General features: G+C 34.0%; 1 protein-coding gene across 1 annotated transcript; it reads left to right on the forward strand.

The window, feature by feature from the left end:
- Positions 1–17,471: 17,471 nt before the first annotated feature.
- Positions 17,472–59,404, forward strand: LOC109061715 (transmembrane protein 121-like). The gene is made up of 2 exons (XM_042778410.1): positions 17,472–17,784; positions 56,052–59,404. The coding sequence occupies exon 2, from the start codon at positions 57,602–57,604 to the stop codon at positions 58,550–58,552; it is 951 nt and encodes a 316-aa protein (XP_042634344.1). The 5' UTR covers positions 17,472–17,784; positions 56,052–57,601; the 3' UTR covers positions 58,553–59,404.
- Positions 59,405–65,607: the final 6,203 nt, after the last annotated feature.

The raw sequence follows: 65,607 nt of genomic DNA on the forward strand, positions 1-65,607 counted from the left end.
TTTCAATGCTTTTGCAATCTGCCACCAAAGTATTGTGTTCTTCAAAGAAACTTTGCATTCACTCACAAAACAAAATGTTTCCCTGTGAAACTTTGTATTCTCTCGTAAAATGATTGCGGCCCCCTGTAAAACTTCACGTTCACTCATAACACTATTGGATTTCTTTAATAAAATTTTTGTATTATATCGTAAAGTTATTGCGGCCCCCTGTAAAACTTCGCGGTCCGCAAATCTGTTTTTCCCTCCCTGTTCCCTATTGCATTCACTTTAGAAACATTGCATTCGCTCACAAAAATACTGTTTTTTTCTCAAGAAACTTTTTATTATTGAGTTCCCTCTACAAAATTAGCATTCTGTTGTGTTCACTTGATAAATTTTGTGTACCCATGTGAACTCTTTATATTTTTCTTTCTTTTTTTTTTGTTTGATTGATAAATTTTTTTTCGGTTTACATGCAAAACTAACCTGTGTCCCCAGGAAACCTTGTGATGCGTTCTTTCACAAGGCTGACTACGAACCATTGGCCCGTGAGAAAGCTCTTGCAAGTTTTGCTAACAAACATTTGTTATTCCCACTTATAAATATTGCATCTCTCTTCGGTGTTGCTCTTTCCGTACACTCTTCCTGTTAAAGCCTTCTGACAATCTAGTTTTTTACTCTGACCCTCACTTAGCTGATGTTCCAAATTTGGGATTTACAGAGGTTTGCCTGACCCCATGCAAACTACGGAGTAGCTCTAATTGGTCTTGTTTTGTGTCATTGCCTGGAATCGTGCATTCTGGTTGAAGTGCACTTCATACAACTTCTTTAATGTTTCACTTTATTCCTGCCTTTGAAATCTTTTAGCACTCTGGTATTGCCCGGTTAGTTATCTCTTACCTTGACTGTTAGAACTGGAATTCTAGATAGGTACTCCAATCAGTATCGTGATGGGATGCAGAATTCACACATCAGGAACGTCCTGGAAAACGATGATGAATACCATCGTCGTTTGTGTCATGGCACAGGCAAACACTACCACTTGCTCTCCTCTCCTCTGTTCATCACATTCCTCACACAAACCTCCAGACTAGCTAGTTAATTCTCTGAGTCATTTAGCTCATTTTGCTCTTTAACTGCTGCTGAATATTAATAAAGATGAGCTCTAAAGGCATCCTTAAAACACAATCTCTCCACTGCACATTAAAGCTTTTATCTAATTTTGTTCTTTAAATGCTGTTTATTATTTGTAAAAATGAGCTACAGATGACTCTTTAACACAGAAAATAGTTAAGTCTCCCGTCTGCTCCTGTACCTGCTCAAAATTCCGTGTCAAATAACATAACTGCTGCATATAATAACGCACCAGACTACATTATGCCTGCTCTCGACCTCAAGACCTCAGCCCCGATGCTCTCTTTAACTGTCAACCATATATATCACCCCGGCAGATTAAGTTATTTTGTGTTTTTTTTTTTATTATTATTATTACAGATTTTGTGGCTTTTTTTTGTTTTTTTTTGTTGTTTGATTATGTTATTTTTATTATTATTAAAATAACTGCTTTTGTGTTCTTTTGTTGTTTGATTAAAATAATCACCATTCGCAGCGCACTTGAGCAAGGTTTAGGCTCCCTTTAAAGGTGACAGCAACAGCCCTGGCGTCATACGACCTACTCCATGCTGTCCACAAAAAAAAAAAAAACATCAAAAAAAAAAAAGTGCCATTGCTGATTGTTAATATTAACATCTCCTTCTGCATTTGACTGAGTAACTGACATATCCCTCAATTCATTCCTCCTAATTTAATATTTTAAGTAGCAGATCCTCCTCAGAATGCGACGATGCAGAGAATGCCTAGTTGTGAATCTCATCTCTATACAGGGTTTGGTGGACAAAAAAATCTCATTCATACATACATGAGCAAAAGGATACAAGATCAAAAGTACATCAGGATTACTATATATTGTATAGCCATACAATATTACGAAATTGATCTGGACACTTCCATACTCAAACACATCAATGACCAGACAGATAGACATCAGTATGAGTCAAGTCACCTTTATTTATATAGCGATTTATACTATACAGATTGTGTCAAAGCAGCTTTACAGTGTTAAACAAGAAAATAGTTTTTGTCGATAATGTAGTAGGACAGTTCATCATTGATTTAGTGATGTCATCATTCAGCTCAGTTCAGTTCTCTTCAGATAGTGTCTGTGCAATCAAGCCGACAATATTACCAGAAATAAAGCATCCCCAAAAACTTTAAAATTAGAAGAAAATCATTATTTAAAAAGAAAATTAGGTGCTTGCTTGCTCAGTAAGGCAATATACATTAATTTGCATATATTTCCAGAACATAAATCTGAACTTTGGAAAAAAAGATGATTAAAAATTCTAGTTTCATTTTGTTGATACATCAGAGTTAAAAGAAAAAAAAAAAAAATATGGAGGGGATTTAGTTTTTCTTTTTTTTATCACTCCATAATTCAAATACTGTCAACAGCCAGAAAAATAAATCACCACATTTTTAGGAATAAAATGTAAACTATGTATCAGGTGATTGATATAAACAAATCACTATGTAAAAACACTATTATTATATTCACAAGTGCAATAACACTATTATGACTATTATAAATTATTTTTTTAAGTTTTTTATACTTATATTAAATAGGTCACTCTATGTGCAGTGTGAGCACCAAACCAAATCTCCAGGTGCTCTCATGAGAAGCAGACTGAAAAACTTATGTGCATCCCTGTGTATATACACAAATAGGTATACTGTATGTAAAAAGTGTAATAAAATAATGATTTAAATATGTATTCTGGATGCTTTCTTTACACTAGTCTGAAAGATACAGAAGCTTGTTTCTGCTATGCGATGGATAAACAAACAAATAAATAAATAAATAAATAAATGTGCCTTTTTATCTCACAAATCAGACTTTTTCTGGTCTCATAATTGTGAGACATAAACACAGAATTGTGAGATATCAACGTAGAATTGTGAGATATAAACTCAGCTTAGCATGAATGCAGAAGTATGAGATATTAACTCAGAATTTTTAAGAATAAACAGAAATAGGAGATATTAACAGTATTGTTAGAAAGAAGAAGTGGTGGAGGTAATAAAAGAATAATAAGATGTTATAAACAGAGTTTTATGAATAAATTATGAAAAATAAATTATAGTATTATAATAATTTATTTGTTTGTTTGTGTGTTGGTGGAAACAGAAATAGACATGTTATGAAAGCAAAATAGTCAAAAAAATAAAAATACACCATTGCATGAAAACAATGGTTTTGCCTGTCACATGATTATGGGTTTGTTCCAGTCACTAAATCTTGAGTTTAAGCAACAGTAACCGTGATGCTTCCCTTAGTAAACAACACTAATAAACACACATCCTGGCATGAAGCAGAAAAGTTATTGATGCAGTTTTTGTCAAATGCAGGAGACACGTTTCAAGGTGAACCCTGGAGGTGCTGGAGCTCAGATTAAAATGACTGGAATGCTTTCATGATCTTCTTCAGATGAGAGCTGCTGATTCATAATCAGGTTTTGCATTTAATCCCTCAGAGACAGAGACAGAGACAGAGACAGAGCGCAGCGACTCAAGCAGCAAATCTGCAGACACACTTCAGGAATCGGGAAAATCAGCTGCTACCTGCACCTAATATTATTCAAACAAAAGCAGATTTTACACCAGCATTGCTGTGAGATAGAGGTGTAAAGGCAAAGTCATTTTTACAAATCAGTTTCTTTCAATTAAATGCTAAAAAAACATATTCAAAACCAAGTTTTAGTTTTCAGATCAAATAGCTGTTTATCACTGCACAATTAGGTTCATTTTTTATTGTTAACAAAATTATGAACATCATTACCAAAAGTGGTCCCAATATTACTAAATAAAAAAGCTAATTAACCTGTTCTTTCACTCCAACTATTAAATGTATTGTAATATATTTTTAATTGAATAAATAGTATATACAATATTTACTATATTGACTGTCTGTGTATATACAGTATACATTACACACAACCACACTGAAAACAGCTTTTATAAGTAAATATATAATAATAATAATAATTATTATTATTATTATTATTATATATTTATTGAAAACAGTTGTGCTACTTCATATTTATGTGGAAACCATCATAATTTATTTTCAGGATTATTTGATAAATACAAAGTTCTAAAGAACAGCATTTATTTGAAATATTTTGTTAACATAATAAATGTCTAAATATCTAAACACACACACACACACACACACACACATATTTATATAAATCTTACTGACCTCAAACTTCTATTATAAAAATGTATAATATTCAAAAATATTTAAAACAATATTATAAGTAAACAAAATATCTAATAAATGTATTTATAAAACTTTTTAAAACGTTATACAAATATACACACATGCATATACATATAAACAACAAACCAATCTTGTGTGGTAAATCCCATTTCCACGATTCTCCGAATTCAGCACAAGACTGATGGTAAGGACACGATGATGTTGATCGTATCATTAGGGGGAGTGTGTGCGTTTGTGCATGTGTTTGTGTGCTAGAATGAAAAACAGGAAGAAGGAACGAGACGCAGAAAGATTGATAAGAGGAACTTTAGAGATGCAGAGGAGGAAGAGCCGCCTGACGACGCCATCCATCTTCAGTCTACAGTAAATGAACATTACAGCATCTCCTGGCTCACGCATGCAGTCAGTCATAGAGGAGATCCAATATGATTCATCACTCAAACCAGTCAGAAAACAGACGGTCAGACTGACGAAACAGCCGGCAAACAAATCTGATCAGTGTGTTTGTTTAAACAGTGTCACGTTCACTATTACTCACACTCGTGCTAATGGATTTCATCAATCAAATAAACCCAAAGAACTAGGGAGATCTTCCAAAGAACTTCAGTGATGTGATCAACGTGATCAGACATAAACAGTTTTTTTACCTAGTGGAGGATACATTAAAATAAAATAAATTCTCAGACAGAGATATAGTTTCAAGATATCAGAATATGCCATAGATTTCCCAAGTGATCTGATTTAAATGTTTTGAACCAAGTGAACAAAATAAAATAAAATAAAAATATAAGATAATTTAAATAATTAAGAGACTTTGATATGTTGTGAGACTTGGTTTAATATGTGTGATATTGATTAATTAAATGATCTAACTGATCAAACTGATCAAATAAACAAATAAGTAAAATAAAATAAAATACCAGACTTCAAGACACTAAGAGATCAGAATATAAGATGTGCCGCTGAATCACTAAGTGACCAGAATAGGATAAAAATAACAAAATAAATAAAAATTACATTAAATTAAAAATATAAAATAAATTAAATTAAAATAAAACAAGTTTCTATTAAGAGACCAGAATATATATATATATATATACTATATATATATATATATATATATATATAGATATATATATATTATATATATATATAGTATATAATATATATATATTATTATATATATATATATATATATATATATATATAAATATATATATATATATATATATATAACCACACTCTGGCAACCACGCAAGAGCATTATCGTTACATTGTGCATTTACAATGTCAAGGTGCATTGTGGGACATTGTTAAGAAAACTGATGTAACTACCCACAAAGGCTTCTTCAAGATGTGCTTGAAGAGGAAAATGATGTCGTTTGTCACCTGACATCCCGCTCAAAGGAAAGAGAAGAACATTTCTTCTTTATGACACTGTGATCACTGTCATTCCAAGAAAGCGGAAATGATTTCAAAGGTTGTGATTTGGTGTGAACGTGTTGTTTCAAATGATTTCAAAGGTTGTGAGTGAGTGTGAACGTGATTGATGCAGCAGTCTGGTGAAGAACAACAGACGGACAGGAGCTTTATTACACCTTCAGATTCATGATGCAACTGATCAGAAACAGCGGCTTGACACTGAAGCCTTCATGAGTTCTGACAGACGTTCCTGGAAAGGCTTTGCGGTTGCTGGATGCACTGAATTATATTTTATAACTCCACCGACAGTCACACAACTGATTGTATTCGCTGCCCACAAACCAAAACAACACAAAACGGTGTTTGATCACACGTTTTACATGCAATTGAGATGCATTTACAGTCTAAAGTTATATATAACAAAAACATACAATAATTGTAGTGATTAGATATATATATATATATAGTATATATAATATATATATATATATAATATATATATATATATATATATATTATATATATATATATATATATGATATATATTTATATGTATGTATGTATTTATTTATTTCAGTGAACGTTTATTGAGTAACTTTTTTTCTGGTTTTAATTTTGGTCCAGTTTTTATATTAACGCTAGTCTACAGAAACACACTGATAGTAGCTCCATCTCTCTTGTTTTCTTCCTATTGTTCTTTCTCTTCTTAGTCCTTCAGGCTGATCTGATGGAGTCTGATTGTGAGTTCATACAGTAGGTGGATGAAGAACTGCCCACTGCTCCAAGATACAAGACAGCATGCAAAACACACACACACACACACACACACACACACACACACACACACACACACACACACATACACATAACGCAAACAACACTGAACTCTGGGTAACTTATATTCCTCCTCCCCATTGTTTACTCTGCACATCGGCGCTCAAGTAAAACACCTCCTCACAAAACTACCACTATTTTAATATATAATGTATATCTGTGATGCAAAGCTGGATTTTCAGCATCATTACTCTTCAGTGTCACATGATCCTTCAGAAATCATTCTGATTTGCTTCTGAAGAAACATTTCATATTAGTAATTTTGGGCAGTTTCATATGTTTGCTGAAACCGCAATTTATTTATTTATTTTCATGGTTCTTTAATGAGTAGAAAGAACTAGCATTTTGCTGTAATGCTGCCTCAGAATTTGGCCAAAGGAGGGTCAGGAACCTGTCTACAATGCCTTACAATGCTGTCTAAATAGTCATCTCACTAGTGTTCGAGACAGACTTCGTGTGTTTGTCCATGGGCTAAATCATGCGTCACATTAACAGTGTGCCAGTCGTGATGAATGCATTTCCTTGAGAGCTTTAGTCTCATGGTGAAGGAATAAGGCCTTCAGTGAGGTTGAACAATTTAGGATAACTGGGTCACTGTCAGGTTCTGCACTGGGCTTTCTCACCTTCACAAGCACCGAAATATACCACAGAGTCGGAAACAGTGGAAATACAAGAGTGACGACACTCTTGAAAACACAAACTTTGTTAAATACACACTGACAGGATTATATGGCTCATCTGAGAAAATATGGAGAAGCTGAATGCAGGATTTAAACACAAATCCAGATTCTGAGATCATGGCATTTCAGAACAACACCAATTACACATTCACTCTAGAAAATAAAGGGTCTTTTTTGGCATCTATGTAGGGCTTGGGCGATCTGGCCAAAAAAAACCAAAAAACAAACAAAAAAATTAAATCTTGATTTTATTTCATAACATTTGACCAATTCAAGAAAATGATTTCAGTTTTTTTTTTTTTTTTTACATTTAACCAGTCAACTTAAAAACGTAACTACAACATGAGTCAGGTAATATTCTCTGTATTAAAAATTATCAAAAACATCTGGTCCAAGTTCAATTGCAAGTGCAGCACAGACGCAGAAGTCAACAAATTCACTACTTAAATATCTTTGTATAAAAGATGCATGACATAATGCAAATACTGTACAATATTGTCTTAAACATATCCTATAAGTTCAGAAATAATATAAAATAAGAAAAATGCTAAATATTTCCAGCCAAAATGCAGACATTCAGTTTTAGAGGTCAACTCAAAAAGTCAACTCAAATTCAAAATGACTAAAAGTATAACACCAGTAGGCTATTATTTACATTAAATGAAAATACCAGCATGCAAACAAGAACATTTCAAACAATAAGAGTTTTGTGCAGGTTTGTGCACTCCACTGCACTGCTTTCACATTTTTTTCTATGTACACACGTGCTTGATGGATGTGTTCGACCGTATATCGCTCACATCTTTTGCAGCGTTTCATGTATGAAATGGAGTTTTAAAACAACAATAACCTCACATTTTTCTCATTCTATGCCCATATCTTCTGTTTTGTGAAAAGCCGCTTAGGACTAGCAATATGTTCTACATTATTATTGCAGTAAAAAGATTACATGGATGTTATGGAACCACCAATAAAGAAAATTCTTATTTTTAAGAGTGTGGAAACTTTTCATTGCACACACACAAAAAAAGCTTTAGATTATCAAAGTGTTCTTAATAATCAGAAAAACATGGTTCTTCTGTATGGCATCACTGCGAAAACCCCTTTTGGAAAACTTTTTTAGCAGTTTAAGAAACAGTTCTTCGAGGAACCAAATATGGTTAAAATTCTTCTAGATTCTTTTTTTTTTCCTTCTTTTTTTCATTTTACTAAATAAAGGAATTCAAAAACAGATTATACCGAATGACTAACAGGAAAACAAGGCACAGGTGTGAAAAGAAAATGAGAGCAGGAATCAAGCAGGTTAAGCAAGACAATAAAAGTGTCATGAACATAATATACAGTATATACACAGACAATTACAAATAATGAGTCGTGACGTTCTTCTAATGACCTTCATGACTAATGCATGTGAAACTGGTCCCTTGTTTCCATTCTAGGCATGGGCATAGATAGAAACAACAGCATTTAAATAAGGGATAGTTGCAGCACAAGCATCTCAGCTACATGTAGTTTATAATAATATTAAAGCCTGGGTTGCCTTCAGAGCTATTTTCTCCAAGGATTTGAAGCCTTCAAACAAACCAATCAGCTCTGAGACCAATCGTTCCAATAAAGAACCTTTATTTTTAAGAGTGCAGCTGTCAATCAACGCCCACGGCTGCAGGCCGATACTATATAAAAATCAATTTAAAGCATCTCTTGTCTGCCTCCAGTGAGGTCTGGGCAGGTAAACACGATCAAACGGGCACATAATCATCTCAAAGGCGGCTGAGCAGTGGGCGGGACGTGCTGGGATTTTCTCGAATGCTCCGTTCGGACCTCAGAGGGTCGCAGGCACGTCGTCTTGGCAACAGAATAACAGTGAGATTAAAAGGTCAGTGTTTGGAGGGGGTGTAAATCTATCATCAGAGTTGAGTTTAGCTTGTTCCTGCAGCCCGAGGGAGAATTAGTCAAGAAATCAACGCAACAAACAAAGAGTTTACAGCGAATGTCTTAAAACACGAGCTCGCATGCATGTCCATGTGCTGATTTCACATTTACATCCACAGTTTTTAATTAAATTAGTGGTGTTTGCCAAGTCAAGCATCTCTAGAGCTGTAAATAAAACAGATTATTGGGATGTTTTACAAGAAAATACTTTTCCAGTCTTTCTACTTCAGAATTCATGTTTAATTCAACATGCTGTTTATTTGTAATTGTGAAATTTACTTTGAGAAATTTTTTTTTCAGTTCAGTTTTGAAACACTTTACAATAAGTTTTTTTTTTCTTAATATTAGTTAATTACATTAGTTAACTAAAATGAAAAACTAAAAAAAAAAAATACAAATATTTCAACAGTAACTAATATACTGTAATTTTTCCCCCCAAAGTTATGAATAAAACAAAGATTTCTGAAGCACAATTTACAAAAAACTACTATTTCAGTTTTTCAAGTTTAATTCAATGTTTTACTTGTTAGTTGCTAGTTTGGTTTAGTCTAAAACATTTCTTAATCTTAATGTTAATTCAAAAAAAAAAAAAAAAAAAAAAATGTGACTTTGAGCATGTTTTACAGGAAAATCCTAATTCAGTTCTTCTACTTCAAAATTTGATGTTTAATTCAAATGTGCTACTTGCCAGTTCTTTGTAATTATTTGCAAAAATCGATAGCCATTTCTGAGTGAAAAATGTTTTTACAACATTTTTAAAAATAATTTTGGTAATATTACTTAATTGACCTAAGCTACATTAGTTAACATGAACTAACAGTGAAAAACACTTAATCTCAGTTCATTTCAACATTTACTAATACACTGTTTTTTTGTTGTTGTTGTTGTTGTTTGTTTGTTTTTTAACAAAGTTGTACATAAAAAAATATTAATTGAATACAATTTACAATTTAAAATTCACGTTTAATTCAATGTATTATCTGCATTTTCTTTGTAATTATTATTTTCGGTTTTTATAATTCAAATAAAAAGTTTGTATCTGTTATACATTATTTAATGGACCTGAGCTAACATGAACTAACAATGAACAGTTTTTTTTTAATGTTATCAAAAATACTGTTACAAATGTATAGCTCATTGTCAGTTAAAATGTTAGTTAATGCATTAACTAATGGGACCTTAGTTTAAAGTGTTACAGATACAATGTTATTTTAGTATTAATGCAATACTATTGTAGTTTTCATTAATATTTTGAATTAGATTTTATTGTTATAGCATCTGTTTTTACTTTTTTTATGGTTTTACTTTTGGCTAAATTGACCAAAAAAGCATAAGAAATAAGAATTAAACTTCAGCATGATAAAACAGGTAAACTTTTTGTTTGGACTTTTTTGATTGTTCTAGCAACCATCTAGAACATCCTAGCATCAACAAGCATTCTCATATTATGAATTCAAGTGACAGTCCTGCAAACTACAAAAATGTCTTCCATAAACTGGAAGTAAAGCATTAACCTTCTCAATTTACGGCTGAAACACATTTACCCAACACAATCCTCATTAATTAGTGCATGAGGTGACTTTTCCTCATCAAAATGAGCTTGTTTTTATGACTGCACTAAAATGCCTTAAGCTTACAGGATTCTGAATGCAGAATTGGAGTCTGGGATGGAAATGACAGACTAATAAAGCACATGCTCATATAAGAGCCCAAAAACACCTTGAGAAAGATGTGTGGGGCTGCATTGTGCTGACAGCAATCGCACATGACTGTTACCTGCGAGACGTGGCTTTTTCTCACAGCCAGCAGTATTTTTCCTGACACAACTCTGTTTGGCTTTTAGAGGCGTTTCTCAACAAAGCAGCGGGAGCGATTGTGGCGCTCTCGACGGATGAAACGATACAAGGAAAGAGATGATAACAGACAGCAGACACGAGGGAGGATGTTGAGAATCACTCCTGCGTCTCTCGCACAAGACTCAACCTGCTGGAAAATATGTTGAAACGAGCAAAACATTTAAATGCAGCATTTTTTTCTAAAAATCAAGCAAAAAAATATCTGCCAACAGCATATGCAAAAATGACCTGGAAAGAAATCTAGCATAAATATCTTGCTGCTAAAATATTAAAGGATCTTAAAACTAGACATACTGTACATTTTAGCCATTTTCGTGCAGCTTTGGAGACTAAAAACCAAACCATTTAGTCTTACATCAAGACTTTTACCTTAAATCTTACATGAAATTCTCTTATTTTACATGCAAACACTTCTGTACCTCAGGTGACAGCAGAGAATCATTTATAATTGAATGACGAATACAATGGGTTTGACACTGGTTCGGTTTTCTTAACAATTCTTTTAGTACTTTTAGGAAAGGAAACTATAATGAGGTCAAGGGTTCGATTTCAATGAAATACTGTGTGTTTACTGTAAATACTGCAAACCTTTACTTTCTTTTAAATACATTTTAAAACCAGTCTTAATATTTATTTCTTTTGCTTATTTTTCTTGTTTAAGTCAAATGAATGAATGTAAAAGCAAGTTATTTGGCCTTAGAAGAAAGACAAATATTTACAAAATAGCATGCAAATCCTTAAAAATTAGATGCTTTTGTTTATGTCTTGTTTTTAAGAATTGCATATCAAAGTTATATTTCCTTCTTTAAGATCCAAACACCATCTTGAAGCTTAATTGACAACTACAGACAAAGGAATAAATGTTAATAGAATATTTACTAATATTTCCAAATATAAAAATGCTTACAAAACTTGTTTTGCCTAGTTTTAAGATGCATTAATATTTTAGTAGCTACAGTACATTTACATTTACATTTAATCATTTAGCAGACGCTTTTATCCAAAGCGACTTACAAATGAGAACAGTAGAAACAATCAGATCAACGAGAAAACAACAACGGTATACAAGTGCTATGACAAGTCTCAGTTAGTCTAGTACAGAACACTTTTTTTTTTTTTTTTTTTTTTTTGGAATATGACAGAAAAGAAAAAGAAAAAAGGTAAGTACTAGTATTAGTTGGTTAAGTGCAGGCGAAAAAGATGAGTCTTTAGATGTTTTTTTAAAAAGAAATGAGTAAAGACTCAGTACATATTTATGCTAATCTCCAGAGTTTCTTCCAAGCCATTTTTTGCTCACACCACTGATATTTTTGCATGTCTAAAGACATTTAAAATATTACAAAAGGTTTCTTATTCAAATAAAGGCTGTTCTTTTGAACTTTGTTCATCAAATAATCCTGGAAAAAATTATCACTTTTTCCACATGAAGCAGCACGATTGTTTTCAACATTAGAAATGTTTCTTGAGCAGCAAATCAGCATATTAGAATGATTTCTGAAGGATCATGTGACACTGAAGAGTAATGATGTTGAAAATTCCTTCAAAATCAATTTTTTTGATCAAATAAATGCAGTCTTGGTGAACATAAAATCATCTTTCAAACACAAATTTGATCAACTCCAAACTTTTGAATGACCTATATATTTAAGTGTTTCAAAATGTTGTAAAGATGTTTGCATGCTCCTAAAGCAAAGACTTACAGGTCACATACTTTTCAAGGCTACACGCACCAGCCGAGCAACTACTACCGAGATGAATGGGAACACAAACGCATAACACTTTCAGGTATAATGCTGCCCTCTCAGCTCTACATCAGCCTAACATCTGATCCCAGGCCTGCTTTTCCATCCCTCACTGCATTCTGCCAAGCAAACAAAACTGATCTGAGTGCTCAGTCATTCCTCAGAGCGCAGCCACTAAATCACCCCGACTGATCCTGAGTCAGCGCTCGGGAGGATATGGAAACAAACAGCTGATCTCGGGCCACCATGATGGGCACAAATGGAAGCCATCCTTTACTTTTCCCGCGAGTCGATAGATTTGCCCCTCCCTTTCCATCTTGCTCCCCAGGCTGCAATTTATCCACCAAAATTCACGGAGCACAGAGGCGTTTATCTTGCCAGCGCATGTACATAACAAATAAACTCATCCCATAAACCCGCAGATGCATATGAAGAAGCAGCACACAGAAAGCCATTAAATTAGTGTCCGACACTAAAACGCTGCAAAGAGGGGAAGAGAATCAACTAAATGAGCTGAAATGGAACGGATTTTACACCATGAGATTAGGGATTGGTCTGGAAAGAGGTCAGTGGGAATAGGACATCAAAAAAGAACCCCTCAGTTATTATTTACGCATTAAAAGCCGGTTTAGACTGACTGGATTTCGTCTATTTCGTTAATCACAGAGACGCGCTAATTTACGTGCACCGTTCACTGTCATTTAAAATATTTGAGGTGCCAGTATGTTCTATTTATTTCTTTTATTGCAGCGGAATGACTGCCAAGATATAGCGAGCTTTGCTGATTCAAGGCAAAAGTCAAGGCTGGAACCGTCCGCGCGCACCTGAGCGAGCCAGAGACGCTTTTAACACATTGTAACACACACAGACACACACACAGACAGACACAGGCCCGGATTAAGAATTCAGAGGCCCCTGTAAGGGCCCTCCATAAGAATTCAGATGAAGGTGTTGAATTATATGGTACTATTTGTTGGTATTGTATTTTGTTTTTATTTTTTTTTAAATGACTGTTTATTGTATATGATCACAACCTGAAGGACAATATCAACACCTGTAGATATTCTCCATCATACAGGATTTACACCATGACTGCAATAATGCTTTCCTGGACCAGCAGCAACAATACCAAGATATTTGCCTGCGTAATGTAACTCACTAAGCACATTCTGCCTCACCTCTACCAATCCAGTTCCATGAATCAGATTCTTCCATAATTCACACACTTGTTAATGTTTTCTCTACTCTCCTCGTCTAGTGAAATATTTCAATTTTATTTTTTATTCTTCATTTCATTTCCTGTGATGGGGGAAAAAAATTAGTTGGATTTAAGGTGGATTCGAACTCCGGTCAATCGCGTCAAAACATGTCTTTAGTAATGTTGTCTATGTCAACCAAACATTGGTGGATGGAGCTAACATGAACTGGGTCAGTAAGAAACCACCCACATTATGCACAGGTAAACATCGCTCACATTTCACTTTCTGCAATTCATTGTGGTTCCATCAGTGGCACAGAAATCATATGCTTCACTGGACCTTCAAGTTCTGATATCAATAGCATGATGCACTAGTTAAACCAGCAAAAACCTGCATAAACCAGCTCGTCTCTGTTCAGCAGGGCGGCACATGGAGAAGGTTTACAGCTTTGGGCGACATTCATCAGACCCAAATATTCAGGTGCATCTTTGAAATGGTAAAGAGGCTGTTTATAGATCAACATGTCTGAAAGATGCTGGCAGGAGAAAAGAGGAACACACGGGAGGAGAGTGGGAAGAGAGAGAACACAGATGAGGGAAGAATACAGAAAAAGCACAAAAATATCACTTTAATATCTTTCTCCTAGAAAGCAACATAATAATAATTTTTATTAGTATAGTGCCTTTCCAACACCCACGATCGATTTACAGAGACAAATTAGGAACATGATTGAATTGAGAAGTTTGGCTGAATTCTCCTGCTCAGATGTTTTTCTTGTGCAAAAGACCCAAGGAATCTCTCAGGGGCTATATGAATATTTCGCACAAAATCTGAGCTTCGACACACACCGGTGTAAACTCTTACTATGTTGGCCATTGATTCATTCGTATCTGTTTGGGAATCGAGAACTAGTTCTTATACAGAATTAGATGCCAATGAACAATACAAAAGACAGTTTTCTTCTATTTTGTTCAATTTTGTTCTATAAAAAAGTTATTCTATTGCAATTTTTTTGCTGGTTATGAGCAACAACCAACATTCAGGACAATCAGTGTAGTCCGATTCACAAAATAACTTCTCTTAAGAACCAGTTCTTTTAGCGAATCGTTCAAAAAATGTGTAAATAAATCTCAAACTTATAAATTAATGATTTTAAGTTGTTTATAGTTACAAATCTGCACAAAATTTTATAATACAGAGAGATTCAGTAGGAATCAGCATTGTTATCGTTACCTAAAACTAAAATATTTATAAAATATATATAAATATATATTTTTAAATTTAATTGAAATAAAAAAGTATTAGATAAAAAGCTTCAACTAAATGAAAATTTGGAAATGTTGCCTTAGCAAGTAACTGAATAAAAGTTTCATTTAAATTACACACTAAAAGAAAAATTTATAAAAATTACAAAAGCACACAACAAAATTACTAAAGACTAAACTGATTAAAATAAGATATTAAATTAAAATTTAAAAAGCTAATTTAAAGTATGAATAGAAATTATAATGGTATATAAATTATATTAAATGATTATATTATATTAATCAAAATATTTTTAATATACTACCAATTCTTTTTTTTAAAGAACCAAAAAATTCCCAAATTTTTATTTCTGCTAAACAAATTTGAGAAGAAGCATCTGCGATAAAGTTGAAACTTCTATAAAAACCTGCATTGAGTCTCCTGAGCCACAAGAGAGCAATATCTGAGCCATCAGATCTTTCTCTGCATGGGGAAAACAAGCAAAGAGAGGAATGAGTTTCGACAGAGAGAGAGAGAGAGATGAGGGCATAAAACACAGGAAAGATGGATGAAGAAATACAGTCAAAGGGACAGAAAATACATAGATAATAACACCACAAACTCTTTCTTTCACAGATCGTGACAACATCTGCAGAGCGACTCTCTGACCAGAGAAGATAAAGACAGCTGAAAACACACTTCACACTACGCATCTGTCTTGCTGTCATAATGCTTAAATAATATAAATGAATCCTTCAAATATTTGCTGTGCCTCCTTTTCTGGTTACTTTCATTCTGGGTGTTTTGGGTTCGTCCTGAAACTGAAGACACATGAAGAACATAAGCACAGCATGAACTGAAGCCACATCAGCAAACTACTGCATCTCACGCAGAGCCAACATTCTGGCACATGCACTAGATCATCATTAGATGAGTAACTGCATAGAGAATATGTGCATACACTGCACTGAATATTGCACAAATATTAAGAGTAGCACGACAGTATGCCATTTTTAACAAAAAATCTGAAATGTCTAGTGAACTTCATTATGCATATGTACATAAATGTAAACTTATGTACATCAACTTAACCCAAATCACACCTTTATATAAAAGTTTTATTACATAATCCAGAAGGAAAACCCAATGACATTGTTTGTTTATCCTAAATAGAAGTCCTGGACCGACCAGCCAAATATATGCATGAAGTCGGTATCAGTGCTGGGCTGGCTGTTTTGCTTTCCTCTAAATATTTTATGTTCATAACCAAACCAATCTCCCCGATCTGAATACTGTAGATCCATCAAACAACTTTTCATGGAGTGCTGCTGTGCATTTTGCTATTCAAATTAATTACAGACAACAGGAGAAAGGCTCTGTATTCATCAGCTCAAGTCGTGAGGTCACCTGAAAAAATACAATAATTATTGTAAAAATATTATAGATTTAAAATATAAATATATAATAATAAAAATAGCAGCTTCAAGGGCCAAGAATATAATTTTATATTATTTAATTTAATTTTGTGTTATAATATAATATATCAGCTACCAATATTCCTGTAAATCCCAGTGATTTTTTTCCTTAGTTTGGGCAAAATAACCTGGTAAATTAATTTACTAGTTTACAGAAACAAGTAACAAGTGTTTTTAGACATAACCTATACAAAAAAAAAAATGTATTTATACGATCACCACAACTGCAATATGATAAAAGACACCAACATTCAATGTATTAACATTCATGATCAGAATTAATAACTAATGACTGTAGAAACTGTCGACTGTTAACTTCAAGTGTTGACATTTGACCAAAGCTTAAAACCTAAAAGCTTACCTTTTTATAAAAAATATCACATTTAAAGAAAGAAAGAAAGAAAGAAAGAAAGAAAGAAAGAAAGAAAGAAAGAAAGAAAGAAAGAAAGAAAAAAACACTCATGTCAGTATATTAAACAATGTATATAATAATGCATGAATAAATTATTTAATTTATTTTATTTGATAATCCAACTTTACTTTATTTGTACTATTGTTATTTTAAATGTAATTTACTTATTTTGCGGTGCGTTGCCAGTATATGCCAGTAATGCACAGTTTTAGTCATGGCAATAAAAGCACACTATATTGAATTGAAATGGAGAGAGAGTGTAATGGGGGCGGGTGGCAGAAAAAAGAAAAGTGTGTGTGTGTGTGTGTGTGTGTGTGAGAGAGAGAGAGAGAGAGAGAGAGAGAGAGAGAGAGAGAGAGAGAGAGAGAGAGAGGGAGCGCGCGCAAGCATTCAGGAACGAGGTGAATTGCATCGTGATTTCATCCGAGTGCAGCTGAGAGACACACTGAGTCCAAACGGGCTTTTTCTATTTGCAAACGCTTGTTTCCGAGGCTTTTCCTATCGCCATCGTCCTCGTGCAGCGTTTCAGTATTTTCTGTCTCACCACATGAGTTGGATTTTAATACAGTGAAGCCTCATGGAATCAGACGCCGGACGGGTTTGGTCTCCAGCTGGATTAAAAGCATCGTTCAGTCAGATGAGCGGCGCGGACAGACACTGAGAGCTGAGGTGAGATGACCCATGACACCACTCATCTGTGCATACAACCTCTCAGCCTGCATTAATCACTCCACGGGTCTATAACTAGTAGTTTGTGTTTGCCGTGTCACTAAACTACAGTAACGAAAAGTAAGAGTATACGACAGCGGCTCTCAGCTGGTTTTGTTTCAGGACTCGGGTTTTATATTTACCTAAAAGTGTTTGGTTACTTCAGAATGTAACATTTTGCATTTTTGCATGCATTTTCATGAACATGCATGCATGCAAAACAAACAAACAAACAAACAAACAAACATACATATTTTTGCATGCATTTCCTCAATTAATAAAACCATTTTTAAAAATGCATTGAAAATGCATAAATTATTTTTAAAATAAACATTAAAATGCATGTAAAAGTATTAAAATAGCACAGAAACAGCTGAAAAGGGTATTAATTTAACATTTTGTGCATGCACAAGTATAATTTACGAGCAAAACCACAATACACACACTGAGCCAGAAATTGTATTAGCATTCACCATATTAATATTAAGTATCAGATGAATTTGCACCAAAATGTCAGATTTCAATTGCTTTTGAAATCAAGAACAAAAGAGAAGAGATGCATTTTTGAAATGCCCTAACTATGCTTCATTTATATGGTAATGGTTTATATGGCTTTTTTCCCTGCTATTCTTGACCCATCAAATCAAACCTCAGACCAGCGACCCACCAGTTGCGATCCAGCGCTCTGAGAGACTGTTCCTGTGATTTCCTTGTGTTTTGTGGTGTGTGTGGTCATTGCTGTATGTAGCCGCTGCGGTATTTTGTTGCTGCTGGCTTCTTAAGTTTATTACACACATACGCAGCAGCAGCGGCCCTGAAAGCCTCTCTGAGTACTTTATGATATTACACAGCCCAGCGTTTGATTTATGGATCCTCAGTGCCGTGGAAACCACTGAGCCGCTGCTTCTCTGGGGAATGACCCTGTTCACCAACCTGTCTTGTAAGTGGTACAAAGTTGCTTCAAATAGGATCTGTGATGGGTTTGTTTCTTCTGAGAAGTATGAGACTGGGAAAACAAAGGGGAAAGCCCTTTGCTAGTTTATTTCAGTGTGAGCATGTTGACAGGAGAGGTGTTTTCTTGTTTTCTCTTGGCAGGATCTCATCTTCACACTATACAGCCAAAAGCATGTGGACTTCCGCTCTTTAATGAATGGGTTTGGCTACTCCAGTAATTCCAATGTAATCGTACACCATTGCTACAACATACAGCGAAATTCTAGAGAGTTATTTGTTTCCAACTTCATTGCAGTAGTCCTTTTTTATTTGGGATTCTGACTCTGGTGGGGATGAGTTTGACTGGCATGCACAAACCCAGACCTGAAGACTCACTGAATCCCACTGATGAACTGGAAAAGCCAGTGAGCGATCCCCAGATCTCACTGATGCTCTTGAGTTTTGTTGAACATTTAATATCAAAAGCATGAATCCCTCTCAATGCTGCTATCTCTTCATGGATGCAGGAATTTGCTCCAATTCAGACACAAAAACATCAGTAAACAGGTTCAAATTCATATTTGAGCCAATATTTTTTATGCAAATTTTGGGTTATATCATATATACATTTTTTTTTGTTTGTTTTTTATGGTGGATGCCAAAATACACTCTAATTTTATAAATACTGTTTTTGTGTCATGGAACATTATTTACATATTTTTTTTTTTAGGCAATAATGTAGTTCTTTAGACTTATGTATAACTCAAAAAGTGATATTTTTTTTTCTACTTGAGCAAAGGCCAGAAGAGCAAAAGCTAATTTTATCTGATGGTATCAGACAGAAACCATCCCTATAGTGCTGTTTTACATCCATGGACCAAAAATGGGTCACAACCCAGCAGTCACAGGGGGTTTGTGACCCATTTTAGTGGTGGACAGCAGGGAGAAAACTGTGCTAAATGAAAATGCAACCATAGTTAGACATTAGTAAAATAAATAAACAAGCTTATCAAGTTTTAAAGGGAAGGAAAACCACTTCTCATATCTGTTGTTTTTGTTGTTGATGTCAAAGGCTGAGAGTCCGATCAAACTTCAAATAACATAGATGTCAACAGATGCTGACGTGTCTTCATCATAAACAAAACCACACGAAAAAAAAAAAAAGACCTAGACTAAAAATACATTAAAAACTCATTTTTACAGTGTAGGAATTTATTTGATAATGTGTTCCTATCATAGTTTAAGCATGTTTTATTAAATAAAATTAAGCAATTTTTAAATATAAAACTTTAAAATATAAAACTTTTAAATATAAATCCCTGGACTGAAAATAAGTAGCTTCAAGTCATGTGATGAAATAATTTGCTCACATGATTGCCTACACACTCTAAACCACAAGTTACTTATTATACTTAATAAAAGAACCACAGTGGCTTCCCCAGGGGACACAGCTTTCATTTCTATATCTATTTTTCATTTTCCATTTCAGTTTCCTTTTAAACACATGAGATAGAAGTGCTGCTTTTTTTTTTCTTTTTATCCACAGATTAAAATTGCAAATTGCACGGCTCCAATTAATCCCAAAGAGGTTCAGGTCTGGGTTCTTTGTTGCAAGTCTTTTTCTTACACCAGAGTCAGTAAATCAATTTCATAGAGACCTCACGTTAGGAAATTGAAAAAGAAAAAAAAAGAGAAAGACACGACAAATGGCTGCTACAAAGTTGAAAGCACACAATTCTCTAGCATGTCATTACGTCCAATTGTGGCTCGCAAGCAAACGGAGCTGCAATCTGTCACACGGCCAGGTCACATTACGAGAGACACTGACTCAAATTCAAGTATGTTTAGCTGGTCTATCAATGCCTTTTCTTACTGCCAAAAAAACCCTGCAATAAAATCAACTGTAGAAATATCAGACGGATCCTTTCCTCATCTCTGACTAGTACTGAAATGAAAAGATATATATATATATTAAAAATCATCATTTTATTTGGGATAATGTGATAATGAGACTGTTTTGCACATAAAACAAAGCAATTTTTCCTCTGAGGATGAATTGTACCTTTTGTAGCTTCTCCAAATTGAAAGGAAATAAACTGGACAAATTGCTACATGAACGAAGCGGTTGCGAGACAGAATAGAGGATTTTCTTGCAGCTCAGTTTAAACAGGTTTTGGCTGATTTTTCTGCGTAAGTGTTTCCTCTGTTTATAGAGTCTGATGTGTGTGACAAATGCATTCTGAATCTCTTTTATCAGCGTTATTGACACTGGCGAGTCCCACTGGTGGTTTATCTCGAGGCCGATAATTGAATGGCTCTATTATGTGTTTGTTTATGGGCCGCTCGCAGAGGAAAAGGCTTTTGTGTGTTCAGATATGACACCTGTGATAATACTGCTTGAATGGTAATGAATTCATCTCTTACATAAAATGCTAAGAAATCAAAAACTGATGTGGCACAGTTATCAACAAATATTTAATGCAGATAAACACAGTTCAGTTACTACAGTGCATGCATAGGGGCCTATGAAATCCGGTTTTATTTTTCATTTATTTTTTTTCTCTGGACTCTGTTTTAATGGTTGAATACAATTTGAGTAATTAAAAAGCATGTCTAATTAACTATAATCATGAAAAAAGTTTTACTTTTTTCCAAAATTCAAATTTTCCATTTTAATTTTTCTGTTTTAATGCTTAAAATTTGTAAATGTCAAAAAGCAAGTCTAATTAATCGAAGTCATGAAATACAGTTTAGAATCAATTTATCAAAAGTTTAAAAGAAATTACAATTTTAGTGCCCTACAAAACAAGTTTTATTTTTTCTCAAGTTCCATTCTATTTTTTCTTCAATAGATTAATTACATTTTAATCATCAAAAAGTAAATGTATAAACAGCAAGTTTATTGTATTTATCCCCCATGAAATTCTGTGTTGTGAGCTACTTTTGATTTTTTTATACAAAATGTGACAAATTCTATGACATCGCACATTATACAGTCAGTTTTATTATGACTGGATTCTGTGATCGTGTCCATGTTTTCAGCATCGCGTAAATCATAGGGCCCTACATCATGCAACATTTGCATGTGTCATGCTGCTAATGCAACAAACTCAAAAAGTGATAAAAAAAAATTCTGCTTGAACAAAAGCCAGAAGATACACAGGGGCACAGAGGAGCTTGTTTTATCTGATGGTATTAGACAGAAACCATCCCCATAGTGCTGTTTTACATCCGTGGACCAAAAATGAGTCACAACCCAGCAGTCACAGGGGGTTTGTGACCCATTTTAGTGGCGGACAGCAGGGAGAGAACTGTGCTAAATGAAAACGCAAACATAATTAGAAATTATTAAAATAAATAAACAAGCTTATCAAGTTTTAAAGGGAAGGAAAATCACTTCTCATATCTGTTGTTGTTGTTAATGTCAAAGGCTGAGAATCCGATCAAACTTCAAATAACATAGATGTCAACAGGTGCTGACGTGTCTTCATCATAAACAAAACCACATGAAAAAAAAAAAGAACCAGACTACATTAAACACTGGTTTAACATGTCTGTGTCAACACCAGTGTGCCAAACCTGTTGTGTTTTTCAAAAGAAAGCAACAGGATGTGCACACACCTTAACAAATCACAAAAAAGAAGGGTTAAAAAAAGCAATTAATAAATAATAAATAATAAAAAAAATGCATAAAAAAATTAAATAATAAAAATGAATGAAAAAAATAGAAAATATGAAAAAAAGAAAGAAAAATACAATAATTAAAAAAAAATAAAAAAAATAATGAAAAATAAAAGTGAATGAACGAAAGCTATGCCTAATTTTGAATGATGTTAATTCACGGTAATAATTTAAAAGTTTGATTTTAAGGTTATGTTTGATTTGGAGGTTTATTTTTTCCCTTTGCACTGCTAAGTAGTACTATGCATGGTTGCCACATCATGAATCAAAAGCAGTAACTGCAGTGGAATCAGCTGCTGGCTAATGTGGAGACGTGCAGAATTGCTCATAATGGATTCCAATCTGGCAACATCCTCATGTCTTTCACTGCCTGCGGCGAGTCCATGCAAGAACCTCTTGATGAGCTGCTCAAACAAGCTGAAAACGCTCTTCCTGTAGACCAGCAATGTGGAGAACCAGACTGAACATGAGTCTGTATTTGCAGAACAGATCCATATTCCATACAGTGCAGTGATTCCTCAAAGCCATGCTTGTTTTTGCTTCCTCAAACAATGCAGCTGTTTGTTTAATTGATCTTTCACATGCACTAGAATATGTAGAGGAAGCACCAAGCTACAGTAGGGGTCGACCGATTATCGGCGTGGCCGATTATCGGCGCCGATATTAAGCATTTTTATTGTTATCGGCATCGGCCATTTTCAAAACCGATTTGCCGATAAAACCATTTTATTTTGAAATGCGCGATCTGGCACTGATCCAGCCACCTCAGTCAGAGCGCACCGCTCTGTGGCCTCGACTAAGCCCCGCCCATCGTCCGTCTGATTTGTTGGGAGTCACGAGCCTGGCCAATCAATACGGCTGGCGCGGCTGGAAAATGTTCCGCTCTCACACCGAAAGCACAGGAGCTGCTTCAGTGATCATCATCACACATCAATAAGTTATCTCTCGAAGGTAAGAATGCAGTAAACGTTCCTGAATTTGCAATAAATCACTACACTGAAGTTGCAATACACCTAAAATATAATCGATTTATGATGACAAGCCCCGTTCAGTTATTATACTGTGAATTCCCGGTCAATGTCCGTCATGCTTTAACGGATCATCACATCAGTGCTGAGATAGTGAAACTAAAACCTACTTCTCTCACCATTCGGCCAACTTAACGTTAACTTGTGAATAGATTAGCAACACGAATGAATTCATTCACGTCTGCTGCGGTTTTTTTTTTGTGTGTGTGTTGTTCACATAGCTTCACTGAACAGCGTCCGTTCCGTTAGGGCTCTTAGTCAAAAAAATTGCGCATATTTGGAGAAATATTGCTTTATTCTAACATGATTGCAAAATAATTTATCATACAGGTTCAGAATTACCATTATGCAATTTTGAAGAGCTGAAAGGGCATCAAGCGCGAGCTCTGACGCCCTGACGCGACGCGAGCTCCCTATTCCTGATTTAGTTATCTCCGCGGCCGCGCTCTCTCATTTGACTAATATGGGTGCGATTTGCCGGGGGGGGAGATTTCCCCCCTTCTGGTCTATGCATCCCTGCCTCTGCTGAATAACTTTCATGCAAACCCGCTCTGACGTCCAGATCTGAATCAAATGATTCGCGATCCGATTGAAGCGCTTTTGTATATTGAATCGCTTTTTATGATTATGGATTTATCTTTTTAGGTGTTTAATAGGTGTGCGTTGTGTTATTTGTTAGTTTTGTGGATTTATTTTGTTGTTTGGATAACCGTGGACATTAAATCATTCCAATTAATAGGCCTAACGTAGGCTTACAATGTTTTTATTAAACTGAGATCACACTAAATACAATTTCCGTCGTATTAAAAACATTTCATAAAATTTTTCAAAAGCATCTGTTTATTTCACAAATCGCACCCTGCTAATAACCCTATACTAATAACGTAAATTGTCAATAATCTCACATTGCACGTTTCTGGAGGACGCTGTCCTGTATGCTTCCTAGTTTGTATCGCCGTGATAAACAGTCAAAAACAAACATTTTACACAACCAAAAAAAAAAAAAAAAAAAAAAAAAAAAAAAAAAAAAAACTATTACAATATGGGTTGTGTGTGATTTTAATGCAATTCTGGGTTGCAAATAAAATGCTAAATATAACACACACACACATACATACACACACACATACACACATATATATATATATATTCTGGGTTGTATATATATTTATATATATATATATATATATATATATATATATGAGAGAGAGAGAGAGAGAGAGATTACGTTTATTTTTCATTATTTGTTCATTTGTTGCTGTTTAAATTTGCTTTAAGTTTTACTTTGTTTATAGGATGCTGCTGATGGATGCAAGTTTTACTAAGTTTACAGAATGCTGCTGATGGATGCTCCCAGCACTTTTTATCTTTGTTGTTATTATTAATATTAATGTTGTTATTATGAACAGTTCTCAGAATTAAAGATGTGTTAAAATAATTAAAAGAGAGTCTTTGTCAGAGGCCTTTTTATTCTTAATTTTGACATTAATTTTCATTTTTACACTAGACACATATCGGTTCAAAATATCGGTTATCGGTCTCCTTGAGCTGTAATAATCGGTATCGGCATCGGCCCTGAAAAATGCATATCGGTCGATCCCTAAGCTACAGGCTAAAATTTATCATGACATTCAAAGAAAAATCATCACAACATATCACTGCTCTAGTGTAGTGTTAATTTCATTAATGAAAACTATGATGAAAAATGTTCTTTAACCAGCTTTTGTCCCATGACTAAAACAAGACGATGACGAAACTACAAGGTCAATAAACGATAGCCGTGACTATATCAACTTGCATCATTGATGCTAAAAGATGAGACTAAAATGCATTTAAAAATTTTTTTTAAAAAACTTTACAAAAATTTATGATCTGAAAAGTAAGTTTAGCGATCTCCATGTGAGATGTTCGGCTTAAAGGAAAGGTAAGATGAAAGTCTCTTCACATACCGATAACAATCATTAAGTTAAATGGTACATATGTATTTATATGTATTTATGTGGTCTGTGGAAGGCCTAGGACCATAAAATGGCAGTTGGAATTATTGAAATTACTATTAAGAATTTCACTTTTATAATATTTTTTGTTTGTTTTACTAGTTTTCTATATGTTGACAGAGAGCGTGCATAAATCTTTGATATTAATTTATTGAATGAATAGCCTATAATAAATGGTTACAATAGATTTGGTCAAATAAACCATGTGGATGAGTCGACATTCTATTGATTGTGCTTAAAGTACAATACCTGAAATGCAAAAAGAAATTTCTCAAATGACAACAATCATTACGGTTATAATTTTGATCAAAAATCATTTTTATCAGTTTATCCATTATACAGCGAGACAAAAGATTTCACTGACTAAAACTTGACTAAAATGCACAGGGGCGTAAATAGCGGGGGGACGGGGGGTCAAGACCCCCTCATCTGAGGGTTATCCCCATATCAACCTACAGTAGGACATCACTTACCTGGTAAAAACACTGAAATGCACAATTGTACAGATTAAGATTTCCAGAGAGCCATAACAGATGCCCTTCAGAAGAATCTAAGAGTCTGTGAGTTTCAAGCTAAAGCAGCAAGATGCTCTAATTCAGGTGAGAATAGAATTAGTAGAGCGTGCAGATCAGCGTGTCATCCACGTGTGAATCCAGCACATCTGATCTGGAGCTCTTATGGGCAGCAGAGCACTGCATCTCTGCCAGCGTAGCAGGACGTCCTTCAGGGCTGCTGGCTCTTTTGCAGGCACAAATAAAGGAAAACAGATACTGCAGAACCCCACAGAGATGATGACACCTGCTTTCAGAAACAGGGTTCCAGTCTGTGAGAAGGTTCTACAGCGACCCAAATCTGCTTCCGTGCATTAAAAGATTAGAAGCAGCCATGCTGGTGGAGCATGATTAATGCTGCTCACTGCATCCATCACAGCATCTGCCAATCCTGCACCTGCACTAAACCCAGCTCCACAGTTCCACGCATGAGCCATTTCGAGGTCAAGACAGCTGTATTAGTGCATAACGACCCGCTCAATTACAGTGATCTTCCTCCTTTCAATACAATAGTAAAGAACTCTACTCCAATTAGAGTTCTGTTACACATCAATTAGGGTTTTGTTACACATCCTTTTGAGTCAGTAATGTGTGGTGTGATGTGGGTTTGGGATGGAAACTAGAAGGCTGTGGGTTAAAATCCCATAAGGAGTGAGCCATGAGCCGTAGCTATTGGCTGCTGCATAACACTGGTTTTAACCTCAGGTTACTTTAGAAGACCTGCACTTGTAACTGTACTGGAAGTAACTTTAAATACAATTATTTACTAAATTACTATACTTACTATACAATCACTCACAACACCTTAAAAACTAACCACAACACCCTAAAAGCCCCATACAATGCCCAGAAAAACACTTATAACCAACAACACTGCCCTAACCTAAAAATGCTTAAGTGAGTGTGCAGTTATATTTTGTCTTTACAAAGTTCCTTTTTTCTGTCTTGCACTTCTAAAAAGTTTGCATTTGCTTTATTGTGTTATTTAAACTACCCTAAAAACCCAACCACAACACCCTAACAGCCCATACCATCCTAACAACCACCCACAATGTTCTACCTTAATAAACATCCACAACTCCCTGTCACTCACAACAACCTACCCTAAAAAAAACACCCACACCCATACTCTAATAGCCCACAACGCCCTAACAGCTGTCAACAATACTCCACCCTAAAAAACTACCACAACGCCCTAACAGCTACACACAATGCTCTAAAAACCACACACAACACCCTAAAAACCACTCTCACTCAAAAAAACACCCACGGAGCTCTAAAAACAATGCAGAAGACCCTAAAAACCACCCACAATGTTTTAAAAACCACTCGCAACACCCTAACAACCACCCAAAACACCCTAAAAATAACCCACAATGCTCTAAACACCACCCAAAACACCCTAAAACCACCTACAACACCATAACAACCACCCACAATGCTCTAAACACCACGTAAAATGCCTTAATAACCACCCACAACACCCTATTTTAAAAACCTATACCACAATGCTCTAAAAACCATTCACAACACCCTAAAACTACCCTCAATGCTCTAAAAACCAACCACAATGCTCTAAAAACCACCCACAACACCCTAACAACCACCCACAACACCCTAACAACCACCCACAACACCCTAACAACCACTCACAACACCCTAAAACTACCATCAATACTCTAAAAAACTTTCACAATGCCCTACAAACCACCCACAGTGCCATAAAAACACTCACAACACCCTGACAACCACCCACAATGTAGATTGTTTCAAAGCAGCTTATCACCCCAAAAAATTAACCAACAACACCCCAACAACAACATCCTAAAAATCCAAAATTTTACAAATCTGGTTATATATAGAATACTTAGCCTTTTAATTTTAGGACACTGGAAAAGAAAGTCAATAATCAGCCAGGAAACTAGACAGCAGAAAACAAGAATAAATAAACAGGTTGCATTAATTCAAGAAGCCAAAGCAGAGCAAGATAATAGAGCAGAATGAAATCACATCAGTCCTGCTGCTGGCACTGAGATAATGCCGCTCAATGGCAGCGGTCAGACGGGCTACAAAGCATCCTACTCTCCCCCACTGTATTGACCCGCTGCATGAAGAGCGATGGTCAGGCCAGCGGGGAAAATATCCTACTCCAATAAGGCTGTTTACCGTTTTCTATGTGTGTGTGTGTGTGTGTGTGTGTGTGTGTTGTAATGAATGTGCTTAATTACTGTGTGTGTGTGTGTGTGTGTGTGTGTGTGTGTGTGTGTGTGTGTGTGTGTGTGTGCACGCTCTGAATTTCTCCTTACTGTGGCCTGTAACGCCTTGTGAAGGTTGGTTGGTGCTGTACCTGCTCTCTCTCTAAATACATTTTTCTTCATCACAGATGCTTGAATTTAGCTTGCTATATTTAGAGGTGTTTGTTAAGTCAAGCATCACTACTACTGCTGATTACATTTAGAATTAATGATTTGAACAAACCACTAAGCTCTAACATAAAGATTTAAAGCTGTAAAATATCCCAAAGGCATTTGTGCTACAGACATGTATGATTCCTCACTATAAATGGCAGACACCACTTAAACTATATTTTATGTAGCATATTTTGTCTAAATTAGGGCTGGACGATATGGCCAAAATTTATATCACAATATATTTCTTAATTTCGGTCGATACGATATAATTCCGATATCGATATGAACACTATAAAAGCGCCTCGTAAAAAAACTGCCAAGAACGCCCACAACAGATGTCAGTGTATATACATTTATGAAAAATGAATTTGCCATGTCTGACACCTCATTTTAAAACCATTTAATATTTTTGAAAAAAAAAAAAAAAAAAAAAAAAACATTTTTTTTTGTATTTAGCCTTCATACAAACAATAAATGTGAAATCACTGTCAAAAAATCATTTCAGTCTCACCTAATTAAAATTAATATCTTTAACTTCAAACTGTAGGCTAATATATACTACCAGTCAAAAGCTTTTGAACAGTAAGATTTTTGATGTTTTTAAAGAATTCTCTTCTGCTCACCAAGCCTGCATTTATTTGATCCAAAATACAGCAAGAAAAGTAACATTTTGAAATATTTTTACTATTTAAAATAACTGTTTTATATTTGGAAATATTTTAAAATGTATTTTATTCCTGTGATTTCAAAGCTATATTTTTAGCATCATTACTCTGATTACATGATCCTTCAGAAATCATTCTTATATTCTGATTTGCTGCTCAAAAATAATTTGTTGAAATCAGCTGAGTAGGTTTCTTGATGAATAGACAGTTTAGAAGGAACATTTATTTGAAATAGAAATAATTTTTAACATTATGAATGTCTTTATCATCACTTTTGATCAATTTAAAGCATCTCTGCTAAACAAAAATTTCTATAATTTCTTTCCAAAAAAAGAAAGAAAGAAAGAAATGATGCTGACTAAAAGCTTTTGAATGGAATAGTGTAATCAAATCAAATGTAACTCAAAATGTAATGTTACAAAAGCTTTGTTTCAGATAAATGCTGATCTTTGGATCTTTCTATTCATCAAAGAATCCTGAAAAAAAGTACTCAACTCTCTTAAATATTGATAATCAGCAAATCAGCATAATAGAATGATTTCTGAAGATCATGTCAAGACTGGAGTAATGATGCTGAAAATTCAGCTTTGATCACAGGAATAAACTACATTTTAAAATAAAACAGTTATTTTAAATAGTAAAAATATTTCAAAATTTAACTGTTTTTTGCAGTACATGTAACTGTTGTAACTGTTTTTGGATATAGATTGAAACAAATGTGCTTTAGGAGTGCTCTTGAGTTGCTGCAGGAAAAAAAAGCATGTTGCTGGAGCCGGGCTTAAATGCAAACTGATTGTCTGCCAGCAGGAGGCGCTGTGAGAGTGGTAGACCCAGCGGTTTCTCCAGTAACGGCTATAATCAAAGGAGCTGCGCCTATGAACGCTTCTTTATCAGATAAAATGAAAATGGCATCGAAACTTTTCTGAAAACAGTCGGTTCCCTTCAGAGATACATTCATATAAAACACCCGCGACGTGTTTTGATTTTGAAACGTACAGTGCTCATATTTATTCAACGAAGTCAAACGCCACAAATAAATCAATGTATGGGGAACACTGGTATATCGAAATATCGGAAATGTGTTTAAAAACCATATCACCGTTATTGAATTTTTTTTATCGCGATACATATCGATATTGAATTATTGTCCAGCCCTTGTCTAAATAAATAATAATACACCAAAAACTAAAATAAATAATTTAAAGGCTACAAGTGAAGTTAGGCATCACGTTATACTCATAGACTGTAATACAGCATGAAAAGATACATTTAAACTGTGATTATAATTGAGTGGTTTTAAATTAATAAAATAATAATAAAAAAATAATAATAATAATAAGCATGCACAATATTGACAAAAAATATCAAATAATGCCCAGTGTTGTTATTGTTAAAACTAAAACTTGGTAATATTTGGTAATTAAAATAGAGCTGAAATAAAATTATAAATATCAGATGAAAAACTATTAATGTCAGAAAGGAAAATTAGTAATGTTGGCTTGCCAGCAAACTAAAATGAATAAGTTGAAGTACTAAAATTACTAAACCAAACTGAAATAAACAATGATGGTTAAATAGAAATAATAAAAAATATAATGAGAAAAATATTGAAAAAAGAGAATTTTTTTTTAGTTTAGTTTTTTTTATTTAAAAATAAATAAATGAATGAATAAATAAAAATGCCAAAAACAAAATTACTAAAACTAAAATTAAAAATAAAATGAAAACTGAAAATATAAAATTAAAAGCTATTTCAAAATACAAATAAAATAACATTGACATTGTCCGATAAATCATATATGATAATGTGCAATCGCATAGCAACATGCACAAGAATACCACTGGCATTTTCTTTAGACTGTGCAAAAATCTCCTTCTCCCTTTCATTCTGGAGTTCTGCCCAGTTTTCCTCCTTCAATCTCTTTCACTCTCAAATGAACCCCAATCCCTATGGCTTCTATTTCAATCAATATCAGACTGTGATCAATAGGAGGTGAAACATCTACCAGAGAGTCTCTCTGATGAGAAGCAAATGCAGTCAGTCCAGCCGTTACATTTCTGTCATATGTTTTTTTATGAAATGACAGTATTTTCTTATATATATACAAATTGCCAATCAGCCAATCACATGGCAGCAACTCAATGCATTTAGGCATCTAGATGTTGTGAAGATGACTTGATGAAGTTCAACATTTGGGCGGCATTACGGAAATATTTTCACATAGTGATGTAGACATGTGGGGGCGTGTTAGAACGAGCCATTTTAGGGGGCGTGGCAGAGTCTTAACTGATAAAGAATATCTCTTTGGTTTTGAGACTTTAGTCTTTGCAACTTCAGGGATCTTATCTATGCACAATCAGCTTGTAACACTCCAAAGAGAAATGAAAACTTCAAAACGCATACTGTATATATATATATATATATATATATATATATATATATATATATATATATACTGTATAGCAGAGTTTATTAAGGCAAGTAGGATTATTAATATTGTTCAAACTTTTAATCAAACAGTGATTGAAAGCCTCTGAACTCAAGCTTTAAACTTTTAGTATCCCACAGACTTTCACTGAAGGAAAAAGCTGAGCCATTTCCAGAGAGCAGAATAACAGAGAGACTGCTGTGCACCTGTCCAGGTCTGCTGCTGCTCATTTCTGCCTGTATTGAGTGAGTGAGTGTGTGTGTGTGTGCGCACACATATCTTATCCTCAATTGTTATTGATTTTATCTTTCCAATTACCAAGTCCTACAGCTGAACAAGAAACAGGAAAACAGTGGCGAAAGGTGAAGAGCGTGAGCTTCTCTGTGCTGAACGAACACACACACATACAAACATCATGAGTTCAGCTGTCAGGAGAGAGTTCACCAATAACAACCCACACCTGCTACAAGCAGTTCTGTTTCAATGCTTTTTGTTGTTTTAGCACCTAATTTCAGTTTGCACACAGAAATATTGACACTCCCTGTATTTGTGTATTTATTTTTACTTAAATTAGTAGTATTTTAGCATATGGAGTTTTAAATTTTTTTTTTTTTTCTATTTTAGTTATTGTTATTACAAATAATAAATATTTAAACAATTTTAAAATATATATTCAAACAGTTTGTTTTAAACTGTAATAATATTTCACAATATTACTTTTTTTTTTTTTAAATAAATCATTTTGCTTACCCCAATTTTTTGTGTACATCCACAAGAAAAGAGTCGTATTTGTAAATGACAGAAAACAGCAATGCCGGATATTATACATTCAGATAGTATATTAAACACATACTTGCAAAACAAAAAAGTAGCTCTTCATCAACTGCAGCACATTTTCTGACAGTAAACCATTTCAGATGCCGAAATGCTTAAATATGCACAGTACAGCGCTACATCAGCACATACAGTGTCTTGTTAAGCTGGACTACGAGTGGTTTGCAAATGAGGAAGTATTCCAGTAAAATACAGTAATTATTTGAGTGTGTGTTCACTGTTTTTTTTTGTTTGTGTGTGTGTGTGCGTGTGTGTGTGTGTGTGTGAGTGTGTGTGTGTGTGTGTGTGTGTGTGTGTGTGTGTGTGTGTGTGTGTGATTTAATTTTAGCTCCATTTGCTGTGTCTGCAGGGTGAAGTTGAGGTTATTCTGTCTGCTGTCCTCTCTAACTTTAACACCACCGATAATCTTGACATGCATGCGTTTGCAAATCCAGCAGACGAGGAAGTGATCAGATTTTCCTCTGGGAATGCGAACGGGCCATCCGTATCCCGAGTTCCTCTTTAAATAGATAAGAGTCTTTTATAATCCATAGTGACATGTATGGATCTGTCCCTCTTTTAATTCACTTCCTGTGAAAAGGTCAACTATATTCATAGGGATTTATGAAAGCATTACGCGAGTGTCTCATAAGAACATTTGTTCGTGCTCAGGTCAGCTGATTTGCATTAACCGATTTCCTGTATGAAACACTTTCACTAGTGCTTTAGCGAGTCTCGTTTTGGCCGTTTATGTTAAGATGTAAATGAACATACTGTCAGCCGTGGCCTCAGGTCACTGTGATTGGTCAGAAACACATTCTCTCCTGCCATCGGCTTGATGAACGAAAGCCAACTGGGAAATATATAACGAAATGATTTATAGTTTTTATAGTATAGTATATTTAAGCAGAACAGCATGACTATACACACACACATATATATATATATATATATATATATATATATATATATATATCTATATATATATATATATATATATATAAGAATCATGAAAAAATAAAATGTACCACAATTTCCATGAAAATATGAAGCAGCACAACTGTTTTCCACATTGATAATAATCAGAATTTTTTCTTGAGGAGCAAATCAACATATTAAAATGATTTCTGAAGATCATGTGACACTGAAGACTGAAGTAATGTTGCTGAAAATTCAGCTGTACATCACAGGAATAAGTTATATTTTAAAATGTATTCAAATAGAAAACATTTATTTTAAACTGTTATAATATTTCATAATTTTACTGTTTTTACTGTATTTTTTTTAATCAAATAAAAACAGCTTTGGGTGAGAAAAGACCCCAAACATCTCTGTTCCTGTGGGAAATGCACACTTCTCGACTCCTGAACTCCAAATAGTTTAAGCCAACATGTGCTTCATATAAATGTGTGTGTAGTTTATGAAGGTAAGCCTGTGTTTTGCGCATTTCCCACATCCAGACAGTAAATTCTTTCATTGTCCCCTGAATACTAACAAACATCAATACATAAACTGTAGCAGCTCACAGCTCAATAATCAGATGTTTCTGAGTCTCAAACAGATGTTTTCTCAGTGTAGATCAGTTTGAGGACTGTTACTGTTACAGTACAACCATATTTGAATTTAACATCAAAGGAAAATAAACACCCAGAATGCATCGCATTTAACCACTATCACTGCTGTTAGCATTGCTGTTTTAGTGTCTCTAAACTCATAAGCAGCACGCATGAATATACAAGATAATTATGGCAGAAAAAATAGCAGGCTGTGGAGTTTAGGTGTTGTTTGAGGATCATGTCTCAAAGACGCCAAACCTTAGCTTTGTAATTTCATCAACACAGCCAGAAGATCTTCGGCAGTAAACAGACATGTTTGGGGTAATGTCACAACACACTGGGGGGAATTAATTGTGCTATTTATTTCCATGCACTGTCTGTGTCGCTTTAACACTCGAGTCACTGGAGGAACTAATGCAAATCAGGTAATGACACAAACACACCCAGAAAATTAGTGCTAACCAAGTCCGTCTGTAATACCTGGAGAGAGTGGGAATGGTGCATGACCCCAGAAATACACAACATGCACACTGACATCTTTACTCCACCACTGTGATCCAGTCATATAATAATATTATAGGGTGCAGAATGCTTCTAAAATTGCAATTCAATTCAATAAAGTGTGATTATGTGGCTGAAATACCCTGCTTTTCTGAATACTGTAAAAGAAATGTTAACATAAAAATGAAATTAACAATAATTGACAATTTAATTTTACATACATAAATAAGTACATGTATAAAATAATCTCATGGTTTTTAATCATACATATATATATATATATATATATATATATATATATATATATGAAGGCAACATTTCCATTTTTCATTCAGTTTAACTAGAAGAATTAAAATAACTCCAACTAATAAATAAAGATTAATAAATACTATACATATAAAAAAATATATATTTACTAAACAATTACTACAACTTTAAAATTAAAGTGAAAACAGAAAATATATAAAAAAATCTAACTCAAAATAAAAGTATAATAGTATATCATTTATACTAAAACAACATTGTACTGTATCTAACAATACTATGAAAATATAATAAAAGCAATATGAGCTATGATTCCTAACAAAATACGTTTTTACACAATAATGTTTTTTTTTAATGCTAACTTGTTAGTTATAACTAACCAATTGTTGTGAGTAAACTTATTTAATTTGAGTTCACTAAAAGAATATTTCCTAAAATACAATTAAACTCCATTATTTTATGCAATTTAACTCTCTTAGTTTATATTGTTGAAAGTAATCAGTTATTGAGTTCACAGTTAAATTAATAAATTGGACTGTTAAGTTTTACAGTGTGCTTTATTTAATTTCCTGAACTGAATTTTAATTGTGGTAGCAAATTTTATATAGAACTGAAATTCAAATTTGAAATAGGAAGTAGACTAGAAATGAGCTGAGATTTACAGTAAGTAATGTAAACCCCTAAAAAGGTTGTTTTTCACAAGAACAAGTATGACTAGATAAACTGAATATTGAATTGACAACTTTGTAACATAAATACAAATTTTAAAAAGTTTTGACATTTTTACAGGTTTTGCAGACTTTTATTTATAGACAAAGGTGGAATAACACTTCATTTCTCAGAATGCATTACCTGTGCTGCATTGCTAATCAGTATTTTCTTCCTGTCATTCCAATTCAACTTTGTGTGGTTTGTGGACAATTTGATTCAAATTCACACTCGTCAGCTAAAGGTAGTCGGTTGTGAATCTTGCATAAGCCTGCTAATACAGCACATTCTATAATGAGCCTCATTTGCATAGAATTTAAATATGCATGGGACTTTTGTGTTTTGGAAAGTGTGTATCTGGATAAACGGTTTCAATGTTTCATGCAGTTTCACTTTTGTGCATTTCTTACAAGTATAATTAGACAACCTGCTCATTCATCTGTGCGACTAATGAGATGAGATTAATAAACATAAATAAATGCAATATTATGAGAAAAGAATCAATATATCAAATTTCGAGAGCTACAAAAGAGCTACAACTAGTTACTGAATTCACCTCTATATTTTAAAATAAAAGCATGCAATCATGTAAGTAACTAAGAGATAATATTTTCAAAAACAATTAATCATCTTGTTAGCTATCAGCGCAGATGGATGTATTTCTGGTTAGAAACAATTGAAATGGCATTACTCTGCTGGTAGTTTATCACAGTAAGGATGGAATTCATGACATTACGCTGAAGTCTGCAGCGTAATTCATTATAGTTTTCTGACTGAAATGACCCAATTAATCAAGGCGGCGGGTTCGCATGCATGTATGTGCGTGTGCATTTGTCTCTGAAACGATCAAGTGAGACGGCTGCAGTGATGATGAATGATTTCTTGGTGTCAGTTCAGTTGTGTGTAATTGGCCGAGTCTGTGACAAATTTACAGACGGGCGTTTCAGCTGATTGTTAGTGCATGTGTTTTTCTGATCAAATTCATCTGCTCGAATGTTACCAGAATAACCACCATCTCTAGATTTATAGAAATAGTTTATCCAAAAATGCTAATTTTCTGAAAATGTACTCAAAAGGTTTTTCTTCATCAGATTTGGGGAAATGTATCATTCCATCACTTGCTCACCAATGGATGCTCTGCAGTGAATGGGTGCCGTCAGAATGAGAGTCCAAACAGCTGATAAAAACATCACAACAATCCACAAGTAATCCACATCACTACAGTCCAGTCCTTCAATTAAAGTCTTGTGAAGTGAAAAGTTGTGTTTGTAAGAAGAAAAAAAAATCCATCATTTTTAACAAAATTTGAGTCCATAATCCATAATAACGCTTCCCCCAGTGAAAAAGTCCATCTACAGTTGTCTTCCACATCAAAATCCACCCTCATATTTGTTTAGAACTATTTTGGACTGTTTTCGCTTGATCTGTGCATATTTCTCTCCTGATTCAGATGAGGCGTCACAGTGTTGTTATGGGATTATGGACTCGTATTTTAGGTGGAAGCAACGATTTGAAGTTAAAAATGTCTAAATGGATGGATTTATTTCTTACAAACATTTAAGTGATGGACTGGAGTGGTGTGGATTACTTGTGGATTATTGTGATGTTTTTATTAGCGGTTTGGACGTCATTCTGACGGCACCCATTCACTGCAGAGGATCCTTTGGTGAGCAACTGATGCAATGCTACATTTCTCCAAACTCATCTATATCTTGGATGGCCTGAGCCTGAGGGTGAGTAATTGTTCAGCAATTGTTAATTTTTGGGTGAAATACTCCTTTAAATATGACAAGCTAGTCCTTAAATATCAGTATTTGTCCTTTAAAAGGTTTTTTTTTTTTTTTTTTTTTTTTTTGAATGCATGCAACAGCCAGATTACCTACTACTTGCAAAAATGTGGTGTATACAATCAAAACACACTGTATCCTGCATTGTGATACAAAAGAAACAGAAGCAACAATTAGCCAAAATGAAATCAATTCAGAATTTAATCAAGCAAAATGCAAAACAGCTATTAATTTCCAAGATAATAACTGGACATCACTTACTAAATTAAACATGCAACATAATAAAATCTAATACTAGCAGACTAATGCAGCATATGCTTCTCAATATATAATTTCACTCTTAATTATAGATGTTGATCAAGTAACACTAAATCACATTATGTTTAATGCACTTGAGTACAGTATGTGTTCATCCATTCACACTGAGGTGTCTTTTGCTGAATAACTCTCATTAAATCTGCTGCTGTACAGCATTATATGTCATCAGCCTCACTGTACCATAATAACCAGCCCATGTTTTATCTGCGGCTTTCAGCAGGAGCAAATTATTATTATAAATATACAGGGAAAAAGTATTAACAACCATAATGATCTAATGGCTCAGTTAGTCAGTTCCTGGGGTAATGTACATTATTTATGATTCGCGGAAAGACACTTTTAATCTCCAGATCCGTCAGTAGATTCAGAGATCAAAGCCAGGAGACAGAGAGAGGAAGAGTCTTCTTCCTGGAGATCTTCACTGGTTAATGTCTTCATTATAGGAATGATTTACTTTCTTAAAACGAGCTGAAATAATTCACTCATCATAATGTGCACACTGAATGTGGAATATTTAAGTTACATGTAAGTACAATAGGGCTCTAACACTTCATGCATGCCACTGTATTATTAGATATATGTGACCCTGGAGCACAAAACCAGTCTTAAGTCACTGGGGTATATTTGTAGCAATAGCCAAAAGTACATTTGTCATGAGGTCAAAATTATAAGATTTGCTTCTTGTATTTCAAACATCAGTATTATATTAAGTAACGATCAGATACTATGAAGATATGTTTGTAAAAAAAAAATAACCATTTTCCTTTCTGTAAATATATCAAACTTTCATTTTTAATAGTAATGTGAATTGTTGAAGGACTTTATTTGGAGAACGGGAAAGGGCAGTTTTCTCAATGGAGAGATTTTTTTTTTTGCACCCGCAGGAGGCCAGAGGTTGTGAAATAGTTTTTGTTATCGTCGACCAAATATTGCCAGTAGCAAAAAACACACCTTTACATTCTCTGGGAAAAGATTTTATTTAGTCACGCTTTCAGGATGATTGTACTTTATTCAGCTTTCAGATGATGTACAAATCTCAATGTCCAAAAACTGACACTTAAGACTGGTTTTGTGATAATTCGTAATTTTTATTATTATATTTTGAGATGGTTTGTATTGTTTTTTTTTGCTTAGGTGTGTATTTTTTATGTATATTTCAAATATATCTATATTTTTTAACTTACAGATAATACAAAATGCTTTCTGTTATTACAAAAAAAAAAAAAAAAAAAAAAAAAAAAACACAATCTGGCCTGATACAGTTTAAAAACACACATCAAAACAAACTGTGAGAGAGGAGCGATTGAGAATTTGAGCAGACAAACTGGAGATTTCAAGTTTAATATTTTGTGGAATATTATTCATTACAATGTGTGACTAGATTTTGAGACTATAGCTTCTGTTGTTTTTCAAATTGCAAAGGAAAAATGCCAAAAAACTTCAACACAGTACCTGATATGACTAAAAGAGTTCTTGCACCAGAAGGTTTTGTGATATCAAAGCCACATTAAAAATGAATAAAAACAAAGCATTACAATATTTTACTGATAAAGAAACACTGACAAATAGATAAGAGTTTTGAATTAAAGTTTAAACGGCAAACACAACTTTTCATCAGAAAAAGTGAAATCTAGTGATTCCTCGATCTCTGGGTGTTTGTTGCGAGCTCACGGCTCTGGGTCTGTTTTTAATGTTCTTGTCTTTTGTATATGTCAGTCTTGTGCTTTAAGTTAAAGCTGCTGTGTAGTGATGAAGTTGTGTCTCATGAGAATGTGCTGGAAGGAAAGGGAAACTTCTCTCTATCTGTTTCTTTGGGTCTCTTGTGGTTTAGTACAGAAAGACCCAACTGTGTTTAGTCTCAGAGGATGAATAATAAAGGTGAGATGCTTCTTTTGTTGTTGTAAAAATAATATATTCTTCATAAAAATTATTATATTCTGCTGAAGAAGAACATATCAAATTAGCTATGTTTGATTTAAATAATTTAGATATATATATATATATATATATATAATATATATTATATATATATTATATATATATATACACACACAGTGTATGCACACCCACACACCCAACACACACACACACACACACACACTCTTTTTAATGTTATCTCAAAAACAATCTGCTCCAGAAGCACATATCCTCAAATTAATATGTTGATTTAAATAATATATATATATTATATATATATACACACACACACACACACAGCACACCACACCCACACACACCACTTTTTTAATGTTATCATCAATTCAACAGGACACATATGTTCCAAAAAAAACAATAATTTGTCAAACTGAATCGAAACATCCATCTTTACCAATTTTAGAAATTTATATTAAAACTCTGAGTTTACCAACTTATTTAACTATATATATATATATATATATAATATTTATACATATATTATATATATATTTATATATCTATATATATATATATTATAGTTATATATATTATATATAAAAATTTCTGATTACTTGGCTTGCGAGCTTATTTGACCCATTTTTTGAATAAAAAAATATAAAAATATTACATTATAATTATCCTTTATAATATAGTGTGGGTGTGGGTCTGTGTGTGTGTGTGTGTGTGTGTGGTGTGTGTGCTGTTTTTTTTTGTAGGCGTGGTTTTTTGTTTTTGTAATAATTATTTATTATTTTATTATAATTTTAATGATTTTTTTTCTGGTGTCTTTTTTTTGTGGTGGTTGTGATTGTTATTAATTTTATTTATTTGCATTTATTTTTCTATTTTATGTTTAATATATGTTTTAATTATAATTCCTTTAATCCTTCAATAATATATTTAATATTTATTTTTAATATTTTATTTTTAAGTTGTCTAATTCATTTTCTCTGTGTAAAATTATTTTAGTAGTAAATTCTTCTTTTAGAATTATGTTTTTTTAGTGTTTACATGTTGTAGGAATTGTTTTTTCTATAAAATCATCTTTCAGTTCCATGCTGTTTTCTCCTCTCATCTAAAGCTTTTCAGTAGCACTCATTCACCTCATTATGCCTTTGATTTCCAAAGAAAAGGAGAATCTGCATTCAGTGAATGGCATGTCAGCTGTCACAGATTCAGCAGCATCAACTCATTCAGTGCGCGAAAGCTCGTGTCTTTTGACAGGCAGAGACGGGCGCTGATCGGGAAAGGGGCTTTGCACGCACAAATGCAAATGAGCATGTAATTAATGACTGACGCCTTGGATAATTATCGAAAACAAAGACAGCGTTTAAGCCATTTAATGAAGCAGCATAACGTGAAAAGGCACTGCATGAAAAAGAAGAGTCAAACTCACACGTTAATAAAAAAATATATCCCTAATAATTCTTTTTCTTTCTATAAAGATCATTCTCATAAAACCTGTCAAAAAATGTGTCTGGGTCATATTTAACCCAAAAATTTAAAGAAAAAATAGAAAATTATATTTTACATTAAAAAATTAATCTTACTTTAGGATCATTAATATTGAGATATGAATATTATGACCACATTTATTGTTATTATTATTATTATTATTATTATTATTATTATTATTATTATTATAATACAATGTATAGATATATTAAAAAAATCTAAATAAATGTTAATTAAATTATATATTTTTTTTATAATAGTATATGAAATTGTATATAAAAATCTTTTTTATAACTATTTTAAATATAGGTGATTATAATGGTGATTCTCACAAAACCTGTCAAGTATGTTTCATATTTAACCCAAAGTAAAAAATTTTTTTTAAAAATAAATAGATAAATTAAAATTATATATATAAAATATAAAATTTTTTGAATTGTAGTTTTTTAATAGATATAATTTTGTTGTTAATTATATATAAAATTACAATTACACTTATTTAAAAATAGCATTATGGTCTAAAATGTTTAATGGTCCTTAATGTTTTATATATATATAAATATATATTCCTGATATATATATATATTATATATTTATATATAGTCTATATGATATTCTATTATACATATTGTATAATTGTATGTTTGTTCCTGATGACTTTTTATTGCCTTTTGCTGATTTAAATAATAAAATGATACAATAAAAAGTACAAATCTTCAGAAGTAGTTTCAGGTTATTCAGTCTTCTTCACTGTCGCGAGTCACCCGTCAAATGCAAATAAATGCACATTTAATCACTCACCCCTATTCGTCCTTGAGTTCCTTTTAAAGCCACAGTAATTCCATCTGAAGAGAGACAGCTGCGTCTCTGATTATCAGCGTCTGGGCCGCGTTTCCTGTCTCCTCCTCCAGGCTCTGTGCTTCTGTTGTGATGAGACGGCTGGCAGCTGACTTAGTCCGAAGCTGGTCCACCGTCCCTGTGTGTGGAAACAAGATGATTTGTTAGTAGAGTTATATTATGACTGTCACTAAAGCTTTAATGAATAGTTCACCCAATAATGAAAATTTGCTAAAAATTCACTCAACAACTAAGTTTGTTTCTTCATGGGAACAGATTTGGAGCAATGTAGCATCACATCACTTGCTCAGCAATGGATCCTCTGCAGTGAATGGGTGCCGTCAGAATGAGAGTACAAACACCTGATGCCCTGAAAACATAATAACACTCCACAAGTATCCACATCCACTACCACTTCCAGTGCCATCAGTTTAACATCTTGTAAAGTGAAAAGATGTGTATTGCTTTTTTTCTTGTCTGAATAAGGAGAAATATGCTCAGATCAAACATTGTTTACAAGTGAAAACAGTCCAAAATGATTTGATGTTTTAAAGATAACAGGAGATTTCACTGGAGGAAGTGTTATTATGGATTATGGACTGGTATTTTGACCAGAACCGACACTTTAATGATGGATTTGTTTCTTACAAACTCACAGCTTTTGGCTTCATAAGACATTAACTGATGGACTGGAGTGGTGTGGATAACTTGTGGATTATTGTTATGTTTTTACCAGCTGTTTGGACTCTCATTCTGACGGCACCCATTCACTGCAGAGGATCCACTGGTGAGCAAGTGATTCAATGCTACATTACTCCAAATCTGATGAAGAAACAAACTCATCTACATCTTGAATAGCCTGAGGGGAGGACATTTACAGCACATTTTCATTTTTGGCTGAACAGCTTTAATATTACTGTAGAATCAAAGTCTTGAGTTGCCTAATGAACTTCTCAGTCTTAATTGCACTTTGCCTTTTCAGCTGTTGGCAGATCTTTTCACCAGGCTAGTTTCATCCAAAGAAACTTCTGGCAAACTGTCCACAGCTTCTTTTTAAATTGGCACAAAATACCTTACACTGCCCTCCATTTGACCCCTGTCCACAGTAGTGAAAGACGTGGATGCTCACACACAGTAATTGTCTATAATCAATTAACCCTGTCTAAACCTTGATATGCAGAAAGAATTGAGCTGATTGACAGAAAGAAAGTCATTCCAAATCCTGAGCCAGAAAAGCATCTAGCGCGACTTATCAACTTAAAAAGTGCTGGCAAGAAATGACAGCAAAACAAAGACGTTTATATATTTAACATCTCAAATTGTTTTTTTTTTTTTTAGTTTTTTCAAGAGAAAATTTTTATGTGATTTTATATATATTTTTTAATGTGTTGTGATTTATTCAGTTAAAATATGTTTTTCACTAGCGTTCCCTTGCAGTCACAAATGGTTATGTATTAATGTCAATTATATTGGATCAGCTTCTTTTCCGGCCTGAAGACATGATTCTACATCAGTCTGTATTGGTTTAGATCAGCGATGACCTTGAAAACACGCCGAGAGCGTTGCATTCTGCTTCTAGTCGAAGTAATGACATGTTTGCTCATTTGATGTTAATAAATGTGTAAATCTGTGATTTGTAATGCTGCAGTGTGAGACTCGTTGCTGTCATCGCACAGCGTGAGCTTCAGTGCGAATTAAACATCCAACTTTGATCTGATTCGATTAGTCAGAGCGGTTATGACATCTGGCGAAAAGCTGCTCCTGTGTAACTCTAAAATACGTTGACGTCTGCCATTATTTCCAGAGGCCTCATGCATAAAACTCTGAATAGCTGTCATCTTAAAAACACACGTGAATGAGTTACAAAAGCAAATGTGTGTCAGATTCTATGCCAGTTAGCAAAGATTTTACATGCACCGCCTTCCCAAATACCATAAATGAGCCTTTTGCACAATTTGCATATGTACTATACACCACTTTTTTTTCTTCACAAATTAATACTTTTATTCAGTAAGGATGCATTAAATTGATCAAAAGTGACAGTAGCGACATTTATAATGTTACAAAAGATTTCTATTTCAAATCAAAGCCATTCTTTTGATGCCATGGAATAAAAAATAAAGGTTAATTGTGAATTTATATCTTATTCAGACTTTTTCTTTTTTTACGTCTCACAAATATTTTTTTCCCCACCACAGAAAAAAGATACAAAATAATAATTAAATGGGTAATTTTAACTTTTTATATCACAATTCTGACTTTTCATTTTACAAATTCTGACTTTTTTAAAGAAATCAATACTTCTAATCAACAAGGATACATAAAATCTAAAAGCATTTATAATATTACAAAACATTTCTATTTCTTCAACAAAATGTTGATAATAAATTTTCTTGAACATCAAGTCAGCATATTAGAATGATTTCTGAAGATCATGTGACACTGAAGACTGGAGTAATGATGCTGAAAATTCAGCTTTGATCACAGGAATAAATTACATTTTACAATATATTCACTTAGAAAACAGCTGTTTTAAGTTGAAATAATATTTTACAATATTACAGTTTTTTTTTTTATCCAATAAATGTAGGCTTGGTGAGCAAAAGAGACTTTCAAAAACATTTTAAAATATTTTACTGACCTCAAACACTTGAACAGTTTGTTCCAAATAAAATCTAAAATAATCTAAAATAACCATTCAGGATCAATCCATTCCTCATAACACCTCCAGACTCATGTACAACAGGCACTGAAAAGTGTGTCCGAAAAACATCAGGTCCCAAATCTGCTGGTTCTATCAGGAATGGATTGATCCTGAGCCGAATGCTTTGATATTGTCTCCACCTTGGTTGAGTTAATCTGTGAGCGCTGAAGGTGCAATGATTGGTTTAATCACAATTCCATGCATTAATTGAGGCTCTGGAGAGCGAGAGAGAGTGATTATCTGAGCTGGATGTGTTTGGTGAATACAGAGCAGATACTTTCATCACTTTATCCAGCACAGCGATTAACACGACTGATAGAAAGATCAAGTCTTTGCTCTCAGGGGTTAGTCTTCTCGGCTCTGATCTGAATTGCTTTTACGTTGATTTTAATCTGCTGCTGTTTATTTTTGTATACCAAGTCACTACTGCTCATAATAGAGTTATCGATCTGAACCAGTCTCGAACTAGAACCATGAAACCTCCGTAAGCAACTCGTCTCACACCGTTTTAGCTACTATTTTCACTCTAGAAATTGCTAGCAAATTTCATAAATAATTATAAAGAAAAATCAAGTAACATTGAATTAATAATGAAATTTTGAAGTAGACAGACTGAAATAGTATTTAATGTAAAACATATTCAAATATGGGAGTTTGTTACTGCCACAAGATAAAAAAATGTAATTGCATCAGAATTGCAACTTTATACAGTATCTCCATTCTGACTACATTTTGTAACAAAAAAAGTCAGAATTGCAAGAAAAATATCTGATTTTATATCTCACAACTTTATATATTGCTATGTTTCTCAGAATTGTAAGAGAAATAAAGTCTGAATAGTGAGATAAAAAGTTGAAATTACCTTTATTATAATTTTTTAAATCCCATTTCATAAATTGGCTTCCATCTAATAATATTTATCCAATAATCTTCAAAAAAATATATATATTTTATAAAGTGTACCTGATGGACAACAGAACAGGTGAATAATATTCGGCAGACATGCACTGAAGCATCCAAGGATATCTAGACACTTAAATATTATGCACCATGAAGCAAACAAATAAATAAACTACCGAAACAAATACAAAATCCAAAGAAAAGTTTAGCAGACGAGTATTCTGATGGGAGTCTGATGCTAAGGTCAAAGGTTTAATTTTTAATTGTAAAAGCATTGTGTTCTTAAATAAATCACACAACTCAAGTTCGCTCCAGAAGAAACTACTGTAAAGAAGAGCAAATTATTGCATAATTTTCTGGATGAGGAGCATTAACTAAAATGCAAAGTAAACATATTAAACTGGCTGATTTTTATTAATGAGCTACTTAAAACAATGTTTATTCATTAGTGGTGTTTACTAAGGCTAGAATCCCTGTTACTATTGAGCATCCATTTAGAACCATCCAGAACATAAATTAATCTACATGTAGAAATACACTAATAACAAATCAGACCAACAGAGCAACCACATAGTAGCACACGGACAACCACACAAATGCCTTATCATATTAGAGTTAAATAAAACCGAAAATTAAAATCATTTATTAAAAATAAAAAATAAAAACATTTTCAGTGCTTGAAATACATTACATGTTAATTGAAACTAAATAAAAATTTGTAAAATATTTTTAAAAATGATTTCAGCTACAACATTTCTCATTATTTCATAAAATAACTAAAACTAAAATACAAATTTATCAAATTTATTTAAAGAATAAAGTATTAAAAATTTTAGCTAGTTGGCAAAGCACCATTTCTCATGTTTATTTAGTCAAAATAACTAAAATAACTAATTAATATAAAAAATGTAAAAACCTAAAATAAAAAAGTCAAAAACACACCACACTAAAACTTGAACTAAATATTAAAATGATAATGGAAAATATAAAACCTAATGCAAAATATAAATAAAATCTATAACACTAAAATAAACACTAAGCATCGTACTGACATATTTTGCACATTAAAGAATTGCTCATATTTTCTTTAGAATGTGTAAATATAAAAGTTACCATTAACTACAATTACATATCCAGGGAAAACTGAACTAAATAGTAAGCACTCAAACTCAACTAAAGTGACATCTAAAAGTTAATGCACTACGATATTACATCACAATAAAATGTCCTATGAAAATTTCATTTCCTGAAAGTTTCAGATTTCCCAGCAGACAAAGCTTTGGCAGGTTCCTCTTGTTCTCTTTTATGACTAATGCATTTGCTCATTTCACTTTTAAAGGATTTGCTATTTTGACTTGACAACATATCCATAAAACCAAAATTCATCTTGTTTTTGAGCTATATCCACTAAACTCAGAACACACTTTGCATGCTTTATTTTTAACTGATCTGACTCATAATCTTTCCTTAATATCGATCTCATCAAATATATTCAAAGCACATAAAGCCTATAAAACATTCAAACTTCAAGGCTAAGTTTCCTTAAACTGTCAGACAAAGTTAACAAACTTATCACAAACGATTCCAGTTATTTTTGTGCTGACTTGTCAGGCTGAGGTGTTTTCTTTTATTCAGCAGAAGAACAGACTATTATTTATGTCTGTTGTTTTTCTCTGGTTTGGCAACACGACCTCAGTGGTTATGAGAAATATGTAGGTATAATATTGGAGATGCAGATAAAAAAAAAAAAAATAAGTTTGTTCAAGCACAGCAAAACAGAAACCCACCTAAAAAATAAAATGAATTACAGAAGGAGATAAAAAGCAGATATTGACATTATAAGATTAAAGACTGTAGATGGCCGCTGGAAAACAACATTTATTGTCCTGAGGGTGAACAATGCTCATCATTAAATAAATGAACAACATTACGTGCCCTACAAATCAATGCGCTCACTGTGCTGCTGATATAAGAATTCATATTCAGTAATTTTTATTGATCAATATGTAGTTGTTTATTACACTTCCTTTTCATCAAAATAACAAAAGTAATGTTTAGTAGAACAGTAGTATGCATTAAAATATAATAAAACCAGCAATAGCCAATGAAATTGACAATATATATATATATATATATATATATATATATATACACACACACACACACACACACACACACACACACACACACACACATTAATTAACAACAAATAAATAAAATTTAATTAAAAAAATGATGTGTCACCGTCACACAGAGACCAAAAATGTATGCAAATATACAAATACACACACACACACAAATATGAAATCAAATTCATTTTAAAAAAGCACATTTTCTCTCAGAGATCCAAAATGTACCCAAATGCACATAAATACAAAGAAAAAAATATTATATCTATTATATATATATATATATATACACACGCACACACACACACAAATAAATAAATAAATAATAATTATTATTATCATTATTATTATTAAAATTGTATGTAAAATATATATATATATATATATATATATATATATATATATATATATATATATATATATATATATATATATATATATATTAGTTATATTGATGACTAACTTTTAGCTTATGACATTTTATAATGGAGAAGCAGAATAAATTGGATGTTAGTTAATTAACTGCTAATCTAAGATATGATGTTTGTGAATGTTTGATGTTCTTCTGCACGTCACTCTTATTTTCTTCATTTTGAGGATGAATTATTCATACATACAAGCTTTGATCCCTTTTATCCTTCTTTGTGCATAAAGAACACATTCGGATTGACATTTTAAAAGAAATGTTGTTTAGAACAAATAAAAGGGAGAATGACATTTCTGTGAAATGAAATCACACAAGATACGTGCTTCCTGAAAACGAACGTTTCACATGAATGATTGACGTTACATTTATCAGACCCGAAACATGCAGTGAAATGTGATTGGTTGCTTTACATGCCAGTCACAGTCCCTTCCAGTATAAGTGGGCGGGGCTTGACCAGAAAGAGCAGCAAATTGAACTTTAATTTGATAGGCAAAAGAAAAACTCTAATTTTTAACATAAATTGTCAAACTCTCTAGTATATGTCATACAGCTTGTGCTGGAAGTTTTTATTCGGCGGCGTGTCTCATGTTTCTGTCCCTCTAGGATGAATCACTTTTGTTGCATAGTGCCTCATTTTTAAGTCATTTTGGATAAAAGCAGCCACTAAATGAATAAATGTAAACGTTAATCCATTTAGCATTCTGAATTGGCTTTATGTTAATACATATTTGATTAAGCACTCATATCTTTCTTTTGTCTCTAGTCATTTTTTATAGTTAGTTTTTCAAAAAGTATTTATGCTATTAATTACGCTAAAACCCCAAACTCTTCCATAATGGGCAAAGAGATGTTTACAGTACAATTGCTTTGAAGGAAAAGTAAGTGGTGTTTGCTTATGGAAAAGCCATACCCTAGTTCCCTCGAAACTAATTTCGATTACTTTATTGAACATGATGGAAATACTTATTTACATACTTTTAGTTGCAATAATAATAAACATGAAATGACTTCAGGTTAGTGTTTCACATGATTTTAATAAGAGCTCAGTATGGATACCCAGTGTTCAATTTCATCGTCTACTTTCCTTGAAATGTGACAGAATAAGAATAAGCCATGAATAATTACACAGAACTAAATGAGAGTGCCCTAGTGTGGCAACATTTTCATGACCTTGCTAATGCCTTTGAATTAATATACATTTAAAATGATTTCTGCTGGGGGAATAAAACAACCGGCCCTCGGGTCAACAGCTGGCACAGTTAGCTTAGAAAATTCACAAGTTACATATTTAGCTGAGTGCCAAAAGACACCCTAGCACTACACGCAAGGCTTGGACGTCCTCACGGGCCACAGAAAATAGTTTTCCGATGAATATTTAACATTTCAGAAATGTCTTTTCACTTTATGCTGTTAAACTGTTCATATTAGTGTGTTTACTTTTCATAATGGCTTGTAAAACAGACATGGGCATGTTATGCAGACCGTGTTCAGTCAGAATGAAAAGTAAGAGAAAAATTTTACACTTATAAAGGGATGTCAGGGGACATCTGCTATGCCAACAGAAGTGCCAGTGTAGCATCTGAAAGCCATGTTCACATAATTCAGACAGCACAGTGTACTTCCTTGTCAAACCGTTTACATACTGTATGCTGCTGAGACACAGACACACACTGTAGACTTCATTAGTGTTGAATATGGTGGCGGCGACTGCAGTGATGTCTAAACGTTGGCATCAGTTCCAGATGATTCACTGAGCTGGATGTCCTTAAACTTCTCTGGCTGCTAGATGCTTTATTATGGACGTAAAATAAAATCTGGTTCACACTGCAGTTTATTCTGGCCAAAAATTGACATTTCTAAAGCAAGAAACTGTCTACAGCTGTCTAAGACAACTAAACACTCAACAAAGTGGACTATACAGTAATAGTTGATAGCTTTGAGCTTTTGTAAACACTAATGCATACATAATAATATTATTTATAATTAAACACGTGAACACAATAAAACCAAATCACATCAACTTCTATAATGAAGTAAACTTGAACTCAAATGCTGAATTGTGTTCTCAGGCATAGTTATTTTATATTGGGGCATGTTGTCACATATTTCGTTGCATTTGTTTTTACAAATAATTCATACTCAAATACAGTAAAAACTTGTGGAAAATATAAAATCGCAATTCTCAGAAAAAAGCCAGAATAGCACGATATAAACTATATAAAAAAAGAATTATGAGTGACATTTATTTCAATTTTATCTATCTATCTATCTATCTATCTATCTATCTATCTATCTATCTATCTATCTATCTATCTATCTATCTATCTATCTGGAAACAAGCTTCCATAAAAATAGCATAAGTAGCCTAAAAATCACAGCAACAGTAATACAGCAATACATAATTTATTCATAGCGCTGTACATTGCTGGGATCAGCGTATTATTAGGCCTACTAACGGTTTCAAACAGCTGATTTGCTCAGAAAGTCCCCACACTTTGTATGTGATAAAAATAAGTCAAAGGCTTATATGGCTCTTTTAGTCTTTGATGCTCTTACTTTCAGTCTAAATTTTAGCATGACTTCTTTCAGAATATACAGTCAATGTAACTAAGTCAATGCAATTTCATTGTAAACTACATAATTACAGTGCTTATTTTTCACGATTTCACTTAAAAAGCAATAAAACCATGACAGTTTCTCACACCAGAATGTATTTTGCACCGGAGAGGTCCATGTATTTTCATGAACTCGCTCAGCGTTTCACACACTAGTCAGCCCTGTTATCACTAATTTTCAGTTCTGTTCATGAATATCTTGTTTACTTGATACCAAGTGTCACCAATAAAACTCCTGGATATCTTCCAAATGTCTGATGCCGTGAACCCCGCAAACTTTGGCAAATGCAGCTGGTTCTTCCTCAGAAGCTTGTACACACCATTTTGCTTACTGATGGACAGATAAAAACCTGTGCAGTACATTCTGAAATTAATTGGCACTTTTGATTTCAACCACTTCTTGCTGTTTGACTTCTGATAACTTTATGGAAACACATCTTTGCTAGTGAGCACATGATCACTATTAATTATGATCCGTCACTAGATTTAGATTGGTTTTAGTAAAGTACTTTGGATAAAAGCTTTCTGCTAAATGACTATTCTTAGTTTCAATCTTGCATGATTCATTTAAAATGAATGATCACTGTCTGGTCCTATAAGATTTTATAAACAAAAAGAAATTTCTTTGAAATGTACTAATTAAGTTCTATCAGGATACTTTTAGTCTCTGTGACCAACAGATTTCAAGTCAAGTCAAGTCTGCTTTATTGTCAATTCTTCCACATGTACAGTACATACATACAGAGAATCAAAATTGCGTTACTCTCAGACCCCCGGTGCATAGAGATAACACTGACAGTAGAGCCTAAAAATCTAGATCAAATATAAAATATAAGATACAACTATACAATAAGGAAATGTAAAAAAGACATATAATAAAAAAAAATAAAGTTAAAGCAGCGCAAGGCACATGGCAGATGTACAGTGAACAAACAGTGCAGACAAAAAGATTTTTAGTGCAAAAAAATAATTATTAAGCCTGATTAAAGTGACAAAACGGCTCAAGAGCAGTTATTTTATTTAAACTGACTGATGAGGTGGTATAATGATGTTAGTTCCATGGTGAATGAGGTAGTGAGCAGACCAATGCTGCACAAAGTGTCTGGTGCATGTCATCGTATGTTAGTGGAAGGGGGGGTGGAAGTACCTGGGGATGTGGGATTTTGGGGGGGGGGGGGGGGGGGGGGGGGGTTGGGGTTCATAGTTCAGTGGTGCCTGGGGCAGAAGAGGGACGGGGGCAAGTTTGGGAGCGAGTTCAGCCGAGATTTGGCAGTTAATCAGATTTCATGTCATTTTGCAGCACTTGATATAGAAAAGGACGACTGACAAAGTCTTTATGAATATTGTAGAACTTTTCATTATGCATTAGGACCTTGAAAGATGATGTATTTCATAATTCATTGTTTTAATTCAGGCAACGATAAAGACATGGGATTTTGTCAGAGAAACAGCTCCTGTCTGAGAACAGCTGTGCTCAATATAATCTTGTCTTCACTGTGAGGGAAGTTACATTGAAGGGATATTAAGATTTCACCCAGCCAAGTTTGAACAGTTGGAACATTTGTCTGGTTTGCTGTTGGTTGGTTTGTTTCATTCGTCTGCAAGGACTTTGGCATCAACTTTATCACAGATGTTTCTCTTAAAATTGATTTGGTGAAATAAAAGTAGACACAAATGAGTCAATGGTTTTTATACAGTGAGTGTATGAAGATATAAAACGAATATGGATAGAATAATGTTGTTTGATGAGAAATGTTTGAATTTATATTGAGATCTCAGACTTTTGATTGCAGGCTTTGGTTTATCTGTAGCAACATCTTCAGCAATTTGAAATGTTGTATATTTCTCCAAAATGTATTATTATTTTTATTTTTTTTGCATAAACAAAATAAAGCCTATTTTAGCACCATTAAGGATTTTTCTTCAACTGTGATTAAGTACATTAAATACATGAACCCTCGTGTAACAAAAGGTATAACAACTTTCAAAAAAATCTAGTGCATTTTGCCTAAATTATCCACGAATTATGCTTTTTTCATTCTAAAAAAAACTGATGTGCATAAGTTCAGATCAACGAGGCTTACAATCAATCACTTCCAAAAAGAAATACAAAACCAGTGTGAATGGAAAGAAAACAAGTTCATAAAAATATTGAATCTAAGATTTGGTGATAATATAGCATAATGAGAGATTTACAAGCAATCATTTAAATCTGGTCTTTTTTGACTGGGAACACCAAATTAGGTAAAAATTTTCAGCACAACACAAAGGCTGAAGTACTTGTTACTGTAATATAAACATAACATGATTTATATGTAAATTTGTAAATGAAACATTTTACTGTAAAATTGTACATTTATACATCTAAGGAGTATTTGCTTCACTGAGCAGTTATTGTATACCCTTACGAAAAAGAAGTTTATTCAAGTGTGCTATTAGTGTACTTCTTTTAAACTAAAAATAGGAAACTATGCTTTTAGTTTACTTTTTATGTACTCCTCAGTACTTATGTAGCCTACTCCTTACTTTTTATGTACTTACATTAAAGTATATTTGAGTTCTACTTACAAAAAGTCTAAATATATTTGAACTATACTTGTGCTCCTAGAATCCGTGTTTTCATTGTTATATGGTAGAGGGTGCTAGTACACATCTTCTGTACAGAATTTCAAAGAAAACACAGGTGAAGAAGAAAAAGAAACAACAGATACTAACACATGTAATCTAACACAATCATGTGACATGAAACAGCATCAAAGCGGTAACGCTATGTAATAAAATGTCGACCGATAAAGAGGTAATAATTACAGTCAAGCTTTGGGGTGTTGATCGACTCCATCTACATTTTGATTATCATTCTGAATCCAATTCATAGTCTTTTTTTTCAGCTTTTTGTTCAAAATGTTATTTCTTTATTTTTTATGAAACTCACCCACATTAAAGTGTTTAAAAAAAGAATGCATGAAGCTAGAATAAAATGTTTTCGTTTACAAGCAGATACCCTGTTCTTTCTTTGGATGTTTTGTATGTTCAGATATTCATATAACAAAACATATACAAATTAAAACCTAAATAGGGACATAGTAATATACATAAAGTATGATATTAAGTTCACTTAAAGAAAACTGAGTATATTTAAGACATGCCAGTCTCTTAATATTTATATTAAGAAAAATGAGTATATTTGCAGTATAAAACTACTAAATTAGTAGTTTACTGAGACTATACTTCAAAAGTGCACAAAGTATTTAATTAGTAAACCATCAGTATACCTATAAGTTTACTTTTAGTATAATTGCAATACAAACTACAAACATAGAGGTAAACTATTTGTGTACTCAAAGTCTGCTACTGTTATACTTAAAGTATACTTAAAAGTGTACTTTTATATACTAGAAAGTGGGCCTATTTAGTCCCAAGGAATATTGAAACAGTACACTTACAAGTATACTACTAGAACACTGATATTTGTATACTTGCTACATAAAGTATACTTAAAAATATACTTGAACTTTACTTAAGTATACTTAATAAAATAAACTTGAAGTATACTACTTTTTGGTATGGGTATGCATACTAATGTCGCATGTAACTGGTCGGAGAAAAATAGAGATAGAATTTAGAGAAAGAGAAAAAGTACAACACTTCCAGTGTTTTCTTATTCCACCTGCATAATCGGAGTGAAGTATCTACAGATAATGTGCATGTAGTAGGAACCCGTGATCGCAAATGCATTATTCTGTAGACTATTATATTGATTTAAATCTGCCCCTGTTCTGAGCTGACAAGCATAGAAATGAGATCCATGTCAGCTATCTATGTACTCTGCCAAATGCTAATAAGATTGTGTTGGACATGACAGTGAGCTTAACTCATCTTCTGATGGTCTGCATTAAAAACACTCAAATGACCTGATCTTAGTTCCCATTAAAACTTTATTGTGTGTCTTCCATTTTTCAGAATGATATTTTCATTTGGGATGAGATAGGCGGATGAGATTGAGATGTGTTTTGTGTCGAGTTTTCATTATTTGTACTTCATTTTTGTGAAATGTCAGCCCTGTGTGTTGATTGGCACTCCTGCGACCTTGGCTATCAGAAAAACGCCAGCGGCTCGGTGTGTGAATATTAAACAGGTCGGTCTAAATGGATCTCCAAGCACTGTTCCACAGTCTCTCAGCTTGAATTATTAATGATGAGAGTTTATTGACCTGCATGAATTCATCAAAGACATGATTAGAAATTATATCATTCTTGGACAGACAGGCCATACTTACATTTGTTTTAATATTAGCCTTGAAAAAGAACATTATCTTAGAGTAAAATTGTTTTGTCTTTGTGTTAATTTGGTGTCTTGTGAATCACTTCAAGAGTGTTCCTTAGATATTTCTTTAAACAGTAATCAAATCTCTCTTTTTCCCTCAGCCAACTTTCAAGCTCAGTGATCCTGTAGAAAAGAAAACGTGATCCCCTAATAGCTCAATTGTTTCTCCTTGACAGAAATTAGATTCAATTGAAAGGAAACGTTACTCGAGAGTAATGTTTTTTGCTGAAGTCTCCTAGTTCTCATGAAAAATTACCCAAGTAATATCCTTTAGTTTCAAACCATGTTCACTTTTACCAAAAGACCAGAGTTTCCAATCAGTTATTAGATCTCAATATGAACATTTCTCATCAAATTCTTCCAAAATCAAATGATCTGAGCTCTCCCCATTTATGTTATGGCTCTACACACTGACTGTATGTCATCTTTTGCATCTAGTTTCATTTGTTCTAAGAAATTATATGAGACACATCAAAGACAAAGTCGATAATTAAAAGAAACAAAACCGAGAACCCAGTCATGTCTGGTGATGAAAAGACAGATTTAAGTAATAAAATATTTATCTGTGTTTAAATAAATATCAAAGATGAAAGACATTACACGGACATTTCTTTAAAAAGAAAATGACATGCACTCATGACATGTTAAAAAAAAGTCCAAATTATAAAGTCTGTATCATTCTAACATCAAAAAAAATAAAAAAATAAAAAATAATAATATCTAAGTGGATCCTCAAAGGCCCTTATATAGTATCAGAACAAAGTGAGTTTATGCTTAAAACAAGAAAAATATATTTCAGTATTTGTCAGTTGGGTAAGAAAAGTTAACTTATATACAAGATATTTTTTTCTTACTCTGCTGACATTTCATTTATGCATTTTTTTTTTTTTTCAGAAACATGACCTGATTTAACAATTTTGAGATATTTGTAATGGAAAACAAGACTAAATATATAAATAAATAACTAAAGATGAAGAAGAAATAATTTTGCACTGCTTGGCTTCCACTCTCCTGCATGTGAAGCTTAAATCAATGCTGGGAAATTTCTGTGGTTTATTGCACAGGACTGTACAGATCTGTGAGCATCCACTGTATTATTAAAAGGTGCAAATGAATAAGTGGCTGTGTAACAGTGTATTTTCCCAATGTTGTTATCACATGTCTTTAAATGATGCTGACACAATGGCAGGACCGGATATGCCGTTGGCTACAAGCAGTGAGCCGTGATTTATTATCCACTTTGTGCTGACAGCTCCTTTTCTTGCCTCTCTCTTTCCAGGTTGTGTCAGAAGAGCAGGCGAGGATGAAACTGAAGCCCTGTAAAAGAGATTCCCCCTGGGGGAGCCATAGACAGATGTGGAGCCCCTGGAGCCACTGACCCTATGTCTGGATGATCTATGGATGGAGACCACCAGCCCTCATAAAACAATCTTCTAGTGCTGAGCAATTCCACATTGGCAGACGCAAACAAATGTTGCTATGTAATTGTTGAGTATCTATAGTCTGAACATTCCTATACTCCCATTTTCTCAAATCTTACTCTTACAGGAAAAAGGACCTAACACAACCGTACTTAGCCCAAAGAACTTTGACCAACAATCCAGCAAATGCATGCAAAGCTTCCGGAAAAAACCCATGTATCCTCACAGCACCTTCCAATCGCATGACCATGAAAGAGGAAAGTTATGGCATCTCATTGAGAATGCTGAGGTCGGGCATGCATGCCGTCTAACAGGATCAATACAACCTCAATGATTAATGGGCAGATTTCACTTTCATTTAGTGTGCTAGGGAAGAATCATCCGCCAAGACCAAGATTGTCTTCAGTTTATAAGAGTTGCATTTCAAATGACAACCAGCAAACTTTGACCCTGCGGATTAATAGGCAGATTTCTCTTCCATTTAGTGAACTGAGAAAGAATCATTTGCCAAGACCAAGGCTGTGAAACAGGTCTCTTTGGTTTTCAAGAGTTGCATGTCCATTGGAAAGCAATTCTGCTCTGGACCGGTTTTTTTTTTTTTTTTTTCATTTAACGCTATATACGGTATTCATATTTACAATCAGTTCATCCCTTATAAAGCAGTGAATCAAACTATCATTGGCTTTTTTTCCCTGTAAAATAAGTTATTTTTACTTTGTTCCTGGGTCCAGTTTACAAAATATTGGAAATGCAAATGCCTTCAAAGTTAGCAGAGCTGGGTTGAAAAGGCAACTGCTCCAACCAGCGCAGTAAAACTTTTGACCCTGCTGATTAATGGGTGGATTTCTTTTCCATTTAGTGCACCAGGGAAGAATTATCTGCCAATACCAAGACTGTGAAAAAGGTTTCTTCGGTTTTCAAGAGTGCCATTTCTTTTTAAAAAAAGTGATCCTGCTCTGGACCTTTTTGGAACTTTGAATCATTTAGCACTGCTTCTTCAGACTTACAATTAATTGGAGAAGAATCATTTGCCGAGACCACGATTGCGAAACTAGGTTTCTTTGGTCTTTTAAAGTTGCATTTCCATTGCAAAGTAATCCTGCTCTGGAGCATTTTGGGCACTTTGTATCATTTAACACCGTTTCTTTAGATGTACAATCAATATGACCCTTGCAAAGCAGTGAATTAAACTGCCAGTTGGGAGCAACAGGCTTTTTTGTAGAATATTTTCTTTTCACTTTGTTCAAGTTTACAAAATATTGGTAATGCAAATGCCTTCAAAGTTTACTGAACTGGGATGAAAAAGCAACTGTTCCAACCAGCCCAGTAAGGCTTGACCAGCTACATTGAGAGTGCAAGGAGCGGACAACATTGCTGTGAGTGGGTGTATGCGGTGGTGGCCCTCAGCATGGTGTTGCCACCACCGGACAAGCGGCATGTGTGTCTTACCACCTTTGTCATCATGACCAGCATGGCATTCATGGACGCCTACCTGGTGGAGCAGAATCAGGGGCCACGAAAGATCGGAGTCTGCATTATTGTCCTTGTTGGGGACGTCTGCTTTCTTATCGTCCTTCGCTATGTGGCGGTTTGGGTTGGAGCAGAAGTGCGGACAGCTCGACGAGGATATGCCATGATCCTTTGGTTCCTCTACATCTTTGTGTTGGAGATCAAGCTTTACTTTGTCTTCCAGAACTGTAAGGCTGATCGCAAGAGTCTGGAGACTGTTGCCCGGAAGGCTTTGACTTTATTGTTGTCCATTTGTGTGCCAGGCCTCTACCTAGTTCTGGTGGCTCTGGACAGCATGGAATACGTCCGTACCTTTCGGAGGAAAGAGGACATGAGGGGCCGGCTCTTCTGGGTGGCTTTGGACTTGCTGGACCTGCTGGATATGCAGGCAAACCTTTGGGAGCCGCAGAGGACGGGTTTGCCCATTTGGGCGGAAGGTTTGATGTTCTTCTACTGCTACATTTTGCTTCTGATTCTTCCCTGTGTGTCCCTGAGTGAGATCAGCGTGCAGGGCGACCACGTGTCTCCCCAGAAGATGATGCTCTATCCTCTTCTCAGTCTGGTCACCATCAATATCGTCACCATCCTCATACGTGGCGTCAACATGGTGCTGTTCCAGGACAGCCGGGTTTCCACCATCTTTGTCGGCAAGAATGTGGTGGCTATTGCGACTAAGGTATGCACCTTTCTCGAGTATCGGAAACAGTCGCGAGAATTCCCAAATCGAGAGAATGCATCCGGAATTCCTATGGAAGTCCAGCAGAACTCAGTGGGACACGGACAAGCTCTGCCGAATGCCACGAGCCTCCCACATGAACCCACTCCAGCACGGGAGATTATGGATACATGACCAAGGAACCAAAATAGAGGATTTTGAGCCAACGAGGAGCACTCGAACCACCAGATATGAACTGATGAACTGTTTTGAGATACTTTGGTCCAGCATTATGAGATGCGCCATCCCCTTCTGGACTGAGGTAAATCAGCCAAATACGAGCTGTGTTGTCTAAAGAAAAACATTCAGTCTTTTATAATTCGTTCACCACAGTTTGCAATTAAGAACCAAGTGCTGTTTTCTTTCTGTAAAGTAGCAGAATGACTGTGGTGCAAAATTCTTTTCCTGTTTAAGAGACCAAACTCTTGTTTCCACATTCATTTTTTTGTGTCTGACTTCATGTTGTCAAGGTGCATCAGATATTTGCCTCTCTTGCAAGCATTGAATGGGAGAATAGAAAAAGAATGCAATGAATTTATTATTGAGGGAACTAGTTAGATCAGGTTGATGTTTATGACCAAATGCTGGGGAGCAGTCCTACATGCTTGCAATACGTGTTTGCACTTGTGTTTTATGATGTGTTGACATTTAAAGAAATGAAAATGAGAGGAAAAAGTAAGAAATTTGTGTCCAGTGACCTTTATGGAATTATTTAGGAAAAGGTCAGTGAATGCACTACCACTTGGTTGGTATATGGATTTTTATTGTTATCATTGTTATTATTATATAAAAATTATTATTATTATTATGTATACCACTTGTGTACTTGCTTTTTTTTACATTTTTGTTTGAGGATTCAGTTGTATTTAATTAAAAAATATAAGAAAAGTTTTTGCAATTTGCAAAGTGTTTTTATGCTAACAGAACTGCTAGCCCAGGGTTGCCAAATCTGCGGTTTTACACTAGAATTGGGCTACTTTTAAACTGTTACCACAGTACAGGTTGATTTTCCCCCATGGGTTAATAGTTTGACATACTGCATAAATTATATTTGACTGAAATGAATGTATTGAAATATTTTATATTCTACTATTGATAAAACTGTGGTAGATGTTAAGTTTTTTGAGGGAGGCCAATGGTACTGTATGGAGCCTTTGAGCTGTGTTTATGATCACTACTATATAGTTGTTTTCAGTTTGCATAATGGTGACTGTAAAATATGTATATTAGGTGTTGGAATTACATATTTTGAGTTTTTTGATATTTGGAATATTGTTATTTTTGATTGGCCATTGGGCTAGTTTTGTTAAGCAGACCTGGCAACCCCTGTGCCAGCCACCGCACACTTTTTCTCCACATGAACAGAGGATCACAGCATTTCCATTTCAGCCTTTGTTTAAATCAGTTCCTCTAATGTTTGAGTAAACACACAGTGTCTGCGGAAGTGGATGGAAGGGTAAATGGCATCTGAGAAAATGAAATAAATTACATGTGGCCCCCATCAGCAGGGACTCACCTTTCTAAAGCCACACAGCATGAAACTGATTCCGAAAACACTAAGGCCTGGACACTGCAGAATTAAACAGCCTTTCCTCTGTACGTGGTGCGAATGTAAACAACCATTTATCATCCACGTCCGATTTATTCAACATATGTAGTTACCTGATATATTCCATTTCAGCACCATTAATTTATTGCCACCTACATATTGTGGGAGGTCTTGGGTGCTGTTGACTCACTCTGCTGCGTATTGTGCTTTTTGAGAATTTCTCTACTTTAGTGTCCGCCCACCATCTGACAGCATGAATATCCCTCTACGGTACAGTGTTTCATATGGTAACATACCATTTACTTTAACGCTATTTAGAAAAAACACTACACTGATTGCCTGTTTTTCTGAATCGTACCAGAGAGGGATATTCATCAACAGACACATGCATCAAAACTGCACTATTCTAAAAGTCATTCAACATTTACTCACATGTACAAGTGAAAATGACTGTAAATATAGTTTCAAGGGGGTCAAGACGTGGAACACAGAAAACACAGAAAGGTGACAAGAATCATTAGATGACATTAAAAGACTATTAAAGGATCACAGTGCAGCCCCAAAAACTAATTAATTGTAAATATTTACCAATTACCAGTAGGTTTTACCCATTTGTGAGTAATATATATATTACATTTTACACAAAGCTTATTTGAAACATTAAAGCACACACTTTACTTCCATGTAAAAAAACTTTGGAAAATTAAATTTGTATGCCAATAATCTTCTATTTTTTATTTATTAATTTTTTTGCATATAAATTCAGGAAATAAATATTTGACCAATTTAAATATGGAAATTTATACAAATTTGTATTTTTTTTTTCAATAATAACAACAACAACAAAATCTATTTTTGTTATTCGATGTCATAAAATCTTATAGGAAAAATATACCATTGTTAGAATACAATACTTACCCATTAATCTAAAAACATCTACATCTGTGTGAGATGTGGATGCAGCGGCTACATCTAAGTACAAATATTACTGTGCAAAAATCTTCTGGATAAATAAAAAATTCAGTCTTAACCTTCAGCCCAAAACAGTGTGAATACAGCATTACACTGTGATCTATAATTCAGTAGTGTGGGTGTTTACTACAATATTTAATCATATACTGTACATGCAAAGAGTAATTAGACAAATATATGTGAGAGTGCAAAAATTAAGCATGTGGTATTGTAAAAAGTAAAATGATGTGGAATTGATTTCTGTGCACAATGCTGAGACTTGTTATGATTCACAGTGAAGAGCAAAGAGATGGAGGAGGAACATCATCTTTCACTCGAAATGCATCAATAAACCCCGTTCAGATGTCAGCAGCCCCTCAGGCATTCTTACATTTGCTTTCCAACATTAAAGATTCAGCCTCGCTCTAAAACCAGTCAAAGGGTCGCAAGCCTTCAAATGTGTGTTTAGTGCTCAAAAAATGACAAAGAGAGAAGATGGTAACACTTGACCTGAGGCCTGTATATATAATGCATTATAAAAAGTATTTTCAATGCATGATAAGTATATTCGCATTGCATTTCATCATCTTCTTTTCATTGCAAACGTAACCAAACTTGTGGCCTATTTATGGTTGCACTTTCAAAACAGCCTAATGCATTACAGCGCAGGATGGAAGAAATTATGTTGGGTGTCAATCATAAAACTCTTTATAAATGTAAGTACTTTATTTCATAGGTTACTTCTGGCAAAGGAGACCTGAAAATGAGTGTGTTCAGGCAGGTTACTGACAACATTTATCGGTTTTCTGTACGTTATGGATTTCAATACAATGATGCGGCACAATATCAAAAAAGCCATTTGCATTAATAACACTCAGGCAGATTTATAATGAAGGTTCAACTTCCTGCAAAAACACACTTACCCATAAATGTGTGACTTGGGCGTCCTCCAAGTTACACTAATGTTCATGAACTTCATCATATGAAACATCCACAGGCTTCCATTAGAGCGCTCAGGAAAGCTCAGGATCTGCCATCGTGATTTGTAAACTTCAGCAATCAGAGGTTAAACAATTTTGTGATGGGAAATTCTGCCAATTTTAGTATTTCAAGGCAACTTATGGAACTAATCCAGAATTGCAAATGGTTCATTTGGGAAGTCATCCATGACAGGTACGTTTAAATGATAATTGAACTGAAATGTGTCTTGTGTGCTGGCAGGTTTTGTTTGGAAAGCACAACTGAGTGTCACTATGTCTTGCTAGAAGGACAGAAGTTTAATTAGATTGCGCTAATGAAGACAAACTGTCTACATGCATCATTAATTTTTTGTAACTTTTGTTTAAAATGGTTAATTACAACATAAGGTTAAGGACCCAAATCTTACATTGCACATCAAGTGCAACCTTCAGTGCCATAATTATTAGGCTATACAAACATAAAAATGCCTTTATAGTATACATATGAATGACTTTTTTTGCAACGTGGAAGTAACATTATTAGGGGAAGTCGTGGCCTAATGTTTAGAGAGTTTGACTCCTAATCCTAAGATTGTGGGTTCAAGTCTCAGGCCGGCAATATCACGACTGAGGTGCTCTTGAGCAAGGGACGAACCCCCAACTGCTCCCCGGGTGCAACAGCATAAATTGCTGCCCACTGCTCCGGGTGTGTGTTCACGGTGTGAGTGTGTTCACTGCTGTGTGTGTGCACATTGGATGGGTTAAATGCAGAGCACGAATTCTGAGTATGGGTCACCAAACTTGGCTGTATGTCACGTCACGTCACTTATTTTCTGTGAATGTGTGAGACTTCCGATTTATGAATAACTAGAAAAATAAGTTAAGTAAACAGTAAAACTTTGCGCTACATCCCAGAGTGATTCTGATTATTAGTGATGGGCGCTTTCAAAACATACTTCACTAGCTTCGAAACCTTTGCAGATCATTTATTCGGAGGGCAAAAGTCACGTGATGTCAGTAAACGAAGCTTTGTTGCGTTGTTTCAAACGTGACATTTCAATGTGAACCATCTGATCTCGAATCAGTTTTATAAATCTGTAGACATTTTTAATGACACACTTGTATAATAAACAGGAAGAGTTGTAGTTGGTCTCTTATTGGCATGATTCAAAGTTTTGTAAAGCTTTGATTTGTCCATGACCAATTACGGTAATACGTTAATATGATATGATATGAACATAAATAAAATAGTATGAATATGAACAAATTTTGTAATATCAAGCTGCATAACACTCTTTTTCCACAGCTAAAGATAACTGAAAGCAGATGGCACCGGAAGCACTAATTCAAATTAGAATTTTTTTTTTTTTTACAAAGCCTTTAAAAATAGAAGAAAATACAATGGAAAAAGTTCATGGGTAGGTGACTAGATAACCACAGACAAACATGAAAGCACATGCCGTCCAGCTTGTTATATGGTACAAAGGCTCATTAATGAGAAAGAGACCAAGGCTACGTTTACACGACAACAATGTAATAAAAAACTGAAAATTTTTCCCTTGCGTTTTTAAAAAGTTTCACGTATACACAACAATTTCAAAGGGATTTGCATTTACACAATACACATATCCACGAAAATGGCCAAAGGTGCTGTATTACGTATGCCAGGCCAGTAGCTGGTGCTTTCAACTTGTTAGTAAACAGTACCTGTTGCCGTGTGTATATGATGCATCTCCACTATTGGTTGTAATATTGGTGAAGTAAATCCACACTTTGCTGAAGAAGCGTTAACAAACTCTTGAGCAGCAACAACAGTACCATGTACTCCGCCATTGTTGTGTATGTTTGTTCGCGCTTGCCTTTAAAATCGACACGTACTGCGCATGTCTACATACCTAACACGTACCACGCACGTGCACAACGTCACCATTTTCAAAGATTCCCGTATTCGGGTGTTTACACGGAAACGATAATGGTGGCGTTTTCAAAAACTTGCACTTTGCAACCTGTTTTCAAAATGATGCGTTTTCAGTTTCCAAACACAGTTGTCGTGTAAACGAACAGGCAAAATGCATAAAATGTTTCCAGGTTTTGGCTGAAAATGTTATCGTGTAAACGGCCCCCAATAGATCCACTTATTAGCGGTAACGATTATGACAAAAATCACAATTGTCGATTATTCCCTTTAAATTGTAATTGCGATTATCAATTAAGATTATCACAATTTACATTGAATGATGTTTATAACATTGTTTGAAAATAAACAAGCTGAAAACTGAAAAACATTTTTTTTTTTTTTATAGTATAAAGCCTCAAATGTCAACTATACATCAGATTGGTTTCTTCTTTAAATTATAAAAATAAAAAATATGGTATTATAATGTTATACTAAAACTAAAATTAAAATAATGGGAAAAACCTTTAATATAACATGCAAAAGAAAAAAATGCCTCTTAAGCACGCAGAATAACATAAGTGGACTTTGAACGATTACGTAATTGTGGCATCCACAACTGTAATCGTGATTAGAAATTCAATTAATTGTCCAGCCCTAGTCCAGGGCCATCCTTAGCTGACAGGGGACCCCCCTCGGTCTGTTCGATTTTGTTTCTGGGTCACTGCACCAGTTGGACGGCCCTGTGTGAGTCTAATTACTCTGAATCAAGAAGAAGACTTTGACTTGAGCTCAGAGCAGGTATCGCAGATGGAGAAAGACATCTAACTGATCACTATCATCTTTAAACGCCAACATTACGCTGTCAAATTATTTTCATATCATAGTTGTTGACTGAATGCAAGGTTATCTCATTTAGTACTTCTGCATATACAAAGTTGTGATGCCATTATTGGACACATGGTTTTAATAACCAAGAATTAAAACTTTTTGTGATTGATAGTAGTATAAGATTGAAAGTCTTGGACAAGGGTAAAAACAATGATAATATACATGAAGAGAAAGCATTTTAACAGTAACAAACAGACAAAAAAAAAAGTGCATGAATTTGATATTTATGCAAGTAATTAAAAACATAAAAGTATGGAAGAATAAAACAAGTGTACTTGAACGTGATCTGTATGTAAATAAATATAAATACAAGTCTGTTCAAATGTGATTCTTATGTATCTAAATAAGTAAATAAAGTGGCCATACGTGAAAAATTAGACTATATGCAGTTATGAAAATGACAGTCATTCAGCTAGAGGCAGTATAATGCTGAAAAAGTCCTGACAGAGTTAACCTAGCAGGCTGTTATATCCGCTTGACTGGTAGAGCAGAATCGCAGCTTTACCAGTCAAACTGGTGTAATTATGGAGCAAATGCTCCAACACTGACAGCTGCTGAATTGCCCCCTTAATAAGAGGTTTTACCTGAAAAATGAGGGAGTTTAGCTGTTGCAGATGGTTTATATCTCTCACATACAAATACTCCATTAAATCAAGCATCAATCAGTTTTAAAAGCGCAGACGATGATGATGATGATGATAATGCGGCTCACTCAGGAGATTTCAAAAAAGGTTTATAGTCAAAGGCTTTTACAAGAACAGACTTCTTACTAAACCAAGGTTTAATACCAATGCATTTATTCTTATATTTAATGCACATAAAGTGACCCAACATATTTGCACACTTAAAGTCACACTTCCAAATGTCTAGATGTTTGCTGCAATAAATATTAAATGATCAAAGCAAGTCTCACACGTGCTCAAATGATGCAGGAAGGTTTTTTTTT

Source organism: Cyprinus carpio, chromosome A20 (genome assembly GCF_018340385.1).
Source record: "Cyprinus carpio isolate SPL01 chromosome A20, ASM1834038v1, whole genome shotgun sequence".
NCBI lineage: Eukaryota > Metazoa > Chordata > Actinopteri > Cypriniformes > Cyprinidae > Cyprinus > Cyprinus carpio.

Excerpts from the sequence above, each read along its gene's own strand:
- LOC109061715 (XM_042778410.1), top strand. The coding sequence starts at position 57,602 with ATGGTGTTGCCACCACCGGACAAGCGGCATGTGTGTCTTACCACCTTT.